This window comes from Aplysia californica, unplaced genomic scaffold (genome assembly GCF_000002075.1).
Source record: "Aplysia californica isolate F4 #8 unplaced genomic scaffold, AplCal3.0 scaffold00258, whole genome shotgun sequence".
NCBI classification, from domain to species: Eukaryota; Metazoa; Mollusca; class Gastropoda; order Aplysiida; family Aplysiidae; genus Aplysia; species Aplysia californica.
Genome location: NW_004797528.1, coordinates 891,281 through 951,358, shown reverse-complemented (window position 1 = coordinate 951,358; position 60,078 = coordinate 891,281). Strand labels below are relative to the sequence as shown.

General features: G+C 38.6%; 3 protein-coding genes across 3 annotated transcripts in view; 1 reads left to right on the top strand and 2 right to left on the bottom strand.

The window, feature by feature from the left end:
- Positions 1–16,087: 16,087 nt before the first annotated feature.
- LOC101859250 (transmembrane protein 170A) lies at positions 16,088–24,108 on the bottom strand. The gene is made up of 4 exons (XM_005100741.3): positions 24,022–24,108; positions 21,426–21,597; positions 19,761–19,931; positions 16,088–18,628 (listed from the first exon to the last, which is right to left on the bottom strand). The coding sequence occupies exons 2-4, from the start codon at positions 21,523–21,525 to the stop codon at positions 18,498–18,500; spliced, it is 402 nt and encodes a 133-aa protein (XP_005100798.1). The 5' UTR covers positions 21,526–21,597; positions 24,022–24,108; the 3' UTR covers positions 16,088–18,497.
- A 1,699-nt stretch (positions 24,109–25,807) lies between these two features.
- LOC101859023 (AFG3-like protein 2) lies at positions 25,808–48,359 on the top strand. The gene is made up of 20 exons (XM_005100740.3): positions 25,808–25,988; positions 30,114–30,252; positions 31,212–31,284; positions 32,246–32,408; positions 33,267–33,341; positions 34,200–34,324; positions 34,773–34,845; positions 35,739–35,845; positions 36,385–36,488; positions 37,492–37,628; positions 38,306–38,459; positions 39,176–39,305; positions 39,570–39,667; positions 40,188–40,298; positions 41,300–41,415; positions 41,728–41,808; positions 42,390–42,509; positions 43,693–43,887; positions 44,898–45,012; positions 45,549–48,359. Exons 1-20 carry the CDS (start codon positions 25,905–25,907, stop codon positions 45,644–45,646), a joined length of 2,298 nt encoding a protein of 765 aa, XP_005100797.1. The 5' UTR covers positions 25,808–25,904; the 3' UTR covers positions 45,647–48,359.
- Positions 48,360–50,875: 2,516 nt separating this feature from the next.
- The window catches only part of LOC101861131 (nudC domain-containing protein 1), a 22,779-nt gene continuing 13,576 nt past the window's right edge, over positions 50,876–60,078 (bottom strand). Inside the window, exons 4-10 of the mRNA XM_005100748.3 lie at positions 58,852–59,037; positions 57,564–57,753; positions 56,815–57,000; positions 55,848–56,061; positions 54,545–54,686; positions 52,844–52,969; positions 50,876–51,639 (exon numbers count right to left, since the gene is read on the bottom strand). Of these exons, the coding sequence (XP_005100805.2) occupies positions 51,181–51,639; positions 52,844–52,969; positions 54,545–54,686; positions 55,848–56,061; positions 56,815–57,000; positions 57,564–57,753; positions 58,852–59,037 (1,503 nt within the window). The 3' untranslated portion in view covers positions 50,876–51,180. The remainder of the gene's footprint in view (positions 51,640–52,843; positions 52,970–54,544; positions 54,687–55,847; positions 56,062–56,814; positions 57,001–57,563; positions 57,754–58,851; positions 59,038–60,078) is intronic.

Below are 60,078 nucleotides of genomic sequence, written 5' to 3'. Positions count from 1 at the left end.
GAGGGCGGGGGTTGTTACAGTTATATATCAGCTGTCTATTGTTCTGGAGCTTTAACTGACACTGTATTGCAAAACAAAATAAACCGTGTACAGTTTACTACATGAACATGTACACCCCAAATGACCGCCCTAGACATTAGACAGGACTGTTTCAAAGTCAGCTGAGACGCTGTATCCCTCTAACTCAGCCCGGATTGTGACCCTGACGCCTGCCAGTGAGTGACAGGCATGGCCGTTAAAAGATCTAAACTGACTCGAGATTTATTTTTTTAAATTGGAAATGATACCGGTTTCACACACCTATCGACACTTACGGGGTGCCCACTACGGATGGGACCGGCCGATCGGGCTGATCGCCCGACTCTGTCGCCTCAAAAACAAACGTGTTTGTTTTCAGTTTCAGGCGACCGAGTCGGGCGATCGGCCCGATCCAGCCGTAGTGGGCACCCCGTATTACTATTAGGTTATAATTTATGAGACAGGACCTGAGAGTTTAGAGTCCATCTCCGAAAGGACCGAGCCAAATAGGAAATTCGTGTTTAGTACCTTTCCCAAGGATACAACGTCGGACCGAGCTGAGGCTCGATGATGGCATAAAACATCTACAAATGAAATCTTGTCAACGTTCCCAGGTTCAACGACATCGTGACAGCGCGCCGCACGTGGAGCTCCGTGGCTGTCGTGTACATCTTCTGGTTCACCTACCTCACTTACTCCGCCTTCTGGTTCGAGTTCCGCTACTTACACGACCCAACGTACAACACCTCAGTGGGTGTCATGGTGCGATCTCCACTGTACTACCAGAACCTACCCTCCATCGCCCTCATCGAGGAAGTCTATTTGTATTTCTGTGTAAAAATCCCGCCATGCTTCACTCTTGTCGGATGCATTTTAATCAGCGTGAAAATCAAGATGGCGTCCATACAGAGAAAGAAACTGACGTCATCTGCTCTGAAGGAAGTCTCCCAGTCCAACCGCACTACAAAGATGCTTCTCGCCGTTTGTGCTGTGTATACGGCAACCTGTTCTATTGTTGTGTTACCAAATTACATACCAGAGTACGCCTACTACACGCTTACAAATGACGCACCGTCTAACGTTGGTCGCATCATGTACCAGATGTTGAACATTAGTCTTTGTGTAAACAGCTCTTGCAATTTTGTAATTTACGTAGGAATGAATAAGAACTTCAGAGATACATACAAATCTCTCTTTACCGTAAGTCACAGATGTAGATCTAAGTCTCCTGGGGGATTTGTGTGAAAATGACATGACTGTGAAGTCGGCAAAGGTGTTAGTGATTATGAAGTTGAGGATTACATTATTCCCTTCCACGCACTTCAACATAAGTTAAGGACCACCTTGACAGACAGCCTTGATTTTTTAAAATAAAAAAAGACAGCACGTAATGTTTCAAAATGTGTTTGCTCTGTAATTAATGGGTTACCAATGCGTTACTGCAAAGTTTCCTAAAGTGGCAAAACCACCACGTGCAGCACGGAATCCTCCTGGAATTTTAGCCAAATTTGCTTTTTTTTATCAACTTGTGTGCGAAACCACGGACATTCCTCAGTTAAAATTTATGGTGCACGTCATAAACGGACGTACGGTCTCGAACCATGCTCACTTTGGTGGCAATATATAAGCCGCCATTTGCGCAAAACCCACTCTCGCATCAACATGCCACCAAGACGAAAGCTGAGAGACCTTGATCGTCTAAGTCCAAAGCTATGGCATGGCTGCTGGATGGAGTTGGAGCCTGAGAAGTTACCAGAAGACTTGCAGTGTCACACTCTGTCATTGTCAGCCTGAGGCAGCGCCATCAAGCCACTGGATCAGTCCAAGAACGCCCACGTGCCGGTCGACCCAAGAAGACCACTCAGTGTTTGCAAGTGGTCCTTAACTTATGCATGTTGAAATTGAAGTCTGTACATCACATGTACTCTGTTCACCCAACGTTCATTGTATTGTATGACATAGTAGACACAGCGGTATTATGTATTCGGTTTTATTTTTAGTTTAGATTAAAGACAGCCAGACGGACACAGTATCAGTAAAGGTCATAGAATCTATATATATAGTAAAAGTGCAAGCGGAAAGTAAGACAGACAAATATAGATTACAGGAAAGGAACAGACGTGGGACCTACCCGATACACTCTCCAACTGCAAAAAAAAATAAAAATTTTGAGATTGTTCTTAATAAGTATTATACATGTAATGGTTTTTAAGGAATTTGCATGTAAACCTCAAACTGTTAGACAAAAGAGGGGGATTTTGAAGGCAACGACATGTTATCTCTAGAAGTTCAAAGAAGAAGGTAAGGCCAGAGGCTGCTTATTCCAAATTACATGCACTATGTACTCTTCATTTTAATATTCTGCTTCGATTACATATATATAACTTATAACACATGTTCATAAGGCGTGTACATAAACATACATGTATATTCTTACAGACGAGCCATGCTTTCCCAAAGTGACATTTTTACATTTTTTATTTATTTGTGAACCTTTGTTAGACGCTGCATCAGTCCCGGAAACTGTTATTTTCATATATAATTCAGAGACATTTGCAGAAGAAATTACATAAAATCAAACGTTAACAAACTGATGGAGCATTGTATTGATTATTATTTTAGTTGTTTTGTTTTTTTAACGTAGTAATGCATGACGGTATGAGAATTCGATAAGCCTTACAAGCACATACTTGCCCAGTTTGAAATGAGTATGTACATAATGAGAAGCGCACAACGGCACAATAAAGGTCAAATGGTGCAGGGAAGAAGAAAGGCAAATAGTGAGTAGCAACAGAGGAAAAGACAAGAAGTAGGAACTACCAACACTGGTGCTCTGCAACTACTCGCTTCTTTACCCAAATCTGTCCCCGTGGTTTTATGCACCCAGCATAATTTTGCCAAATTTGATCATTTTGTGCATAATTTCTGATATATTTTCCTTTATCATTCTTTGTTGAAATTAACAGAATCGGATAACTTCACATTTTTGGGGCTCAGTTTGCATAATTTCAGAATTTTCCTTGCATAAAACGACGGGGACAGCCAAATGTCACATTTACACAAAGCGCATGTAGGGCCTACCAGTACTGTGAATATTATTACTGACTTGGTAAAATTATTTTCCTGTACATCAAAAGTTAGCTGGGGTAGAAAAGGCGGCGTGGAAAGGAACTGGCCACCGTACCACAATAAATTTATGTCAAAGGTCCAGGAAATTGTCTCCTTGACAAAGGCAAACCCCAATGTCCGGATCGGATGCGGGAACAACTTTACTTTACATCAAAAGGCTAAAGCTAAATTAATATCAAGCCGGACTGCAGATCAGATGGCCCTCAATTCAAATCGCCAATGGGGTGATTACATACGTGTATAAAGTTGGGTAGTTCTGTGTAACTTCAAAGCTCTCCATCCATTTGGCCCAGGCCTATCGGATAAGGACTTTGGATTCGGAGATCCCGACTCTGAAATAGCGCGTGCTGTGTTGAAAGGTTAAAGAGGGCGTATGTCATACAACTGTACAACACATGACAGTCACATACTGACAAAGAGAAGAGCATCTCCTTTTTGTTTTTGTTTTTGTAAAGTGTTTTACGGCGCCCACAACTGCATTAGGTCTTATGAGCGCGCGGGACACACCTAATAAAAATATTTTCAGGTGGTAGGAAATTTTGAATTTTGCCGGGTGGCGACCGAAGCCTACTCTTATCGATTTTAGACCACCAAGAGATCTTTAACGTGCGCAACTTGCACACGGGCCCTCCGCGATTTTTTCGCCCTTGTCCGAGAAGGCTAGGTATAGATCTTTCCTTCCAGAAGATCAGGGGTGTGGCAGAAAGACAGCAGTAAAGAGGAGCCAAGGAGTAGGCTAGCAGTAGTAGAAAGGCTGCAGAAAGAGTCAGGAGCCCAGAGGAGGGGGCAAAGGAGGTGAGGGGGTGGGGGCAGAAAGTGGAAACGAAAGCAGACAACAGAACATTGCTAGAGAGCAGGAAAGGAGGAGGTGGAAGGAAACAATTTTAGAGAAGAACATTTTTCGGTCGTTACCCGGATTCGAACCCAGGACCTTTGAATGAGAGGCCAACACCTTAACCTCTAGGCCACGAGAGCCCCCCAGAGAATCTCCAACTCCAAGTGTAATATCTCTCTTTCTCTTCGCTTAAAAGTCATCATAGCTGACACATTTATTGTGCGGTTGGCCGACGGAATTTTGGTGTGGTTCGCTCCTTCTTTCCTATCAAAAGTCTTCATCTCTCCTCCTTCTTTTATGTGTATGCCACTAGATATCTATCTACTAATAACGCCTTCGTGACTTATACGTGATCTAGTAGTGTAACGTTGCTTGTACTGTAAATATCTTACTAAAACTGAACTGACAAATTTTGTAAAAAAATGGTAGGCCTACAACAAAGTTGGGGGCAATGGATTCCCACTGACTTCTGCTCGCCCTTTTTGGGAAACCTGAATTCTCAGCCGGATGTCCTAGTGGGGGACTACGCAATTCTCAGCCGGATGTCCTAGTGGGGGACTACGCAATTCTCAGCCGGATGTCCTAATGGGGGACTACGCAATTCTCAGCCGGATGTCCTAGTGGGGGACTACGCAATTCTCAGCCGGATGTCCTAGTGGGGGACTACGCAATTCTCAGCCGGATGTCCTAGTGGGGGACTACGCAATTCTCAGCCGGATGTCCTAGTGGGGGACTACGCAATTCTCATGTCATGTACACAGTGTCATGTGCACGCAGTTTGTTTTGCAAGGACTGAAAACGGCAAACAACTAGTTATTCGATTCGTGTTCATTATGTGACGTTACCGTCGAATCTTGGCGATGGGCAAGGATAATAATTAGACGGGTGGGGGGGGGGTAAGACTAGTAAAAGAGAGAGAGAGAGAGAGAGAGAGAGAGAGAGAGAGAGAGAGAGAGAGAGAGAGAGAGAGAGAGAGAGAGAGAGAGAGAGAGAGAGAGAGAGAGATGTGTGTGAGAGAGAATATGAAACAGAAGAAAAAAAACGTACGTACAGAGTTGTTCTGACAGTCAAGGTTGATGCAGTCTATCGCCTTACACGATGTAAATTGGGTCCCGAGGGAGGCTCAAAGCTTTCGGTATTGTTTAAATAGAGAGACAAGCACATCGACACAATAATGGCCACTTAGTGCTAGGTAAAAGTAAAACAGTTATACAGAGAGACAGAAACAACAGAGGGAAAGTAAAGAAGCAGGACGTACCAGTGGCGCCTTCCACCCACCCTCACACATTCAGCCACAAACAATCACATAATGTACACACTAAAGCATGACACAGAAGAACACAAATTGAAGTGATAAGAATGATATTTATTTTCAAGATGAATAATGTGTATCACAGTCAACTGGAAAATTGGAACAAGCTTTTTTTTTCAGAACATGTACAATAGCAGTACAATAGCTATGGCTGAATCAACAACATTTTACATTTCATGAAATTCTAACCGATCACATACACATGTACAAAAGTAGGGTAGGCCTACGTATGTCAGGCTCTAATAATACGATGAAACACATATTAAATACTCTAATGTGATGAAATGTTACTGTTTTATTTCAGCGCATTAGAGTAAATAGCACTTTTCATCGTATTAGAGTAATTTTTTTTACTTTAATGTGATGAAATGAACCTTTATAAGTGTCTCGCCAGTCAGTAAATTCCTTCTTCGAGACTAGTTCAAAGTGATTTGACTGCAGCTTTCAAAATAGATTCATTTGCGATGCAGGCGCAAATGTCGAAGCGGAAAAGTGGACCAATTTTCGAAAAAGTGTACATTTCATTTGTCACTTTTTCAGAAAAGTGGGAATTTTGAAGGCTTTGTGTATGTCCCATAGTAAATTTCCAATAGGGCCTAGTCTTTCAAACAGACTAGGAGAACAAAAATAAAATAAAACTTGACAGGGTGTTTTTCTGTATGGAGATTCGGAAGGGAAGTAACTATTAAAGTTTTCTGCATTATGTTTCAGTTCAATGCTTCTTCCAGACTAGAACCTACTATATTCCAAAATGGCTGAAAAAAAAAAAGAAAAATCGACCAACAGGAAACAGCTACCACAGTACACCGTGTACAAAAGCTTGTTGAGCTTCTTCAACGATCACAACCCGTGCCATGCAGCGAGAGAACGTCAGAACATAAACATTTGTACAATCAAATTTCAAAATAGATCAACGGCCCGGAAGCTGGTGGAAAGGGCAGTCAACGATTTTAAAAAGGTGCCACCAAATGATCCTCAGCAGTACCTGTCTGTCAACTTGGACCTGAACACCATCAGTCATGTTCTTAGTGACTTTGGCGTCACTGTATGCGGCTGAGCAAACGTGGTATGGAAGAAAGTCATGTAGACTATGAAGAGAAATATAAGAGTATTGTTAAGCGTTTGTTGGACAATCAGAGAAAGCAGAAAGAAAGATTGAGTAAATCTTACGATGTTGAAATTAAAAGTTTAAAATCACAACTTTTGTCTGAGAAAAGAAAAGTGATGGAGCTGAGTGTTAAAAATAAAAGGTTAAAAGAAGAAATGGGTCAGGCCTTAAACGAAACAGTCGAGTGTGACTGTGATAAACGTGTGAAGGTTAAAGACCCTCTCAACAATATGTATTCTCCTCCAATACGACAAACTGTTATTTCTTTAATGTGTACAACAGGAGTTTCAGCCGCTAATGTTTCTTGTTGCATAAATGTTGTTTCACAAAATTTATTTAATCATAAGTTTGATCATTTGCCTTGCTCAACAACTTGTTTAAATATTTGTGATGAAGCCCTTGTAATCTGTCAGGTGCAGAATACTGAGATGATCCTCGCATGTGATAATGTCACCCTGCATTCTGATGAAACATCAAGGGATCATCGAAAGGTTGTTGGTCATAAACCGTCTCTAGACAATGGGATAACACTGTACTTGGGTTTCACTCCAGTTGCATCAGAAGATGCCAACACGTTGGACATTACTATTGGCCTCTTCAAGTCCCATGTTAAGACTTATGGTGATTTTACTTCTCAGTTGTCTTCAGACATATTGAACAAAATGTTGAAAAAATTTCCAGTACATTGACAGACAGGGCTTCTGCCATGAAGTTGTTTGGGCATAAATTGCAGGAGTACATCAGCAAGGAACTTGAAGAGGAGGTTCAAGTCAACTTTCTTCACTGCAATGCTCATTTCCTCTTGGGATTGAGCAGCGCTCGTGAAAAGGGTTTGGCTGAACTTGAAGGGGACCTTATAAAAGAACTGGGTGAGAAACTGGGGCGGGACAAGTCACCAATGTTTAAGATTTTAGTTAATGAGACAGCAACAGCGCGTTTGATTAGAACAGCTTGTGATGTGCTTGGGCCAAGGGGGGATCATAAAAATGGGTACAGGGATCAGTGGATTACTTTTCGTGAAGAATCAACTATTCCTTCTTTTCAATCTAATCGTTTCAATAGTTTTTTTTGCTGCTGCTGCCTCTCTTATATTACATCAAAGAAAGATTCGTCTGTTTTTTACGTGTGGTGGGCTCCCAGATAAAATCAATAATAAGAAAATGAAAAGTGTTTGCCTTGATATTGAAGATCACAACATTATGTGTCTTTAAATTTGTGCTCTTGCTTTTTTTAAATGTCAAAGTTACCTGGCCTTATTGGGAGTTACTAAAAAGCCAAAACAAAATACACTGATTTTCATGTTTATGTAAAGCAATTGTGTAGTTTCTTTGAGAAATGTACAGCGGACCCCTCTTTTGTATTTATTTGATCCTTCCTTTTTGTCAGTTTTCGGGCATGAATTTCAGTTTTCCTCTTCCAGTGTTGTAACTGCAATTCATGATTTTGTGTCATCATGTGATGAAAATTTTTTGTCTTTGATAAAGAAAGCTCTTTCTGTTTTATCAAAGCATTCAGAAGTTGTTGCAAAGCGTCAACTTGCTGATTTTCTTGGGGATGGCCCCTTCAGTGGTCATGTGTCTGAGGAAACTGCCAAAGCTCTCTCACAATGACTCACATTGTCCTCTTACTACATGTAATCTGATAGGTGAGGGAGCATTTGGAGATTTTGATTATGACGTTAATAAACGTCGAAACTGTAGTTGGAAGAATCGTTCAGCCATACAAATGTCTAAACGCAATAACACACCAGCGTTTATTAAAAGTAAAAGTCTTATCAAAAGAGCCAGGCTTTTTCAGTTTGGACGAACAAATGCTCCTAATCCTAATCTGAGGAGGGAGAGAAAAATGCAAGAAACCGATGTGCGCCTTGGCATTCAGACGAAGTTTCTTGAAAATCAGGAGAAGGTTAAGAAGATATTGCAGTCAACTGACATGTTTGCTTCTCTTTCAAGTAAGGTGAAAAAGCATGGTGGTCGTTGTACCAGTGCAAGAGATGTTGAAGCTCTTTGTGAAAGGCTTTCTGCTTCCATACCAAAACTAGTGAAGGCATTGAGATTAGGTTGCAGAAGTTAGGGGTTAAGGGTTCGGGTTTGAATTTAAAAGGAGATTCAGCAGAGTTGTCTGCAAAGCTAAAAAGACATTTCAATGGAGATACTCCCCCAAGTAAGAGACGGCGACCTCTATGATGTATTTTATTTTACTTTTTTTATGCCTATGCTGGTTTGGTTTCATTTGAGCACCCCATGCAACACTGTGAATACATCCTATGTATATAACATCTGTATGAGTTTACTGGTCTGCTCGCATTTAGCTCTTTGAATTGAATCATGTCAATTACTGCACTGCCTTCTCAACATCTGCTTCATATTGTAGATTGTGGCGTACACTTCTTCAGTTAAAAAGACTGAGGCGTTTCATTTCATGCCCATGTTGTAGATTGTGGCATACCGTACACTTTTTCCGATTTGTTAAAAAGAATGCAGCGTTTCATTTCATGCCCATGTTGTAGATTTTGGCATACACTTCTTCCGATTTGTTAAAAAGACTGAGGCGTTTCATTTCATGCCCATGTTGTAGATTTTGGCATACACTTCTTCCGATTTGTTAAAAAGACTGAGGCGTTTCATTACATGCCCGTGTTGTAAATTGTTGCATACACTTCTTCAGTTAAAAAGACTGAGGTGTGTCATTTCATGCCCATGTTGTAGATTGTGGCATACACTTCTTCCGATTTGTTAAAAAGAATGAGGTGTTTCATTTCATGACCGTGTTGTAGATTGTGGCATACCGTACACTTCTTCCGATTTGTTAAAAAGAATGAGGCGTTTCATTTCATGCCCGTGTTGTAAATTGTGGCATACACTTCTTCAGTTAAAAAGACTGAGGCGTTTCATTACATGCCCATGTTGTAGATTGTGGCATACCGTACACTTCTTCCAATTAGTTAAAAAGAATGAGGCGTTTCATTTCATGCCAGTGTTGTAAATTGTGGCATACACTTCTTCAGTTAAAAAGACTGAGGCGTTTCATTACATGCCCATGTTGTAGATTGTGGCATACCGTACACTTCTTCCAATTAGTTAAAAAGAATGAGGCGTTTCATTTCATGCCAGTGTTGTAAATTGTGGCATACACTTCTTCAGTTAAAAAGACTGAGGCGTTTCATTACATGCCCATGTTGTAGATTGTGGCATACCGTACACTTCTTCCAATTAGTTAAAAAGAATGAGGCGTTTCATTTCATGCCAGTGTTGTAAATTGTGGCATACACTTCTTCAGTTAAAAAGACTGAGGCGTTTCATTACATGCCCGTGTTGTAGATTGTGGCATACCGTACACTTCTTCCGATTTGTTAAAAAGAATGAGGCGTTTCATTTCATGCCCGTGTTGTAGATTGTGGCATACACTTCTTCCCATTTGTCAAAAAGACTGAGGCGTTTCATTGCATGCCCATGTTGTAGATTGTGGCATACCGTACACTTTTTCCGATTTGTTAAAAAGAATGCAGCGTTTCATTTCATGCCCATGTTGTAGATTTTGGCATACACTTCTTCCGATTTGTTAAAAAGACTGAGGCGTTTCATTACATGCCCGTGTTGTAAATTGTTGCATACACTTCTTCAGTTAAAAAGACTGAGGTGTGTCATTTCATGCCCATGTTGTAGATTGTGGCATACACTTCTTCCGATTGGTTAAAAAGACTGAGGCGTTTCATTGCATGCCCATGTTGTAGATTGTGGCATACCGTACACTTCTTCCGATTTGTTAAAAAGAATGAGGCGTTTCATTTCATGCCCGTGTTGTAAATTGTGGCATACACTTCTTCAGTTAAAAAGACTGAGGCGTTTCATTACATGCCCATGTTGTAGATTGTGGCATACCGTACACTTCTTCCAATTAGTTAAAAAGAATGAGGCGTTTCATTTCATGCCAGTGTTGTAAATTGTGGCATACACTTCTTCAGTTAAAAAGACTGAGGCGTTTCATTACATGCCCGTGTTGTAGATTGTGGCATACCGTACACTTCTTCCGATTTGTTAAAAAGTCTGAGGCATTTCATTTCATTTCATGCCCGTGTTGTAGATTGTGGCATACACTTTTTCAGCTTTGTTACAAAGTATGAGGTGTTTGATAGCATGCCCCGTTGTAGATTTTAAAATGGTGAAATAGTATAGGTTTAACGCCTCTATCAACAATATTAGGTTATTTAAGAGGCGGGACCTCCGAGTTTAATGTCCTTCTCCGAAAGGACCAAGCCAAATGAGAAATTTGTGTAGAGTTCCATTCCCAAGAACACAATGTCGGACTGAGCTGAAGCTCAAACCCCCGAACAGGCAATCTCAAGATTAGGGGTCCTTAGCTTAACCACAAGGCCACTGATACTATTATACCATACACTTCTTCAGATTTGTTAAGAAGACTGTTACTTGTAGATAAGTGTCTTATGATATAGTGTTTTGAAGGAAATTTTTAAAATTGTGTATATTTTCTGTCGTGGTTCTGTAATGGGTGCTTTTCGATCAATATAATGGAAACAATCCTGTTATGATCTCTAAAAAAGTTGACAACAATGAAGGTTTTACGGAAATGGAAGAAATATTACAGCAATTCATTTCAGGGAGGGGTTGGGGGTGGGGTGGGATCCAGGTAGCTCGGACGGTAGAGCACTGGCCTGTCCGCCCATCAACCCGGGTCCGGGTCCCATGAAAGACTAATTTTTTCCGGTCCCCTGTCCATCCAGCAGCAAATGGGCAGCTGGATCTCCTGAGACCTCCCGCAAACTAAGGAGAAGTACTTTGCGATAGCATCCTATTCAAAGTGCAATAAGAATTGCACAAATTGCACTTATTTTGAGCTTAGAGTTGTATAGAATGTTACAATTTCAGGGTTCCCTATCAAGTTTGTCCTTTTAAAAATACTTTCATTGTATTATTCCATAGGCACTTACAAAAAGAACAACAGTGGCTACCCGTTATACCAAATTATGGTCCAGGATTGCCTCGGTAGGTCAAGGCCTGTGTTTTATTCCTTCATATAATATTGTGAGACAACTTTCATATTGACATCGGTGAGTGGTGTGTGATATTAAAAGTTTTAAGACTTTTTTCTGTTAATGTAATCAATGCCCTCTTATAATAAAAGTAAACACGTCGGCGATTGTCAATTATCAATAGGCGTAATTTTATCACAGGAGGGCAGAAAGAATGTTCAGTCGTCATCCTCAATGTAGAGGGATGTATAGTTTGAAAACTGGGTGGAGTGCTTCTCTTTTTATTGTTTTAAGCAAAGCATGAGAAATTTTGGAATGATTGGACAGAGGATGTATATTTTAGTGCACACTTTGTTGGCAAAATTGTTGAATTACTCTTTGAGGCTGTCAAATAGAATAGACTTGATTTAGGATCCTGTTACTTTTATCCATTTCCTTGTCATATTTACGAAAGTGTAATAGGGATGTTAATGGGAGGCCCTGTTAAAGGTGAAATAAAGATGGTAAAATGTAACTCTCTGTAGGGTCCATAGGAGAATATTAGATTTGTGAGTGGTGAATAGCATGTTAAAAAAATTTTTCTTTCTTGTTTTTTTTTTCTCAGCTGCTACACGCATTCGCTGAATTTGTGGGAGATGACCTGGCTAGGACCAAGTGTCATGTCTGACAAGTGTGCTAGCCAGGCAGCTGCAGTCAAGACTGTGTTGCCTTGGGCCTGACACCTTTTATGTCATTGGCGTGTATATGCAGCCATGGAAAAGAGACTGAAGTATTGAAATTGGAGAGTAGCCTCAAGTCTAAGGTAACGCATCTCCATATGATGCTGAAAGATACCACCGACCAGCAGGAATTTCAAGAGGAAAAGCCGTGTGTGGCCTGTCCCGAGTTTTACAGTTATTACCTTCCAGAACTGTAAAGTTGAACTTGAACGGGCTGCACATCAACGACTGGATGTCACCAATTTCCTGAACGATACAAATAATTTTGTTAAGTCTGAGAATGGTAAGCTCGGAAAATTCTTGACTTCATCTAGAAATATTGCATCTGCTTTGTATCATTTACACAACCATGGCATTGTTCGGGTCAATGATCTTAGCCAACAACTAGTGAAGGATAGCATCACCCATCATCAGCCTTATCTAGGATGTCATAAAGATTTTGCTTGGTTCTATGTCGAGTTCTTTTCACATCCTATCAACTCCATGACAGCAAATCATGTGGGTGTTGAGCAGCTTCTTGTTGCTCAGCCAGATGATGCCAACTTCATTGCTAGGGAACCTAGATCTAGTGGATTTCGATTCAATGTGAAGGTGGACGCTGATGGTGTTGCATCATGTCATTGCCCTTTTTCTGTACAAATGTCACTGCCATGTTTGCATATCATGGCATGTCATATGCATGGCGTGGATGCAGCTCTTCATTCTGCAGCTAATAGTTACGTTCTCGTTACTTCACAGATGCTTGCAACCTAGCTGAGCAGAGACATTATGAAAGTGAGGCTCTGTCGTTGATGCTCTCAAATGTATTGAAGTCATCTGGTGGTAGTCTATATAAAAGACGTCTTGCAGCACTGAAGGACATTTTACCAATAATTTTGTTGAGTCTGAGAACTACGCTCGGAAAATTATTGACATCGTCAAGAAATATTGCATTTGCTTTGTTTCATTTACACAACCATGGTATTGTTCGGGTCAATGATCTTAGCCAACAACTGGTGAAGGAGAGCATCACCCATCAGCCTTATCTAGGATGTCCGACATTTATGAAAGTGAGTCTCTGTTGTTGATGTTCTCAAATGTATTGAAGCCATCTGGTGGTAGTCAATACAAAAGACGTTTTGCAGCACTGAAAGACATTTTAAACTTTTGAGGAAGTGGGAGAGCTCAGTCATTTTTGGGATTTTTTTTGGGGGGTGGGGGGTAAGTGTTTTACGGCGCTCGCAACTGCATAAGGCCATATGAGCGAGCGGGACACATTAAATTTTTGAGTTGGTAAGAAATTTTGAATTTTGCCCGAGTGGCGGCCGAAGCCTACTCTTAACGACTTTTGACCACCAAGGGATCTTTAGCGTGCACAACTTGCACACAGGCCCTCCGAAATTTTTCGCCTTTGTCTGAGAAGGCTAGGTGTAGATCTTTCCTACCTACCAGAACATCAGGGGTGTGGCTGAAAGACAGCAGTAAGAAGGAGCCAAGGAGTAGCAGTAGAAAGGCTGCAGAAAGAGCCAGGAGCCCAGAGGAGGGGGCAAAGGAGGTGGAGATGAAAGCAGACGACAGAACATTGCTAGAGAGCAGGAAAGAAGGTGAAAGGAGACAATTTTAGAGAAGAAATTTTTTTCGGCCGCTACCTGGATTCAAACCTTGGACCTTTGAATGAGAGGCCAACACCTTAACCTCTAGGCCACGAGAGCCCCCCCCCCCCCTGTTTCAGTCAGTGGTGTAGATGCAGCGGAGGACGGTGTGAGCAGAGGTGTGGCTGTCACAAGGGGGCGTAAGCCTAGGGCTGAGATTTCATTAAATTTAAGTGAAGTCTTAAGGATTAGTGTTGCTGTGCCATTCACAAGAGGGTGGTCTTCTAAGAAGACGAAGAGAAAGGAAGGTGGATATATAAGACGGGTAAGGTAGCAAGGATGTCAAAGATAAATGAAAATATTTGTCACATTTGCTTTGAGGAGGAGGTGTGTAAAGAAAAGGCAAATAGCTCAGGTTCTGATGATTGGACCCGGAGCTCTCGGAGTGTCAGATAGTACCATACCGTCTGTAGTATTACTGAACACAGGGACGTTGGCCTGAGAGAGTTTGTTTGTAGACATCACTAGCAAAATAACACATTTTGGACGATTGCGATTTTAACGTTTAAATGGCCATCATGTGTACAAACATTATGATTCTGGCACTTCTATTCTTTTTTTAAAACAATCCTCAAGATGATGAGGTGGAAGGGTTTGAAGACTTTGGCCTTCTTGGGAGATCAAAAGTTATGGCAACTCACGCTCTCATGTTCATGGTCACAGGAAAGACAGATAAGTGGAAACAACCATTTTCTTATGTACTGTCAAATGGTCCAATAAAAGCTTTTATGCTGGAATCCTTCTTCCAGCACGCCATAAGAAACCTTTTTGCCCCAGGTCTTAGACTTAGACCAAGGGTCATCATCCGTGATCAAGGGAGCAACAACCGGTCGCTCCTCTTCACTCGTCTTGGGGTCACAGAAAGCCATCCTTTTTTCACCTTTGACGATCACAAAGTTTTTGTGATGTTCGATCCCCCTCACCTATAGAAAAACATCAGGAATAATTTGAAAATCCATGGCCTTTTAGCAGCCTGTTTTGTGAGACTACTTTGTAAAATTCTACCAACACGATTCAGTACTTCCAATCAGAATGGCCCTCCTCAGCCACACAGTAGGTGCAGGAGTCACTACTGTGGTAACACTTGGTGCAATGCCTGCAGAGGCAATGCCCACAGCCATCTACATTGAGAATTTCGATCAAATTTTCAAGGTTTCAATAGTTGCCATTTAAAAAGCAAGAATGCCATTGGCTATGCTATCACACTGTCATATGGTTTTCCTGCAAAAGAAGCTCAAATGGTTTAAAAGAATTAGGTGCATCAACATCAGTGGCAGTCTGCCATGCGTGGATCGGTGGGAGAGGTAGGCTTAACCAAGACTGCCTCGAGAACTTTTCAGTTGTAAAGAGATAAGGAAGGTCACAGATTCAACCCAGAACCCTCTGAGTTTTGTAGTTTTGTGTCAAACCATGGTGGAGTGATTTATGGTTTCAAGTGAATGCAAAAAACTGCAAATAGGATCTTGACAGGTTCTTGTTCATATTAGAAAACATACGTGCAAGTACCACTGTCCGACCCAAGCGCCATGACGAACATGTACCACCTCTGATTAGAAATCTTGTTTTGTCTCCTCTAGTCCCAACACTCACCCTGGCAGAGTAGAACATAGTAGTTTATAGAGGAGGATATATTGCTCACCAACTCGTCTCCGTCATTTGCCCCTCTCGCTCCAACCTCATTACCGGTGAGAAAGATGCTTCCTCCCAGGAACAGGTTTTTTCTCTATCCAAAAAACTTCTGCGTCAACTGTGACTTGAAAGTACGGTGTGCCACGCTCCTTGCCACAAGTGTGGATTTGGAGTCAAAGTTTGATATGTTGCCCCAGCTGCTTTGCATGTCACGGGCTAGTGGGGCATGACGATCATTGAAAGTAGGATCTGACACACCTCTTTGTCTTTTTTGTTTTCCAATTTATTCCTTTTACAGTGTCCTCCAAAAACACAAAATGCTGATGAAAGTGTACATTCTGTCATCTGGGCTTGATGCCCAAAACACATTTTTGCAACACGGCTGCAACTTGAGGATGCCATTTCTGTTGGAGTAGAAGAATTCAACTTTGGATCTGCTTCCTGCCCGGATTTTACCCAAAGTCTGTACTTAAGTGTGGGCTATAAGGCTGAAAATATACTGCCACCCACAACTGAAGTGCGCTGCGAAACGGACAAGCAGTTAGGTCGCAAGTGGTGATCCCGCAGGTCAGCGTGACTCCACGCGACGGTAAAAAAATGAGTAAGCAAAGAGAGGAGAATTTCAAAACAGTGTATGATGAGCTTTATACCCCAGGGAAAGGAGATCAGAAGGTCTGGTTCTCTAAAAAATATTTTTTCCTTTTATATTTGCATCAAAATTTTTATTTGGGGGGGGGGGGGGGGGGGGTTCTCATGAAAAGTTATAAATTATGTCATTTTCTTTATCTGGAGCATTAAATTGCTGCTAGCACCATAAAACTCTTACTAAGAAAAAGATTTCCTTGATTATTTGTACAGATTCAACTCGAATAGAGTGTGGTCTGAGGCTCACAGTCAGTAGCGAATAGAGCAACTGAAACAATGCCATCTGTCGCAATGCCCAGAGTTGCAAACAATTCGAACAAGGCTTTTTTTTTTTGTTTAATGGAGAAGGGTAGAGCAGGAGTAGACAGAAATCATTTCCTTCAATATGGGTTTTTTCGCCATGTCTTTCCAAGCCTCAGAAGCATACTGTTAAATTGCATACAGTTTGTTAGTTGTTTTTTTCATAAATCCCTAGCCTTGTAAACACAATAATGATCAAACCTAGCACGCAGCTGTATCCATGCTGGAAGCAAGCAATGACTTGAATATTACATGCATATTGACGGCTATGTAGAGAGTAGATTTCAGACAAGATTGTGTGTGAAATCTACGTATTACGCAATTGTTGACGGAGGAATTTTACCGCCCCATCAAAACAGAAATAACAGACAGGCGACAAATCAATTCAGCCATCAACGGTGGTCTGGTATGAACACAATGCAGTAATGTATAGACATTTTGTGTGCATTTTACCAGTTAGTCATTATTTGTTGTCCATCCGACACTTCAGGTGTTAACCCTCTATAACAAGAACAAACGCTGAAAAGTTCTGGCCTACACCTCCCTACTCCCTCTAGCCAAAAAAACAAACAGATTCCACTCATCTATATTTACAATTTGTACACTATCAAAACCAATTAAATTTTTAAAAAGGTGAAATTGTACAGAGATTACCATTTCTGCAAATGTAAGTCCACCATTGGAATAATAATATGGCATCAGGACAATGCAAATGAAAACTGCTAACAAATACTCTTCAAATACAACATCATCACTATTCTCTTGTGCATTTTTGTAGACCTACATGAGGAAGGCAAGGAAGAAAAATAGTTCTAAAAAATGCAACTTTTCATTTAAAAAATTTTTTTTTTAAATCACCCAAAACATTTACTCTCAAACTGCAACCTACTTTAAACAATTTTTCCCCAAGTACTCATCAAGTTTTGTACAGATACATGCGTACAGCAAAAGTATAAGTGTAGACACACTGGTGTCCTACAACGCATTACCACATACCTCACACTTTAAAAAAAAAGCCCATATCTCAGAAGAACTACTTTGCTTTCATACACTCTATGCATATATACGTCTTGACAGGTACCTTGTCTTTGGTGCTACAGCCAGAGATATCATCGACAATATGACACAAATAAATATTTTCAGTCTTCAGTGAACAGTCATGCCAATCACAAATATAGGCCTACTTGTTTGAAAAAACTAACAACAGAGAGCTGTACCAAAAAGATGCCTCAAAAACCAATAATACCGAGGCATGATGCAGAAAAAGTAACAATTATAAATGCTTTCAGTCTTTTCCATATAAAACAGAGAGAGAAGAGGATTGCCTTTTTACACTGCTTTCTCAGAGAGATTCATTTTCACTTACACAGAATATCATTACCACCTGATGCTCATTAACATACCTAAAAACGTAGGGGGTAAGGGCAGAGATATGGTGCATACTGAGTGACAAAGTATATTTTTTAAAGCACCAAGCCCCAAAATAACTTCTCATGAATACCAACCCTGCAAATGCATTTGCTTCAGCAGACATAATTTCTGCTCCAAATGTATGTGGGTATGTTCCACTGAGATTTCACTGTGAACATGTTCTTATCTCTTCAAATCCCAACAATACAACCCTAAACATGAACTGTCATGTTTAGAATTAACACCTTCAATTTCTCTAATCACCTCAGACAAAAAAAATATAGCTTCAATGAAAAATGAGAATGTAAACCCCCCCCCCCCCCCCAATAAACAAAGAAAACCATATTGCTGTAAACAGTGTGAATTAGTCAAGTCTATAATATGGCATTCAAAGCAAGTAACCATGAGCAGCTTGAAGGATACAATTATTTGAGACATTAGGCGACAGCAATTTGAAGTCTGTTGTTGGCTGTACACATGTTGCCTTTCCACCTTCTCTCATCACGAATCTTTGCCACCCGGCAGTGGCTTCTGTCCATCGTTGACAGGGTTAGTGTTTGACCCAGCATGTAGTTTTGTCTATTTCCCCACGAGAAACATGACATATGGCTTCCTGAGTGAAGACGTATTCTTCATGGTGGAAAGAAAGACAAAGCCACCCAAACATACCTGCCAAGAAGTATACTGACTTTCATCTGAAGCACAGACTATTGTCTCAGCCGGGGGCGACTGGCATCTTTCTGCAATCTGGTCTCAACTAGGATTTCAGCATCATAACGTAGCCACTATTCTGGTAAAGGAGATAAGTAACACACCAAAAGTCTGTCCCACTCCCCAGACCAGGGCATAGAAAGGCATCATCACAATGTCACAGGCTCTGTACACACCAGCAATAGCAGCACCTGCAATGTTAACATAAGAAAATCATTTTAAAGGAGCAGTTGAGCAGTTCAAACTTTCTTAGAGAATGCCTCATACTTTTGACAGGCACGACTATGAAAAAAATCCAGATGAAATGCATACAAAATAATATATTTCCCCCAAGTTTGAAAGCCATTTTTCTTGTAATGGTAGGCCTACTGTGTCTATTGCAACATTTTCAAAAATCTTTTTAAAAAATGTTTGCAGACAAAGCTTTACAGCAATTTTTAAAAAATTCAGAATCTAGAGTAAAACGATCGTATTTCCGTAAAATTGAATAACAATTGTAATGATTCTACCAAACTCGTGATGAACATACCTGCCAATCACCCCATGACCAAAAATAAGGAGTCCCCCCCCCCCCCTTTCCAATAAAAGTTTGGAGAAGGAAAAAAAGGAGCCTCCAGAACCCAGAACCTCACAAGCTCAAGATTACCCAACAACCCTACTGTGACAAATAAATTTATATTGCAACATTACACATTAAAAACAAGTATTTTCATATTTACCATAAACTGTGCAAATATTGTAAATAAAATTATTTTCGTGCCATTCACAATAAGTCGCATATGACCTGGCAGAAATGAAATTTAAGAGAGAGACACCCCCACCCCACCCCCCCATTTTATGTAGATCAGTTAGGTGTACTTTGCTGTCCCCGCGGTTTTATGCAAAAACAAAATTCTAAAATTATGCGAGCTGAGCCCAAAAATGTGAAATTATGCGATTCTGTTAATTTTAACAAAGAATGATAAAGGAAAATAATCAGAAATTAAGCAAAAAATGATAAAATTTAGATAAATTATATGGGGAGCATAAAACCCCGGGGACAGACTTTGACAGGTTAAAAAAAGCAAACAATCAGAGAGCTCTGATTTCATTTTTTAAAGTTGTGTACTTGATACGTCTGGACGGATCTGGTCACTGCCATTTTCAGGGCTGTACTTACTTAAATTCTTAAAGACTTGGGTATACATATCTCAAATAGGATTCTCCACAAGGGAGAGTGAATTTGATTGTATTCTTGAAAAACCTATTAGAACCAAGGTGATACCATTTAGTCTAATAAAGTTAAATCTACTGTCATAGTACACTTTGTCTTTCATAACTCACTGGTAACAACTCCACCAGTCAATGGTGAAATCACACCCATGCCCAAAATGACCAATGGAATCCAGCGTCCGATGCGGTGTTTGCGGAGCCGACAAAATGCAATCAGGGAACCAACAATGTGTACAAACAGCGACGAGAACAGAGCCCACAGAAAGACTTGGTACCAGATTTCTGCAAATACAAAATATCACTTGTAAGAAGTATTTCAGGTAAAGGAGACATGAAATGGCATATATATATATATATCTGCAACTAATCACTGTATAAAGTTTTCAGTATTTTAGTATGGTTGCATGATCAATGAATGGCAGACAGCAAATTGGTAGTTGGGGTGTGGGGGCTTGAGCCAAGAATATCAACACTCACAAAAAATAACCAGGTGCTGCCACAGCTACCAACAGAATAAATGTGTACGCAAAGTTCACTTCATCCTGCAAAATCAAAATAGCTAAAGGGAATGTTGTTATCCTGGATACTATAAGTAGTCTATGTGTCGAGTTAGAAAAGAAGAAGGGAAGAGGGGGTGGTTATTACTGCATGTAACAAAATAAATCTTTGGACCTAGAGAATACATCACAAGCCTTTGATCTTGATTGAGCACCACAACACATCATTCTACACATCCACTGTAGTTAATTGTTTCAATTTTAAAACAATTATCTTTTAAAAAAAAAATTATCTCAATGGTCTTGGCTGTCCCCCACAACACAAAAGGGCAGGAATTTTCTGACACCTTGTCAACCTAATGTTTGCCTTACTCCTGGCTTTGGCACTTCTACAGTCAAATGTGAGTCATCGAGGTGAAATCAGGCGCTTGTCAAAATAATTAAATCGCACTCTGCTATTTTTCTGCCAGTTTGATTTTAAAAAATTTTTTTAGTATTCTGGCTTAACAACTTTTATGTCCATTCAAGAGGGAGGCATTGCGCTGCCAAGAGCGAAATGCTCGCAGCTAAAGGGATATGAAAACAACAACAACAACATGTCCATTCAAAAACATTTTTATGCGCGGGTTTTATGGAAAACGTTGATTAAAGGCACGAAAAATGTAAACTTGCAGTTTCCAAGGACTCGTGAGCTACGGAAGCCACCAAACTTAGGCAGCCATTTTCTCGCTAGTTTTACTTTTGAAACCAGGTGGACCCCCCCACCCCCCCCCCCCCCCACCTTCTTCAATTGCAAATATCTCGACTTCAGTTATTGAGCAAACTATAAGATGATACCAATCACTCCATATACCCCAAAATTGACGAGTGCCTGATTCCACTGTGTTGTGACACTGCTAGGTTTTTTAAATTACAAATACACATTTAATAAAACATTTGTAATCTTAAATTTGTAATTATTTGTAAACTCAACACAAACTTCTTCATCTTACATGAATAGTGGTAGCAATCAGTTTTTAAAAAAACTTAAAACTAATTCCTTTGTCTTACTTTTTTACATTTAGTTAAAGGAAGCTGTTAAATTATGAAACACATGGTACTGACAGCTCTCCCGAAGGGATCGAGAAATTTTCCTTGCCATGCACTATTTACTTGGCTGAGTAATAAACTTTGACCTACTCCCTATCATCCTATACTTTAAAGCAGTACTATAGTTACCATTTTTGTGTTTCAAGCATACTTGGGGGTGGGGGAGAAAGGAGAACAAACACGAACTCACCAACAAAACTATTGAGATCATCATTGGGTGACAGTGATATCACATTGAGGACAGAGTCATGATCTCCAGTCTGAAAGTCACGATTGGATAGCAATAGCATGATTTCCCATAAATGTTCATGTCATCCTTTAGTGAAAGCCCTGCTGCACCTGATGATGACCACCAGTAACTCCTGAAATATAGAGAAAATATTTGAGTTTGTCAAAAACAGTAACTGTTCTGTAATAACACGGCAAAGAAAACATAATCTGATAAAAGTTCAGACTTACAGTTCTAAACATTAAAAGTTAATTCTAGCTCATTTGCATGCATCCCAATTATTCTGAGCAAAAACAAGTCACTTTGCATCTTGTGGCTGTCTAGGAACTTTTTTCCCCACAGCAAAATCTATCACAAAAAGGGTAAAACAAAAAAAGAATGAACTTAATTTGAATTTAGAACATATTAAACTATACTCTCTGCAAAAAGTTGCCATTGAAGGCATGGACATGACTGCATAGTAGACAGAGAGCTATGAAGAATACCATAAACTTCCAGGTTGCGAATACCATAAACTTCCAGGTTGCGCTGAAAGTTTTTCTAATTCTAGATAGAAAAACATGGCTATTATCTGGCCACCTTCGACATAGGTCTCGGGTATATTTTTTTAGTCAACAGGCAGACCAGATGATCTAGAGAGGATTGGATTGAGTTTCCCTGAACCCTTGCTGGGGACCATCCAGTGAGCCTGTCATCTCAAGAATCCAAATAAACCTTAGATGTCAATAATTTTTATTACAAATCTACATAGAAAGCTGGTTTAGGCAATTGTCACGTGGTCTTTAATTGGATGGGTTTGTATGTAGTGTATGGTCCTTGCCTAGTTTTGTAATAGGAATGACATTTCAGTGGCAAGTCGCCAGGAGTCTGGGAAAGTGTAAAGAAGGATGGATGATTGTTTCTGTGGGTGGGTAGGCCTCTAGGTGTCTGATGATCTAATTGTGTATCATCTGGACCCGGAGCTGTATCACTTACTAGATTTTTAAGTCCGAAATGCATGAAAATATAAGATAAAAGGCACTCCTTGGATATGGTGGTCCCGACTTTTGTGACAGGGAAATAACCCAGAGAAAATCTAGATCTAGAATCTAGTTTTGACCCCACCGACGATTACTACTTCTGGTTCTAAACGATTACTTTTTGATGTGCGTGCCGATAAGGAGGAGATAGCCTATCAAACCTAGATCTAGATCTAGATCTAATTGCAAAACTTAAAACGTGGTCAAATCCCGTGTTTGTTTTTTTCTAGATCAGTGGTGTCACAAAATGGCGACCCGCGTAGTTCAGCTCGATTCAGAAAGTGAAATAGCCGTAGCATCTTTGTAGTCGATAAAATTAGTTTACTTTTGTGCTATAACTAGTATAAAGTATAACGTAATCTTTTCTTTGCCTTTATCCATTTGACCATCCACATCGATAGAAAGTATTCCGAAATTATGAAAAACAGGTCTTGTTTCAAACCGGGTGAGAATAGCCTACGGTGGCAAGTCTCACCCAGGGTGAGAGGTCGATCGTATTTCTATTCTCACCCCGGGTGAGAATAGCCACTTCCAATAAATAATGGCCGTCATGTAAACAACTAACACACGTACAAATGATTTTGCAAAGTTCACAAATAAAACCCTCAGAATTTACTTATGATTAATTTTAAAATATATTTAAAACAAAAAAGAATCAGTAGGACGCAAGTGTCACTTGTCTAATATTTTGACTGCATATTGGTCTTTGAAATTTTTGAAATTAATGATAATAAATTCTGCTGAGTTTTGTGTGAACTTTGCAAAATCGTTTGTTTGTGTGTGATGGCGCATCGCGCCCATCTAGAGATGGCCGCACTTTCTGCGGATTGTCATATGGTTCTGCGCCATCTAAGCCATCTTAAGATCACGCTGATCGGCAAATCATCCAAATGGCGCTTGACAGTGTCATCCACACAACAGAGTACTGGTGGGTGCCGGTGATTATTGTTCTGTTCGTTAAAGTCCACGATCCATTTGTTTACATCCAGAGAAGAAATCCAGAAGTCTTGATGACCAAAACACAAAGAAAATAACGGATGCAACCTAACTGCAAAGGCAAAACATCAAATTCTGGTAAAATTCAAGGGGGCATGATGACCCCCCACACCCCTCCATATTTCCCCCATAACTATAAAATAACTGAAATCTCTCTATTACTTTTAGTTTAGTAGGCTACAAGTAAGACTACAGTTGTAATGGAACGTTTGTTCACAGCACAGAATTCTCCAATTTTTCTGTTATCACAGTGTAGAATTCTGTGGTTTAGGGTGAACGCAAAATTTGTTGGCCTAGATCTAGATCTAGGCTATAGTATAGTATAACGGTGAACGCGCACCGGGTGAGAATAGCCAAAAGACTCGCCTGCACTATTCTCACCCCGGGTGAGAATTGAATAGAGGTGGCCTTATTTATTAGAGATTGTAATTTGTTTTCTTCGGGGTTTTTTTTTTTGGGGGGGGGGTAAATTTAGATAGTTTAGTCTCTCAATAGAGAAGTGTACTAGATCTAAATCTAGTCCAAATCTACTCACTACTTACCAAACCAAAACGAATCAATACCGCCAACCGCCAGACAAGTAAGAAGTAAGCAGTCGGAAGTTGGGGAAGATCAGTGACCAGTATCAGTGACCAGACCAAGTCCAGGAGGCTGGCAAGAGGGAATTATATTGGAGTAGCTCCGTACAACTTAGTGTTTACACATTACAATTTACTTGCAAAATACATAATATTATTGTGTTTTCTATTTTGGTTGTATAAAACGAGCTCGTTGTGTAGGAGGTACAAAAAAAAAGAGAAAGATGAAAATAATAAATCATCAAGGAAATCCTGAAGCGTTGCACCTCCACTCTCAATATTCGAACAAACGCCACATTTTTAGTGATGGCAATGGTTGCAAATGCAGCAAGACCTTATTTCAGTTTCAGCAAGACTGCAAATTTCAGTCAAGAGATGAAGAGAATGTCTTATAAAGTTAGCGCACATAATTCTGAAAGAACTGAAATTGTGCTCTTGTCCAAATTTGATGGCTGAATGCAAGACTCAGATACAAACACTTCTTTAGCAACTCGGCGTTTGTTGGGTCTTCCACCTGGCTGTCTCATTAAAATCATCCGACATAATATGTATGATACCTCTAACTTCAATTAAGTGTGAAAAGCATAGTTTTCAGAAAGCTCAGTTTTAAATAATTACTGATTTTTATAAAAGACGCGTTTTCAAACCTATTTGGGTTGCCCTTTATAGTATTTTTATCACATTGAAACACTATTTAACAATGAATGAAACACAATCATACATTAATAAGATACAAACCATGTTCTATTTCAAAGTATGTCTATCAGCTTAATTGCAAGAGTGACAGGTTTTAAAAAGGAATAATCATGAACATTTTTCTGAAATGAAAATGAATAATGATGAATAGCCCAATAATAGCATGGCATTAATTGTATAGGGCAGATTCCTGTTCAACAGCAAAGCTCTATGAATGGTACAAAAATACTTTGTATTTTTGCAAGTAGCAGTGGTAAGAAAATATTGTTGTAGTCTTCGCATAATGGCCCACTGCTTACGATCCCGATTCGCTTAAGATGCCGCTGTTTTAAGAAAATATAAATTTTACTTGACACAATAGATAAACCAGGAGACTGACTGGATTTTAATTGATCTGGTCAAAACACGATGGTGCATAGTGACAAATGGCACTTGATGATGATGAATCAGATTTGATAAAGTTGTCTTTCTTCTCTCCTTTTACAGCAAAAGTAAAATCATGAATCCTGAAAAGAATGCTCTAGTAGGCAAAATAACGTTAGATTCTATAAATACAATCCGAAATCCAGCTGTATTCATTTTGTGCTGCAATACATTTTGTAATGCAACAATATGAGCTCACCCCCCCCCCCTAAAAAAAAAAAAAATTTAATTAGTTCAATAAAAATGCACATACTGCTCAATAAGTGCTGAATATAACATATCGTGTGTTTTACAAAATATAACAAATAACCTACTTTTTACTGCCTTTGTAATCTTTATGGAAAAAAATGACACGTGTTATCATAAAAATATGAACATTTGGGTAGGCTGACGTAATAGTAAGATTCCTGAAAATAGAAGCTAATAACAGAGAGACAGTTACATATTTGTCCGTTTTGTGGAGCTCCCTTTAAGTAAGGTTGATCTCAATGTTGTTTTCGTAAAAAAAATAATTCATAATTCTGAAAACTATCCTGGTCTTTCAACATTTTTACAATCCCAAATTAAGGAAAAATTATATTTACAAAAAAATAAAAGTCGAAACTAATTATTGTATATTGTTTTCGTAATGGTGAAAACAGTGTGTGCCTCACCACTCTTAGTACCGTTTCTTGCTCACTGCTATTGACTGTTGCATCAGTAGTGTTATCACGCTTTGCAGAGTCACGATGGCGCACCGGTTTGTTTTTCCCACTCGTCAAGGGGAAAGGATTCTGAGAACGCTTCTGTCAAAGAACTGCATATGCCATGAGGTAAATAAAGTGTTTATAAGCCGACCAACCAAACTAAGTGAAGTCCAGTTCCATAATGACTGGTGACCTCTGCACTTACTTTTACTTTTACTGTAGCCTACTGTACTGACAGAGCTGGTTGCGATCCATTTATGGCTACTTTCATTCTGAAGAGAGAAGTTTCAAGAATACAGTTGGGAAATGGAATATAGAAATTCCTGCCCAATTACTAGATCTAGAGATTTTGGTAATTTAATTGAAGTTGAAACCTGGTCCCAACCCAGAGTGGATTGCTCAGGCTCAGGGTGGCCAACAAGTATTATTATTATTATTAGAAGTGGCTATTCAGAAATACGATCGACCTCTCACCCCGGGTGAGACTTGCCACCGTAGGCTATTCTCAACGGTAGCGTCAATTGCCACCGAGTGACGCGGTGTCAAGTCTGAAAACAACACTATCTTTAGCATTGTACATAGATCTATTATAATGTGTGTCTACTAATGGGTCAATTTGTTCTCAATAATTTCATTTGACGAGCATCTAGTCTAAAGCTACGGTACCAACTTGGCGTGTTTTCAATGAGACGTAGGCCTAACCTTAGCCTACACTTTGATGTAGAACCAACACAGGCAATTCTAGAAGTAGAAGGTCACAAACGCACACAAACTCAAGCAGAAATTCACGTATATCGGGGAACATAAATCGAGAGACGGGGGTCAAGAAAAGACACACACACACACACACAGAGGGACAGAGAGGCGAACGCACAACACCGAGCACTCGAGCACAATAAGCTTGATCTACCCACCAATGCAAAAGAGCTCCAATTTACTCGGTGACAATTGACAAAAAGTCAATTTTTGTCTATTGCCACTGCGTCACTCGGTGGCAATTGACACTACCATTCTCACCCGGTGTGAAACAAGACCTGTTTTTCCTAATTTCGGGATACTTTCTATTGATATGGATGATCAAATGGATAGAGGCAAAGAAAAGATTACGTTATAGCGCTAAAGTAAGCTAATTTTATCGACTACAAAGATGCTATTGGCTATTTCACTTTTCGAATGGAGCCGAACTACGGGGGTCGCCATTTTGTTTTGCCTGGAAGTTCTCGCAAGATCTACTCCTCCCCTCTTCTGTCTCTTTCTGAATACTGTCTATCGGTGTGGACGATCAAATTGACCAAAACAAAGTTAAAAAATGATGTTAAAACACGAAAGTAAATTAATTTGGTCGTGTACAAAGATGCTACGGCTATTTAACTTTTCGAATCGAGCCGAACTACGCAGGTCGCCATTTTGTTTTGCCCGGAAGTTCTCGCGCTACTCCTCTCTCTCTCTCTCTTTCTCTCTCTCTCTTTCCACTGCCCACAGACAAAATTGTACGCTTTTAGTAGGCTAACAGTAGTAATTGATTGTTTGTTCACGGCACCGAATTCTAAATTTTTTCTGTTATCACAGTGTAGAATTCTGTGGTTTAGGGTGAACGCAAAATTGGTTGGCCTAGATCTAGGCAATAACGGTGAACGCACACCGAGTGAGAATAGCCTAAAGACTCGCCTGCGCTATTCTCACCCGCGGTGAGAATAGAGGTGGCCATTATTATTAGATCTAGATCTAGATTTCTCAGAATGCTCGGGAAAATAAACTTGAACTTTATTTCTCCAAATGGTTTCCGTTCTTGAGATTTTTTGGTTAGATTAGCCTGCTCGCGAATGGAGTGGCCCCACGCGCGAGTGTGAGTATGCGTGTGTTTGTGAAAAAATGTGAACGGGGGGAGGGGGTGGGGGCATGGAAGGATTTTTTTATTTTTTATTTTTTGCTTTAGGGGTGACTAAATGTCAAATAGGTTACTGCCAAAGTCGAGCTGTCTTGTTTTCTCGCAGTACCTTTTTCAGTCTTTTCAAATGAAGTATAGTTCGGGAACGTTGCCCCACCACAATTGAAGTATCTTCACCTGAATATTCAGACTCAAATATTTCAGACATCCAAAAATCTCTTGCTCTAGAAATTGAATTCGATGCAAAAGATGCTTCTTTGAGTTCACAGTCCTTGCAGAGTGGCAGAATTAAAGATGACGCCGACTTTTCGCAAATAGACTGACCAAAATATCTCGAGAACTGTAAAACCATTCGGAGAAATAGAGGTCAAGTTTATTTTCCCGAGCGTTCTGAAAAATAGTCACTTCGTTATTATTATTTTACAATATTAGATCTGGGCCGACTCCTTGTTAACATCATATTCAATTCATGTCATATTAATAATTATATAATAGCCAACATGATGATGTCTAGGTGATGCCCATTGGCAGGATTGGATTGGGTCATCTATGTTCATTTATGGAGGAATGATTAATGATCACTATGAATCAACCATTCCCTTTTTTTGACCCAATAATAATATGGTAGTGTCAATTGCCAATGAGTCAACTGAGTTACGCAGTGACATCTGATGCTAGCGTCAATTGCCACCTAGTAAATTGGAGCTCTTTTGCTTTGGTGAGTTTATAAGCTTATGTGCTCGATGTTCTGCGTTTGTGAACTTCCGCATATTCATGGAGTTGAAGTGTGTGTGCGTCAGTCTGCTTGAGTTTGTGTGCGTTTGTGGCCTACTTCTAGAACCGCCTGCGTTGGTTTTACACCGAAGCGCATGTCTCGTTCAAAACACGCCAAGTTGGTACATTGTACGGATAGCTTTAGATGTTCGTCCTATAATGAAATTAGAAATGAGGACCTTAAAAGGTAAGCCAGGAGACAAGACTTCCATTTTACCATACATAATCTTTCAAATGAGCTTGAAATTATGCAAAGTGATATTACTTGTGATAATAAATAAATTTATAAATTGATAGTTTAAGTACCATTATGCAGGTAAAAAGAAAAATTTGAGTGCAGAACATTTGGTAATTCTATACTATTTCCTTTCGAACCCCAGATCATTCGGAATGTAACAAGAGCATCTAAAACTAAAAGGTTTAAATTCGATTGGATGTAACTACTCGTGATAACTTGATCTACAAATTATGGGAGGGGGTTTTATTCATGTGTTCGTAACACTTTATAAATAGACAGCTATTTATAAAACATAGAGCGTTATTTTCATCATCAATTAACACAACCCACGGTATTCATGGCGAAAACACATGTTTCCAGGGCCGCTCGCTGTAGACTAACAGTACACGGTGACTGACCTCGGCGACCCGTCCGCTTTGTAAGAAGTTACTGATAAGAATCGCATCTCGGCACAGACGCAGGACAATAAGATTAAAATCTTGGCGCATTGATGGAGATAGACTCGGTTGTAATTGACGCTACCTGATAATATAGCAAAATTTGACTCGTACTCAAGTGTTGTTGGACTCAAAACTTACTGTGTTCACAACACAGTGTTTTAGAGGTAAGACGTTCGCCTATCAGTCAAAAGATCCTGGGATGGAATCCTGCCAGCAACGGGGAAAAAGTTTCTGCTCTATTCTCAAGTCATATTTCTGTCATCTGCCTTTCTCTCTGCCCGGTCACCACTCTTTACCCTCCCTCGGCTCTCTGTGTGGTCTACTCCCCCTTACTTGTGACTCTTTTTTACTGAAAACGCCTGGCTGTTTCTTACTGCTGTTTTTCAACCCACCCCTGATCTTAGGGTTTAGGTACTTTAGGTTAAAACTCGCTGATCTCGGATGGCGAAAAAATCTGGGGGTTCCATTTGCAAGTTGCGCCCATTAAAAATCCCTTGATGGTTCTAAAATCGATAACATGAGGCCTAGGCTGCCACCCAAAGAAAATTCTAAATTAATATCTACCTAAATTGAAAATACTAAGGAACAGGTCCACATAAGAACCTGCTTTGCTTTGTCTCCTGATCAAGGGATTGTTAAGTGTAGAGGGCTGTATTTATAAAGTGTTGAAATTTAATGTTATTCCATTTATTTTGACGATCCTCATTGTTGTCTTCAAACTTTAGATACAAAGATTTATTGTTGCCTTTAAAAAAAAAAATTTCACTGGAACTTCTTTTTTGTAAAATTATCAAGCCCATATAAGCTTCACAGTCATGGATAAATTGATTTCTTTAGCCATCATTATAGCGTATATTTGATTTAATTAATCTCGTTCTTGAAAAAAAACCCCAACTTTTTAACATCCTCAGGCAAGACAGAAGTTACATACAACAGCACCTTTGACTACAAAGACATTATTTCGACAGTTGGCAGCTCTTAACAAGTCAGCCCACAGATTTTTTTCAGACAAGCCTCAGAAGCCAGATTCATCTTCACCAAAGTCTAAAGGTGTGAATTGTCGAGTAAAGTGTACCATTCAATTTTCCAGTATTTTAGTTTAATACCTATTGACCAGAACGATATGTTTCTTGTTGTTTCCGTTTACCTTCTTCCGCCAGAATGACTCAGAGCGTGTTGTTTCCATCTCCTTTAATTTAATACAAATTTCTATTCTGTCTTCCTAATCGATGTTAATAATACTGGGCAAGTTCAAAATAAACATGATGATATTTCCTTTCTTTATGAGAATTCGCAACTTGAAAGTGTATTTTGCGAATAGTGGCGCATTGTACAACTAACAGTTTTAGATCTAGAGTCAAGAGTTATTTTCTCCCCTGAAATTTGTTACTGAAATCCTATACCATACACCTGCTTTTTCTGCATTTAATCTCAGTTTCTATACTTCATTCATAGTGCAGATTGTTAAGTTTTTGGTATAGTAAACGAGATAGATCTATCTAAATCCATTTTTTGTTGTGATATAAATATTTAGGCGTACACGAATTTAGAATGACAGCACAGATAAATAAGAGTTAAAGGGTAACCTGTAAAGTATAGTATTAGTATAGTGAAGTATTGACGTCCTGTACCTCGAAAATAGATATTAATTTCTATTCTTTTGAAAATGAAAGTTACATCTTTTGAAATTTTCTTGTAACACTTCAACTGTGATACTGATTGTTTAGTTTTACTTGCTGCATGAGGCAAATTGTTACTTATTTATATTGTGCAGAATTTACAACCTAATTATCATCTTCATGTCTTCTCTGTGGGTGGTTTGCGGGTGCTCTGGTGTGGTTTGCTCTTTCTTTCCTATCAAACATCTATCATCGTCCTGATCTCTCCTCCTTTTTTGTTTATTACTCGATTGTAATACCTCTAATCTTCGGCACTTATATGACCTTACTGTGTTGCAAGTGCCTTTAAACTCTTACTAAGACTGAACATGTCTTCTATCTTGTGCACAGGAGATCCAAAATCTTCCAAATCATCAAAGGAGGACGATGAAGGCTTTGAGTTTAAGTTCAAGTTTGAATTTGGGTATGTTTCTAACTACTTTATTCTGATTTCAGAAATAATCAGGGCTTATGTGTTGTAAGAATATATATTTACTCTTGCCATAACTTTAATCATTGCCTTATGCAAACTTAATTTTGGTTTGTGTATTTCGCACTTATTTAAAATTGGAAAGGCATTTGTTTTGTTACCTTGTCTGCATTTTTGGTTTATGCTTCTTCATTTATTTCAAAGTGCGATGTAGTTTTATTTACCTGCTTGAAAGTTTGTTAACTGGATGTTTAAACTGTATTTCTCTATCTGGTGCACTGTTTTAAAGTTCCAGTTCATTGCTGAATATAAACTGATGATGTAAAGCCTGAGCACTGAATTGTGGTTACAGTAAGGACGTTTTATTTCTGTCTAAGCTGATGCAAAAGACAATGTTGTGTGGTTTATTTGTCTTGCTTGTATTTTGTCTCATGAAATATGTGGAACCATAGTTGTAAATGTTAACATTATATTCATTAAAAAAGTAATATTGTTCAGGAAAACTGGTTTTAATATTTTCTCTATGTAGCTTCTCAAATGACACTCACTTTAAATTGTCGTTATTTACCTATTGAACTTGACCTGTTGCTTCAACTAGTACTGTAGCCCTCTGTGCCTACTGAGACTTTGAAGAGAGCAGTGCACAGCAGAGGTAAATTGGAGACTAGGGATCCTAGTATCACAGTATGGTGATATTTTGCTGGTCAACAAGTAAAAGGTGAAACAGGCTGTGTTTAAATCTAAATGGCTGTGAGTGGATATTTGATTCAGACATTATATATTGCCTCGTCTCAAATTTCAGGATAAACAGTAAGGTCTCAGCTCATCTGATTTATGTAGTTTTTCGAAAATTTGTAATTGACCATTATTTAACTTCGCGTCAATTTTTTTCACACCCCTCCTTGTGAATTGGGGATGTGTGTGTTTATGTGTTTCTTTTGTCTTTGTGTGGCAGTGGAGACAAAGGTGGTAAGAAACTTGGAGGCGGACCACCTGACAAACAGATGCTTGCTTTTGGGGCTCTTGGCAGCGCTGTGCTTCTCTACATGCTCTACTCCAGCCAGTACAGAGAAATCACCATGAAAGAGTTCTTTCAGAATTTTCTCACCTCAGGAATGGTGGGTTTGTCTTTTTAGATTCATAAATTGTAGGCATCTTTATATAATAATATATACACATATGTGAAGCTTGTGGTGAAATCGGGCGCTCGTCAAAATAATGAAATCGAAGAAACTGGCATTTATTTTTTTTGTCTGTTAAGTAATTTTTAAAGAATGTTTGATTTTTGACTCAACGCCTTGAAGGTCCATTAAAAAATAGATTTCTGTGTGGATTTTACAAAAATGTTGAAGGCACAAAAATGAAAATGTGCAGTTTCTAAGGATTCAAGCTTTGGAAGTTGCCTATCTTCAGTGATCATTTTCTTGCTAATGTTACCTCTGAAACCAAGCGACCCCCACTTCCTTCAATCGCAAATATCTGGACTTTTTTATTCATGATAGATGAGTATTTTCTTCTCCGAAATCAAGACAAATGAACAAGCTTTAAAATGATACCAATAACTCCACATGTCCAAAAATTGACGATTGCCTGATTCCACCACCCCGTGACACATGTATCTTTTTATGTGAAAATCTTTGTGTGTTATTGGTCTAGAGTCATTTCTTGTGATGGTGGTTTCTTTAAATGTGTAAAGAAGGATATCTAGAAATTTATATTCTGATGAGGGAGTCTGAGAAATTTGTACCAGCAAACTTTACTTTCTGATCACCTGATGGTGACAGTGCATTTATTCATTTCAATGAGTTATTGGTGACAGCTTGTTAAACAGATAGAATGGGATGCCTTGTAGTTTTTATGTCTTACTCTTGTAATTGATTTGTAATTGATATTCAATTTTCATTAATGATAAAAGATAGTAAACGTAAATATTTCAGATGTAAATCATTTGTTGTTTTTAAAAAAATGTTTTTCAGGTGGATCAAGTGGAGGTGGTAAACAACAAATGGGTCAGAGTTCGATTTATGCCTGGGTCCCAAGTTGATTCCAGTGTGAGTACCTTGCGTGGTTGCTTTTTTTGCCTTTTGTGCCTTCATTAAAAGTGTGTAACTGTCTGAATATGTACAAGCGGGTTTGACATGATTCCTGTCCCAACTTAATTGGCTATATTCATATGTTTGGCATTGCCACAATATTATGCATTTGGGCTGTATTATTTTTTTTAATGGATCAAATCTTTTATTTAAAAAAAAAAGATGTCTATTGGTAATGAAAATGAATTTCTAATGCCTTGAAATATCTCTGTGTCAACTTGTGAATATCAACTTCAGCTTATGCAGCCTGTTGGTGTCTAGAAAGATGGTTGTGTTCTAAGATTGGTCGCTCAGGTCTCATTGAACAAATGTAGTAGAACTTTCTGTTTTTTCTGTTAGTACCATCTATATCATTTTTCAATTTCTTGGTGTATCACCTACTAACCCTGCTTATTTTGCTGCCCCTGCCTTCCCCCCACACTACAAAAACAGTAACAAAAAAGCTATTTTTAAACAAATATTTTTAATGGAAGAATAATCGGGCCAACTTATTGATTTTTCTGTCTCTCAAAATATTTCATTCATCTCAATCTTCCACCAGGTGGATAAACTGTGAAAGTGAGTCAAAATGACAATGCAAAATTTTGGTGTTGTTAAAAATGAGAATGCATATTACATATTATTAACAATTATGGTTTTTATTGTGCAGACTTTCCTTAGAGCCTCATTCAAATCGTCAGATAATAATGAAATAATGGTTTTGATGATATAACATTGGCGACGGGGCACTGTTTTAGTTTTTGGATGAATTGTGTTGAACAAGATGTTTCATTTGTGAAATCTGACTTCTGATTTGTAATATAATATCTTTTCCAGCACACAATTTGGTTCACAATTGGCAGTGTGGAAACATTTGAGAGAAATCTGGAGAAGGCACAGATGGAAATGAATGTTGAACCCAACAATTTCATCACAGTGGTCTATAAGAAAGAGTCAGACTGGTATGTATACTGGCGTGATGGAACTGTTTAATAGAAAATGTGAAGTCTACTATACACAAGATGAATGATATTCACTTTAGGTAGAGATAAGCATGACAAGTTTTAGTAATTTGATAAATCTGCTAGTGACTGAAGTAACTTCTTAGCTTTTGGGAAATGTCTTCTCAAAACATTTTTTACAGAACAGGATTTTAAAGTTTAAGTTGGTTCATATGTATGTATATATATATATATATATAGTTTTATGTTACCTTGAGTGGATTTTTATATAACTTCACAATGAGTTCATTGGTGAGCAAGTCTTCTTGGGGATATGCAGCGTTGCAGCCTGCAAGGCAAATACCCCTGTCATGCTTATTTTTCATTTCCTAATATTTCAGTGTATGTTTGTTCATCATATTATCAATGTGTTCTTTCAAATGCTTTGTTTTTTATAACCATTTTACAGGGGCAGCATGGTGTTGAACTCTTTGGGATGGTTAATACCCATCGGAATCATGATCTGGTTCTTCCGCAGAGGAGTAAGTTTCTTTTTATGTTTTTTCATTTGCATTTAAATTGGAGTATATTTTCAGCAGCGCTTGTACCTCCCTCTGTCCCAAGAGCATATATTCTCAGTTTCAGGGAGTACTTAATTTGCGCCTTTTTTTTCAAAATTAGCAAACCTAATTAAACTTTAATTTTCAGAGTATTTGTTCATTTACCTTTAAACATTATATGTTATTATATAAACCTCATTACAAAGATGCTACATCACTTTTTTGAATGTATGCCTCTTTTTCTGAAATACTGCTGTATTGGCTGGGACTGGGGTTAGGGAGTACACAAACATGTCTGGGGCTGGAAGGGTTAAATATTCTCTTTGATGCCATTGAATTTTGACAATGTTTTGGTCATATTTGAGTAAAAATGATCCTTTCTGAACTAGTGGATGTTACTTGTGCTACTGTTGAGTCCTGCTTAAAGAAAATGCACACTTTTTAAAAAAGTTTTATATAATGTATTCATTTTTAGAAACAAAATTATATGAATTTTGAACACCCTAAAATGATTAGCTTTATCTTTATCTGAATTTGGCAAGCCAGGGAACCGCTTTTGGTGCTGTGGTATTGTGAGCAAGTCTGTCAAGCCCCCTTCATTAAACATGATTTATTTCCTGTACCAATAATGTGTGCTTAGCCTGTCTGTCTCAAAACAGAGATACCCACAGTTGTTGAATTGTGCTGATCTGGTGTTTACAATGAAGTAAGAAGCTTTGTTATAAAAATGATATGGGTATGGAGTGCAGGTTTACTTTTTTGTCAGGTGTCGAGAATTACTAGAGTTGTGTTGTTTTCTTTATCAATCCGTTTTCTTCCATGCTCACTTAATGCCTCAATGAAAAATGTTTCACTCAATTTGCTTCCAACAACAGCCAATGGGCAAGCCTGGTGCTGGGCGAGGAAGTGGCCCTGGGGGCATGTTTGGCTTTTCACAGACCACTGCCAAAGTGTTAGAGAAGGACATTGGGGTGAAGTTCAGGTAAGTCTTGATTTCAGTTGGTGAAGTGAAAATGTTGTAAGTCACTGTTTAATTTAAATGTTTTATTTTTTTACTCATATGTTGAAAGATTCGGAGTTCGCGGTTTGAGATTTGGGAATAGGAGAGGTGTATACTTACCATTTGGGATAAATTTCATTTCTGTTTTCTCAATGGAATCGGGTGTGTTTCATTGGTCTTCATGTATTTTAATCTTATATCTATGTGATAGTAGAGTCCAATAGGAGCTGCATTTTGATCTTTCTGCTGGATTGATCTGCTATTACAAGTAATTCCAGTGCCCCATATCAAGGTTTCATTAACCATAAGTCCTTCTGTGTGTGACAGTGGCACACTTTGCAGAGTAGTGCAGAAGAGTTTTTCTGTATATATGATTTTCAATTTCTGTGTCTCAAACTTTTTGGAGATGGACTTGTGTTCTTGAATTACTGGCAACAAGTAGTTTCTTTTAAAGAATGGTATAAAATGTCTGTGTTTTATAAGTGGATAAATTAATAGTGGACGTTCATTTTCATTTTCAGTGATGTTGCAGGATGCGAAGAGGCAAAGCTGGAGATTATGGAGTTTGTCAACTTCTTGAAAAATCCACAGCAGTACTTGGATCTGGGAGCCAAAATTCCAAAAGGTCTTTGAGCATTTGCCTTCATATCTCTTATTTTATCTTTGTCAGTCTGAGAACATGTACCCTGCTGCTATACTTTCAGCATTTGATTTCATTGCAAAGTCAGTTTAATCACTGCTAAAGTAATACTCCTTCAATCATGACTGTATTTTTATTTTAATGAAAACTTGAAGAATGTTAAGCTCTCATACAAGGAGATTATGTTATCTTGCATTGTTGTGGTTTGTTAAATGTTATCGTCTTAAAACAGAATTTTTCATAATCAGGTGCATGAAAATCGATGTCCAAAACTGGCTTACTACTTATAATAATAATGATAATACTAATGATAATGCAGATAATTTCAAAAGGGCCCACTCCTGTACAACACAGCTTGAAACATTCAAGCTAACACATAAGTAGACATTCATACTATCACAGTACAATTGATGACGGTATGCATATCTCTTTGTGAACATGTGAGTAAGTACTATAAATAAGGAGGCGCGCTCATATGACCTTAGCAGTTGCGAGCGCCGTAAAACCTTATACTACTATACTATAAATAAGGAGGACTAACTATCAAGATGGCTTTTCATTAAGTATGTTTTTAAATGAATTGTGAAGCCTCCAAAATTTGATCAGGTTTACTCAGTCTCTGTTTCTGTGGGTCTCCCTGCCATTTGGTGTATTACCTTGGAATAGAAATAAAGAATTTGCAAAATATATTCTTGTTCATTAGAAACTATAACTTACAAACTTTACTTGTTTTATTTATTTTTTATTTTCTTTATTGTGATACCCCCCAAAAGTGGGTTCAGGGACCCATTTACTTCACAATTTCTGAAGCCACATACAAACTCTTGGTTATTGCATTGAATCTCTGTCCTTTTTTTTTGGGTTCAGGGACCCATTTACTACACAATTTCTGAAGCCACATATAAACTCTTGGTTATTGCATTGAGTCTCTGTCCTTTTCTTGTAACCACTGCAGCAACTCCTCAATGTACCTTGCTTGTTTGTTCAGGTGCCATGCTGACAGGCCCCCCTGGCACAGGAAAAACACTGTTGGCCAAAGCTACTGCCGGAGAGGCCAATGTGCCCTTCATCACAGTGTCTGGCTCCGAGTTCTTGGAAATGTTTGTTGGCGTTGGGCCCTCCAGGGTGAGTGCAGACATTTATTCCAGCATTAAGACGTTTATTCCAGCGTTATGTTTGAGTGAGAGAGGAATGTGTTTGCTTAATTATGGATGCTAACTGTTGAGAAAAAGCCATATAGGAGAGACTGAAATATTGAAAGGAATAGGACCTTCAAGTCTTTCTCTCTAACTGCATGCTTTGCAGCAATGACATACAAATAGTTAAGTAACAATAAGAAAAATGGGAATTTATATAGCACCTGATCCCCAGAAGGCTCTAAGCGATGTACACTGCAGAATTATCCTTCAATGCAACTGACGAATCAAAGTACAGAAAATGAACATTGTGAGACCATTTGACCTAAACAACGTGCACGCACACACACACACACACACACACACACACACACACACACACACACACACACACACACACACACATAGAATAACTGGTGTGCTTCGGACTTGCTATCTTCAAATGTTAGATGATCACCATACTGATTAAAAAGAAAAACCCCTCAGTATGCTTCTTCATCTCCTTATTAAAGCTTCTACTTATATCCTATTTTCTAATGAAATTAGCTAAATGAGCGACTGTTCTATATTCTGAGGAACACCTCCGCGTTTTGTAAAGAGAGATTTTTCCATGCAGATAAGATTTGATTTAGGCTTTAGACTTGATTGTTTATTGTTGTTCCCCAGGTGAGAGACATGTTTGCCCTTGCCAGGAAAAAGGCCCCATGTATTCTGTTCATTGATGAAATTGATGCCGTGGGAAGGAAACGGAGTGGCAGAAATTGGGGTGGCAACTCAGAGCAAGAGAACACTTTGAACCAGCTTTTAGTGGAGATGGATGGTGAGTGGAAGGGTCAGGAAACTAAGTTCTGCTAATGGTTTGCACTTGTGGAAACTTATATTTGTTAATCACTTTTTAAAACGAGGAGAGGATCATCATCATCCAGTGCCAGATCTGCAACAGACATTGGTTGTCTTTTCATTCCTTTGCTCGGATGCTCTCAAAAAAGCTACGTTTCCCTGATCTTTCGCCGTTACCCATTTGTTTAGGTTCCCCAAGTAGATTGTTCTGGGTCTACCCCTGCCTCGTTTGCCTTCAATTTTGCCAGTGAGAGCTAGATGTTCCAGACCCTTATGTCTATTTAGGTGTCCCAAATACTGCATTTGTCGTTTCCTGATTGTTTTTAACATTGAATGTCCCACGTGGGCTTCATCAAGCACTACCTCATTTGATTTCTTTTCCTTCCATGATACTCTTTGCAGTCTCCTAAGAAACCACATTTCTGTTGCTTCTATTTTATTTTCTCTCTCTTTAGTGATTGTCCATCATTCACAGCCAATATAGAAGGAGAGGATAATCTTATGAATTAAGATAAACAAGTTTTGATAATGTTGCCTCTTTTCACAGGTGCTTATAAGCTCAGGCACAAATACATGTAATATGTGGGGTGAAATAGATTTGTGTTACAAGAAAGATTATGTTACGTGTGGTACCTGTGAACATGAAGTTTCATTTGTTAAAAGAAACGTGAACATTTTCCTGATCTATGCTGTCAGGTTTCAACACACAGACTGGTGTGGTGGTTCTGGCTGCAACAAACAGAGTAGACATCCTGGACCAGGCTCTGCTCAGACCTGGCCGCTTTGACAGACAAATTTTTGTGCCTTTGCCAGATATTAAAGGAAGGTGAGTTTTTTATAAATTAAATATGTTTTTTTAAAGAGGGCTTGCTTTTTTGGGGGTGGACCATTGTTGAATTTTAGTACAACATTTTAGAAGGCTTGACAAGAATCTGAACGTTGTCTACTACGTCTGAATCAGGAGCTAATGACAGTTCTTCGGTGGACTCTGAAGTTTTTCTTGACACGATACAATTAAGAAGTTTGCTTAGTGGCAGGTGAAAGAGGTGTTTACGGAGATGCATGTTTGAAGCATACCTTATTTTTGCAGGGCTTCCATTTTCAAAGTCCACTTGAACAACTTGAAGACTGACCTGCAAATAGATGATCTTGCAAGGAAAATGGCGGCTCTCACTCCAGGATTTTCAGGTATCTTTCTTTTCATATAGCCAGCTCTTTGGTTAGTAAAGCAAGAGAAAGGCGATTTATTTATTATGATCATAGACAATCAAGTTTGAAATTTTACAGTATAATTGTTGTATTTATTCATTAATTCTCTTATTAAGTTAACTCAAGGTATGGCTCAGCACTATTTGTATGCTATACCATAGTTATTTGATATCTGTTTTCCTGATAATTTTAACAGGAAAAGTTTGAATATTCTTATCTTTTTTATGTTTCGTTAATCACTTTCTGAGCTCTTTATTTAAGAAGAATACTTTTATTGAGTTCTGTTTTGCAGAGAATAGTTTTCAAATAGTCCAGATAAAAAATTAGTTGTTCATGTCCAAGCTCAAAAGCTTGAAAGAAAAGAAAAATTCAGATAAATTCATGTGAAATTATCGTAAGTGCTGATGTGTTTTATTAAATTTCTTTGTAGAATTTAGTTCCAGGTCTGGTCACACAATTGAATCCTGTATAAACCATTTCTCTGACTTTTTCTCCTCAGGAGCTGATATTGCTAATGTATGTAATGAGGCTGCCTTGATAGCTGCAAGAGATCTGAATTCTGCAATTCAAGAGAAGCATTTTGAACAAGCCATTGAAAGAGTTGTTGCAGGTATAAGCCAGGTTATGAAGAACAGTTGATTCTGTGTGCAGTTTTTTTCTTTTAGTATTTGATTCAAGATTATGGTGTGAATTATTTTGGTTTGAATTCACTGCAAGATTTTCTTAAAATTGGAGTTTCCCCATCAAGAGACATGGTATGTCGGAAATAATTGTAATGTTTCTTTGTTATGACATAACGCATAAAACTTCACCGCATAAGGCACACCGCCCAACCCCCGTTCATCTTACCTCCTCTTTCTCCTCGTCTTCCTGGTAATGCTTGACATTTTCACAAGCCGTTACCTTAGAATTACAAAGTTCTATCTACTCAGTACCTAGTTTTAAGAAATTTGACGTACAAAATTTTGAGTTTCACAACCAGTCAAGCTTTTCGAAAGCATTTCTTTGAATATCTTGATAATGACTCCAAGTAACCTAATGATTTTGATCGAGCAGATAGAACATTTGGTTTCTGACCTCATGGTCTACTATTTAGTAACTCAGAACGGCCAAAATGGTAGATAAAACTTTGTAATTCGGAGGTAGTGCATCTGTCCATCAGAATGCTTTCATTGGCTTTCAAGTTGCCATTGAGCTTGTCCCTGGAGGGCACTGGCTCATGTCATGTGGTTACTCTGGGTCTGTCTTGCGTAAGGAATTCCTCAGGAGGATACGTATGTCTTTGAAAACAGTAATGTATTGAGAGCTTTTTAATTCCGTTCCCGTCGTTTAATGCAAGTAAAATTCTGAAATTATGCAGACTGAGCCCAAAAATGTGAAATTATGCGAATCTGTTAATTTTAACAAAGAATGATAAAGGAAAATAATCCGAAATTTTTCAAAAATTGATCAAATTTTGCTAAATTATTCTGGGTGCATAAAACCACACGGACAGATATTGAACATCTTTGGCTCCTTATGTTTTTTCCATAATTTGTGACATGGGGCAATTTGTAGGGGTTGGAACAGCATGCATTTTCTGTAACATGTATTTTTATTGATATACTACAGGTCTTGAAAAGAAAACACAAGTTCTTCAGCCAGAGGAGAAAAAAACTGTGGCATACCATGAAGCTGGGCATGCTGTCACTGGGTGGTTTTTGGAGCATGCAGACCCTTTACTAAAGGTACTATGCTCACTAAGAAAGTAACAAGATGTACTCCTGCCTTTATGAGTACAACTCATTATTGGAATTCCTCATTTCCATTCTTTATCATGAAATGATTGATGCTTGCAAAGATTATGAAGAAAATTGCTTTTTGTTGAAGAGGGTATCTGTTTTAAAACTTTGATGATTCAAACATATATGTTTCTAGTTCTCTTTTGATTTTACATGGTAATATATTTAAAGGTGCAGTTCACATTGATCTGTAGTATCGGCTATTGTTTGCGTCTGCTATGCTCTGAACTGTGCTGAAAACTGTCTTTTCCTCCCTAGGTTTCAATAATACCACGAGGAAAGGGTCTTGGATATGCTCAGTACTTGCCTAAAGAACAGTATTTATACACAGAGGAACAGGTAAGATTTATGTTGTTGCAGAGACTTTTTGTACTGTGAATAAATGTTGCTGTGCAAAAGTTGTGCGCAGCTGATTGAAGAAATGAGTGTGAAAATTTGTTTTAAGTGTTAGTTGATGCATTGATGGTGTCTGTTAACCCAAACAATGGTAGTTTCATTTTTCTGATCAGCTTTGACCTCTTTTGTAGTCTGTTCTTTGAATAAGTGCTGAGAAATGAGAACTATTACACATGACTTTGAACATGAAGCCATGGAGTTGCATTGTCTTCACAACGTAATCTCATTTTCAATACAATTTATAGTCTTGTTCAAATGAGATGAAATAGAGTTAGCTGTACTTTATTTGAGCACGGCTTAAATTTAGCAATTCTTAAGAAATTGTATTTTGAGAAGAGTTCATGACATTTGGATATGTTTTTGTTTTAAACTAGTTAACTGAGATTGTCTAAACTTTTAGACCCTTGACTGGTACTGGGCTAGCAACACTGCAGTTTTTCAAATGGTTGAAGAGGCATTTTTAGTATTTCCGCTTTCTTAGCTTTTGGAAATGACAAAGTATATTTTTTACCTTGCTTTCACAGTTATTAGACAGAATGTGCATGATGCTTGGGGGACGCTGTTCGGAGCAGATTTTCTTCAACAAAATCACAACTGGTGCACAAGACGACTTGAGGAAAGTCACTCAGACTGCATATTCTCAGGTAGGATGCTGTGGAGCATCTGTTGTTCCAAGTATTCCCGCCCCCCCGCGCCCCTTCTATGTCTCTGTGTAATAACTCTTTCCTGTTGAACATGCAGCATGCTGGCGTATTATGTACAGCAATTGTTTTTCTTCATGATGAGTTATTGATTATTTGCCCTTAATTGTGATAAGCGTTTCCTATTTATAAGACAGTGGGATATTGGTCATTGTATCAAGGGCACATAAAATTCACCCAAGGCCTACTTGCAACAAGGCTGGAGATTTATTTTACCAACCAAGATGCATCCACCACTTAGGTTATGCCACAATGATTCTTTCTAAACCTCAACTCTAGTTTCAATTATAACTTTTATTTTTAGCCTGTAACCTTGTATAGAAAGACCTCCCCCCCCCCCCAAAAAAAAAAAGACAACAAAAAACAAACAAACAGAAAACATGATTTTGTTTATTTTGGTGAAGAAAAACCATTAGTATCTTACATGAAGTAAACAAAAAATTCTTTGCATTCAAAATGGGCACATTGTGTTCATAGTTAAGAATTTGTACATGGTAAAAAACCCCACCAAAAACTGGCGTTGGCGAGCATATATAATTACACGTAATTGCAGATTTTGTTCACTGATCTGGCTGGGGGGGCATGGGATGGAATCAGTAGTATAGGCCAATGAACTCCCTATATATAAGCTTAAGCTGAGAGCAGTAGTGTAGACCAAGGACATGTTTGTTGTTTACATCACAGAAGTGTTCAGTGGTACGGTAACCTGCTCATTTTAGGGGCACAAGGCAGGCCTATGTATCTGATATTGTTGCCAGCTTGATGTGAAAGAATTATATAAAAATGTCTCTGGAGTGTAGGCCTTTCACACGGAACTAAGAAATTCATTATACAGCCACTTTGAAAATTTCGTTTCTGGTGCCTACCTAATTTATAAGAAAGAACATTGTTTTTGACTGGGTGCCTTCCTTTTACTTCATTCCAAGTTTAAAAAAAGTTTTAGTAGATGTTTTACGGCGCTCGCAACTGCATAAGGTCATATGAGCGCCAGAAGATTAGAGGTGTTACAAGAGAGTAACAAAACATAAAAAGAAGAAGGGAAGATAAGGACGATAGATGTTTCATGGGAAAGAAGAAGCAAACCACACTAGAGCACCCGCCAACCACCCTCTACTCCACTCCCCAGGTTGTTATGTTTGGTATGAACGAGAAAGTGGGGCAACTGTCATTTGACATGAACCAGCAAGGAGAAATGGCCTTTTCCAAGCCATACAGTGAGGCTACTGCACAGCTGATTGATGAGGAAGTGAGGACGATTGTCCAAAATGCCTACCAGAGGACCCTGGATCTACTTAACAAACACAAGCAACATGTGGAAAAGGTGACCATTCTTTTATGACAGTGAAGGGAAGGGAAAAGACTGCTAGTAGCTTTCAATACAACTTTTTAAAGTCACTTGGGACTTATTTTACATTGTTTTCAGGGATTTTACGACTTGGGAGTAAAAGCACATGAAATTCCTTGACTGAAATGACTATTTTTGTTGATGCATGAAATCTAGATTTTTGTCTAATGCTTTTCTTTAAATCAAAGATAATTTGTCTGGATCCAGCACTACATATACGAATAGGGCCTATCTTTCTCCTTACTGCTTTTCTCCTGTTTTTTTAATTGGAAAATGCATTGAAAGAAATATTTTAGGCCTTTTGTTTATTTATAACCTATACTGAGGATCAGACTGAGACATCATGAGTGTTGACACCAGAAAAAGAAGACGGTCACAAACTCTGTTGACAGTAACAGGTTTCTGTGTTTCTGTGTTTCTGGCTCACTCATTTGCTGTGACGATCCTTCTTTCTGCGCCTGTAAAAGTAGACTCTTCTGCGTGGCAGCAGACTGATTCTGTAACTACAAAGTTGAGTAAGGGATCTGAAATAGGGGTTCAGGCAGTCAGATTGGCATCAACTCCTTAAGTGCAGACTTTTTGGCCTATCTAATCAGCTGATAACAACTTGGAGGGTTAAAGACAAAGTGTTACTACTGAAACTGAAACTTTTCCGGCAAGTGAGCACCTTGCCCCGTGCTGAACACAAAAGAAATAATATATTCATCATCATCATCAAGTGCCAGATCTGCGACTGACGTCGGAGATCATGGTTCTTCATTCATTCCTTTGCCTGGATGCTCTTAAAAAAGCTATATTACCCTGATCTTTCCCCGTCACCCATCCGTTTAGGTTCTCCAAAGGAGGTGAACATGTGTTAAGATTCCAATTTTAGTATTATATAAAGATTTGATCCTTTCCCGTCTTTTGAAGTATATTGAAAAGTGGAAAAGAACATCTACCAAAAGTAGTTTTGATTGTTATATTTGTTTTTGGTACTGTTGCAGGTTGCGATCAGATTATTAGAGAAAGAAAAACTGGACAAGGATGACATGGTAGAGCTTCTAGGCAAGAGACCTTTTGCTGAGAAGTCAACATATGAAGAATTTGTTGCTGGCACAGGTAAGAGTGATTATTCACGAGACGTTTGCTGATCATACTTGTTGAAAAAAGCATTTCACTCTTTTAGAGTTAACCAAGTGATTTAGATTCCTAAATCTTTTCTTTTTCTTTTGCATTCATGCTCAGGTTTGGAATGAACAGTGGTTTGTGGGTATTTTTTTCACATCTCGTGTCTTTCGCCCCCAAAAATGGCTTTACTCATGCAAGGGAAAAAACAATATTTTATGTTTAGACCCTTGACTGAGTGGTCTGCCAGTGACTTTTCGTCTCAGAGAGTGAATTTGTGAGCCTACCAGTTTAGTCTTCTTTTTGTACCTCTTCTCAATGCTATTATTGTCATTGTATTAGTTTTAGGTTAAGTGAAGCTGTTATTTTAACTGTCTTTAAAATTGTTGGTGCAATAATGCTGTTCAAGTTGGCGATCTTTCTTAGAAGCTTTTATTTCTTAGACTGTCATATTGACACATATCTTTGAAATACAGTCTTTGCCTTTCAACAGTGCATACAATATTGTTTGTCCTTTCTTTCAATTACAGGTTCCTTTGAGGAAGATACATCCTTGCCCAAGGGCCTAGAAAACTGGAATAAAGAAAAAGAAGAGAAAAAGTCAGAACCAGATGCAGCCCAGTCCTAGTGATAAATCAAATGAAACTTTTCATCTACGTGAGCTGGGAGGAGTTAGTTTTTGTTTGTGTACTGGTAGGCAGTTTTTACATTAGGGACAGCATGACAAAAGTGCTGAGCTCGATGTGGAGATCTGTCAGCTCAGCCGTCCATGACTGTAGATCTGTGGGGACTCTTGGCAGTGCTCCGCTGGGGGAGTAGAAAGTTCCCCAAGAAAGCTGACCAAAGACATGAATCATTGTAGAGCTTGACTTCCGTGTGTTGGTCTTGTGAAAAGACAGGTTTGCAATGACAACCGTATAAGAAAAACGGTGTATAAAATGAGTGTACTTTTGCCTCAGTAAAGATTGGAATTTTTTTTCTTATTGTGTGCAAGGAAAAGGCTGTAATGATTGGAAAGATGCAGTATTTGTCAAAGCAGTCGACCATCGTGTGCCTCAAGGATATGGTCTCATTTTGTCGTGTGCACATTTTAATTTTCTGTACCTGTCTCCTTCACAAAGGAGGTTTTGCTGGTGACTCAGAAGAATTTTGGTTGGCTTCTATGCATCAGAATACAGTTAAACATTTCTTCATGCAGATGCACATTTTTGCGGGCCTCATGCAGCTTTGTTTTGCTTTTCTTTTTTTTTAAAAATAATTTTCTTTTATTAGCGGACGATAACCGTCCACCCGATAGAAAAGAGGGTTAGATTTCTCCGTGCCTCGGGCAGTACCTGCCTCGCTAAACCAGTGGGCACAAGGCCGGAGGAGAAGCTGAGAACAGATACCACCTTTGATCGGAGCCAATAGGCCGAGAAGCTTTGTTTTGCTAATTTAGTAGTCCCCTCCACTCTCATTCCTCCTCTTTGTTGTATAGGAGGAGTGGATTACTAATGTTCTATGGTAGTGGTTGGGCTGCTATTGCACAGGGCTTCAGACTGGTATGCGTGTTGGCAGACTAAATGTTCCCAAGACTTCCTGCAGCATGGGTGAGCTTGCTGCGACTCCTCAATTTATCAATATGGTTAGAATGCTGATCCCTATTTGGATCACAGAGTAGAGCACGACAGCAGTCAGCAAGAACAACCTGTAAGGCGTAATTTTTCATTTCCTAAACTGAGCTATGAAGGTAGTAACAGAAGATGCACAGATTTTCTCTGCAAATTAAATGTTTTTGTGTTTCGAGTGGCATGAGTGACTTTGTATGTTACGTCAATTTTTGGATGTTCTTATGTAGATGTTTACAGTCGATTTGATCAGTTATTTTTAAAGCTTACACAAATGTGAATTGAAATTTGAACATTTTCTTTTAATCTCCTTTATTAGATAGGACATTGTTTTTTGGGTTTTTTTTAGGAAAGTTGTATGATTTATCAGGTGACTACCTCGTTATTGAACCTTCAGATCCTGTATGCTTTCCTCTAAGTTGTATGACTCTGTGTTGAGTTGCAATTAATATGAAAGTGATATGGATGAAAGATTGTAACGCTAGTTAGCCCCGTCTGTATCAGCAGGAGTATACATCATGTTTGATTTACCTGTCGTTCTAGTGCTGTGTCATTTGTCTTAGTCTCATGCCTTGTTGTGAGGCCTGCCATTCCAAGCTAGTGGAAGTCTTTCGCATCTAATGTTGTGTCAGCAAAATTTACACTGTTTCACAGAGATCTCGTGTTGTCATCAATTTGTGCTGTTTTGAATGTTTTTAAGCATTATCGAGAACATAAGAAAGTGTAGTTTTTATTAATCCTATCCGTACATTGTGTTTTACTATCGTATCCAAACGACGTGGGGAACTCTGTGCCACCACTTTCAAAGACGAAATTTACTCGTTAATCTGATCCGTACGCTTTGCATAGCCAGTCTGTCAAAAGACTTTTTTGAGAAATACTGAAAGTTTCAAAGAGATCTTCATATTAGAAATATACTAAAATGTGAAGAATACAACCTCGGGGGGTACAAAATGACCCCAGGGCGTACGGATAGGGTTAATCTGAAACCTCAAAAGGGGAGAAGTCCAATGACAGCACTCCACTTGAATTGTGTGTTACTGTTATCAGTGGTTATTACTAGGAGTGATTACTTTTTTAATATACACAAAATAAGCCTTTGTGTGACAATTTTTATGACACTGCTGAAGGAGGGTAGTTTTTTAAATCGTGTTATAAAACCCATCAATGTCAATATTTCCTCATATTGAGGAATTGATGTTGGATGAGATCAAGTGTCTATCTGGAAATGTGGACTTTGAAAAACAGAGTACATTGAGAAAAGGATGAAGCACAGAAGTAAAGTTGGTAGCAGCTTATATTCAAGCTTAGATGGTGAAAAAAAGTGCACTGATTTAATTTATTGAAGGACTTCTTTTATTGTTCCCTTATTACGATGAGGGGAGGTGGTAAAAAGGTGGATATTTTTCTGCTAACAGCTTGCTGAGATGTTGTTGGGGTGCTGCTGCTGATGTGCACCTGATAATGCAGGAAGATTTATTTAATGTGATATCCAGTTGCAGAATGTCATGGGTCCTGTCCTTAAGTCATGCTAGTTTGTACAGTAAAGGGAAGATTTGCTTATTTAAGGACTGTTTGTTGCAGAGTGTGAAAGTGTATGGGTTTCTTGAAGAGAGTGAAATTCCGTGCTGTTGATTTTTTTTTTTGTGATGGTGTTGATAATGAAATGTCATGGTCTTGAACTCCTTCAAGAAGCTGAAATAAACAAAGTGTAAATTCATCAAATACCGGTAACACTATTTTTTCTTTCATTTGTTCTATTGTGAAGCCATGCATGCTCTTCAACTTTCAATAAAGCTGTACATTATGTGTATTCCCATGCTATAAATACTATAACCCAACTCCCATTTTCTGTGAGTTTCTCTAAATAATTCTTTTTAAAAAATGTACAGTCAAACTCAGATAGAGCTATAACAGGACAGGCAAGACCGACAGTTTTTCCCTGTTGTAAGCGAGTCCTCTTATAACCATTATCAAGGGAAACTACCAGTACCATTGCATCTTCAGCTTACTATATATATATATTCAATTACCGCAGATCCTTTTCCAGTGGGCTGTTTTGCTGACACTGAGACGGAATCAATTAGTGACCCCAACACTGGTGGGAAGTTTTTGTTTGAAAGTTGTGGTTAGGCAAGCGATCATACAAACAGGCGTCTTGGTCGAGACAAATATTGATTAATTTGAGGGTTCGAAAGCAAATTTATGCGCAGCAAGATAGCTGTTATATCCGAGTCTGCGCAAATTGAACCCTGTAATAGCCAGGTTCATATTACTTACACTTATTGAGAAAAAAAGGGAATTTGATTTATCACGTTATATCCAAGTTCCCTGAAACCATGCATGCTCTTCCACTTTCAATACAGCTGTTTGTGGTTTGCTATAGCTCTATCTTTGGGGTGCTGCTGATGTGCACCTGATAATGCAGGAAGATTTATTTAATGTGATATCCAGTTGCAGAATGTCGTGGGTCCTGTCGTAAAATCATGCTAGTTTGTACAGTAAAGGGAAGACTAAAAGAGACTGGACTGTATGTGTTTTACGTCCCCATCAACACAAGTTAGACCTTTTGGGAGGTGGGCTTCCGACCTTGTCCGTCAAGGCCAACTCATGCTGAGAGTGAGCGATACATCCTGACATCCTAGCAGAAAGACCAAAGTACTTGATATAAATTTCTCCCTACTCAAGAATTGGAACTGGTGTTTCCAGCTAGTGACAGCAGAGCACCTAACCATGACACCACTGAAGCCTGTTCAGTTTCTGTGCATTTCACAAAATTTCAGAATTTTACACCCTCTAACAAGGACATGGGATCGTGGAATACAGGAGAAAAATGACCAAGGTTTGACCACGCCAACTTGAAGTAGACTAAAAATCAAATGTCTCAGTTGTATAAAAAAAGTAATAACCCTTTGCAAAAAGAACTCTACCAAGGCAGCAGTACCTGTACAGTGGAGTCCACTTATAATGAGTCCTGATATAACGAGAAGTCTGTTATAAAGACACCTTTCTAAAACCCCCTTTTTTTTTTCCTTCTTTACCGTTGTAAATAAAATACTGCTATAGCGCAATCAGACTAACGTGAGTCGGTTTTAGCGGAATATTGCTGCTGCTGTGCACAGAGCACCTGCTATTGCACAAGTACAAGATTATGTGAATATTTCTTATTGGGAAGTCAAGCAAAAACCTTATGAGCAAACAGATCAGCACTTAGAGAAAGAACTTTGCTCAAATTAGTGAAATCAACTTGATCAACATGCAATACTTTGAAGGTGACGTTCTTGTAGAATTTTTCCACCTGATGCTGTGAGGAACCAAATGCTCTACTTTTGACTTCGAAAAAAAAAAGCCAGGTCTCAAAGCACAAAAAAACTTTAACAAAAGCGAAAGGAAAGGTAGGCATTCAGAGTTCTGTTGTACTAAAACTGAATACTTCATCTGAAGAAAAAAGAAGCAAAACAATTTAATGAAAATAAGATGACCACTTTATTCATCAGTTTGAGAAATTTAGTTCAGCAATTGCTAGATCATCACATATCACATGAATTTGCATGTGTACATCATAAACATATTTTGGAAGGGAAAGCAAGGCTACATCTTCTTCAACGTCCAAAATGTTGGTTTGTCTCAAATACCCATCTGTATCTTAGTAATTTGCTATATATAGCCTACTGGAAGAAATGTCCCACAGCAGAAGTCAATATGTCTGTCAACAACATATGTGAGGTAGCGTGGTGGTGGTCAAAATAATCAAAGTCAAAGTGAAGAAACTGGCATTTTTCGGCAGATTTGTGAATTTTAAAATTGAATTTTTGTTTTTTGCCTCAACACCTTTCATGCCCATAAAAGAACACATATTGGGTGGATTTTACTGAAAAGCGTTGATTAAAGGTACAAAAAATGTAAATTTTCAATTACCAGACTCTTAAGCTAAGGAAATAACTAATCTTTGGTGGCCATTTTCTCACTGATTTTACCTCTGAAACCAGGTGACCCCCACCTCCTTCATTCGCAAATATCTCATCTTGTACTCAAGATAAAAGGATATTTTTTTTGTCCAAATAAAGACAAATGAACAAACTTTAAGATGATACCAATAACTCTACATGCCCAAAAATTGACGAGAGCCTGATTCCACCCCATCGTGACACATATGAGACGTTAGTTACAATAGAGATTATCATGCACATGCCTCAATACATCTCTGTAAAAATGGTACAAAATAGTTAGTGAAAAACCCAACGCTATGTGGGATACCTCGACCTGTAACGTCTTTATTATTACTATACTATGTTCACATAAAAACACAAGCCAATTCATAAGTACGGTGGTACACTGCTACTACAAGCCCAGTATTCACATATTTTGGTCCCAAATACATTTTTGTTAATTAGCTTATTTAATGTGCACAGTTCACTAAAAGGCATTGCCTGGCAAGTAAATCCAACTTTCATAATACACATATAACCTTTTCAAAAAGTGTACTGTCGTAAAGAGTATAAAGAGGCCTTTGCTGTACAGAAACAATTTGAAAAAGGAAAGCGAAGCGCTGGTTTCACTCTTCTGCCTCTAAGGCATAAACCAGAAGCCTTTGTTCAGTAAGAATAAAGAGTTTTGTATTTGTGATCTGCATTCCAACGACTGTGTCAGGACTACAGTCCAAGGACAGCACTTGCTGCTTCGCCACAGAGTTGATTTGCACTCCCGTCTTCCGATTGCGCACTGGAGACAGCACCTTGACCTTCTGGCGATAGATATACACATGGCGCTGAGCATCGGCAATAACCGCTGTGGACATGTCCTCAGAGCATGAGCAGAATCGCCGCTGCTGCTTTGAGGCCATGACATAGCCAAAGGCATTGAGGACACCGACGTGCTCCCAAGGGCAGTTTTCAGGCTTGACCTCCTCCGTCGCCTGCCAGATAAACCCATCCACATCGTGGCGGAGGCAAAAAGCGAGGGGCGTCTCTGGCTTGATCCTCACACTGAACAGAAACTGGTTACTGGCCATTGCCTGAAACATTGATTTAGTAATTTTCATTACAAATCTCACACATCTGCCTGTTCTCATGGAAGTTTAGTTTAGTAGAGGTTTTACTGCACTCGCAACTGCATAAGATCATATGAGCGCCAAGGGGTGGATGTCAACAGAGAAGTCCTTACAGGGAATCAGGCTTACTCTGCTCACCTCTCTAGCTTCAACAGCACAAAGTCTGCTTCGACTATCAAGGCACCCCGGAAATAGTGGGTCACAAGAGTGTGACAAACATACAAAAGAAGTAGAGGAAAAATGACAATGGTAAGGATTAGGAAACAAAAAGCAGCATTTCCCTGTTGTAGATCAGGCACAGTCTGATGAATCAGCCTATTTACAATTCTACTGTGCATGAACGAGAAATGTCCCACCTTTGGGAACAGCCTAAAGACACTTCAATCAGTGGCACCACCCCGGGGGGGTGGTTCTCGTGGAATGTTCTAGTCTGTCACAGAAGACTGGAGGCGGCCACGGTCTGGATCATCATCGACATTTGAATGCCATGCCTTGAACTCCACCATTGATAAACCTGTTTTTTGCTTGTTACGTCTTTACTATTTACAGAAACAAATTCAAATGGTCTTCCAAAATAGAACTCTTTAACTTTAATAAATTTCACAAGGTCACAGAATTCAAAACTAGACATATAACGAAACTTTAAATTTGGATAAACATGAAACTTTCATGGAAGTAGAATTACAATATTTGATCTGAGAGTATTTAAAGTTAACTACATCTTTTCAGTAGCTCACTTCTTCATCCATTCAAAAGAATACAAATGCAATGACGTATGCAGCACAGTTTTCTTATAATATAATAATTTTCATGAGAATATCCAGTAATTTTCATGAAACTTCCTTTACCACATTACAACAAAATCATAAATATATATATATGTAACAAAACCCCCAAAATGAATGTTTTCTGGACTGTAGCTACCATACTGGTGTAAATACCTACCACTATGTCTGTCCCCGCGGTTTTATGCACCCAGCATTATTTAGCAAAATTTGATCATTTTTTGCATAATTTCTGATTATTTTCCTTTATCATTCTTTGTTAAAATTAACATAATCGCATAATTTAACATTTTTGGGCTCAGTTTGCATAATTTCAGAATTTTTCTTGCATAAAAAGACAGGGACAGTATAACCACGCGTTCCCTGAGCAGGATCTGACTCACCTTGTGTGTAGCTCTGTGAGTCTCCCCATCAATGCGAGTCAGGATCACGCCGTCCTCGTCTATAGCGTCACAGTCCTCCAACATCTGGGAGTTGTACGGTTTGTTGTCTTTGTCAGGATTTGCATTCTGCAAAGACATGGAAAGACAATATCAATGTGGCAATGTCCACATAATTCTTTCGAAGGACACCAGATCAAATGTGGAAATTGTTCTAGAAATTCTTTTGTGGAGCAAGGAATCTTCAAGAGTTGAAGATATACCTTGCTCTGTAAATTCTTCTGGAAAAAAATTTGCATTCACTTGCCTCATAATAAGAAAAGAAAAACATAAAAAACAAACAAATAAACAACTCAGAACCCTGAGAACTCAGAATATGAGATAAAATATTTTAAAATACATTAATGAGACTAGCACATTTCTGATACAATTAACTACCACATTCTAAGTAAGAAGTAAGACCTTTGATCAGTTCTTGCTATCCATCTACTAACTTACAAATCAGTTTTAGTTTTAGTGAAGGTTTTACACGGCGCTTGAAACTGCATTAGGTCATATGAGCGCCAGAAGATTAGAGGTGTTACAAGAGTAATAAACAAAAAAGAAGAAGGGGAGATGAGGACGATAGATGTTTCATAAGAAAGAAGAAGCAAACCACACCAGAGCAACCACCAACCAAATCAGTCTAATTAAAACGTTATTCTTCATGTTCATCCTATAGTCCTCAACCATTATGGCACAACAGACAACTTGGCCAACAGCCAGAGTATAGAATACTCAGTTTTTTAAATACAGTTGACTACGCTTGTAGCGATGTCGTGGGGGGACCAGAAAAAAGATCGCTACATCCGAACTTCACAACAGCCGTTGGAAGAAAAATTCAAGGGAAATAATCCCAGTACTCAACCTCACTGGTGCTATGCGAAGTGAGAGAGAGGCAGTATCGTGTTCGCTTTGGCGCTTATCAAAATCATGCAAGGTTATAAATAGCATCATGTTGGAGATTGCTCGCCAAGTGTTTGATGCCTCGTACTGTGTGAACGTGCGTAACTTTGCAAAAATCATCGGGTCCATCAATGCTAGGTCAAAACTAACCACGGAGGAAACATCGTTAAAACCGTTATATTTTTACTATAAACTATATGGGCCGGGTATAAGAATAAGCATCACAACAGCCGTCACGATGGATGTAGAGAATTCGGTACAACTGTTTCAATTTTATTGAGTTTGTGTTACATCGGTGCCCGTTCCACACAAAAAAGATCGCTACATCCGGACATCTTTACAACCGATTAGCTACAAGTGGAGTGGACTGTAACGACAAAAGAGAACATACACCAACAAAAGGACAATATTCTGAGATAAAAAACAATTTCATTTTAAAATAAAAACATAGACAACACCCCCCTTTGTTGACCTATGCTGGGCCCAATGTAGTCACAATAAAATGGTTGAAAGTATTGAAAATGAACATCGTTGTACACATTCGCCTGCTCAGTGTAAGATTCCCTTGTAAGCTATTTCCAAAAGCGACATATTACGGGATTTTGCATTAAACAGCTGATATATATACTTTTCATTTTTAACGAAAAATAAACAAATAGCTGAGTAAACATTCTTCACAAACACTAAATCTAAAGACGAGAAGCTTTTTTACCAAGTTGTTAGTCTCTCTCTATATAATATAAAACAAAAAAACTGTACCCAGTGTTCAGATGTGAGGTGGGCCAGACGCGCATGGATTGCCTCCACTTGCTCTGGGGTCATGACCAGCTCACCCCGCGAGTCTCCGACTACCACAGTCGGCCACATCTCTTCCTCCACCTTTTGTAGTGAGATCTCAAGTCTAAAAGGGAGAGTAAAAAGAAATACTGTCAAACCTACTTTAATGACCACTTGCTTATGCCGACCACCTGTATAAATGACTACTTTCCACTTCACCCCGTTGCATATTTTCTATTAATTGACACTGTTAAAGATAACAACCTGTCGAATGTTACTGTGACTACTATAATATTGTATCAACCAACTATTATTTTGTTTTAACCAAGATGTCCGCACAGACCTTTCACTGCCTGATGTGATGACATAAATTATCAGCCCCAAACGTTGTGGACAAGCTGTCATTATCCATTCACATGTTGTAACAGTTTGCCCCTTCCACAAATGAACCACTTGCTGGCCAACAAGTAGGCCAGGACAATGTTCCTTTTGACTGTTTACTTAAGTCGACGGTTCCACGGCAAACTTTCAGTTGCTGTAGAGTGAGGCAAGTAAACCTTCATAATCCATCAGCCCCCTCCAACAACTGAACCATCCTCTGATCACATGAAGCATGGGTGAGGTCAGTGGACCCTCTGTTTACCCAGTCAGTGTCATCGGTCTTATTTATTTTATTTAGTAGAGGTTTTACGGCACTTGCAACTGCATAAGGTCATATGAGTGCCAAGGGGTGGAAGTCAACAGAGAAGTCTTTACAAGGAATCAGGCTTACTCTGCTCACCTCTCTAGCTTCAACAGCACAAAGTTTGTTTTGACTTTCAAGGCACCCCGGAAATAGAGGGTCACAAGAGTGTGACAAACGAACAAAAGAAGTAGAGGAAAAAAGGACAACAGTAAGGATTAGGAAAGAAAAAGCAGAAGCGCCCTGTTGTAGATCAAGCACAGTTATGAGCAAGCACAGTTATGAGCGTGACATTGATGAATCAGCCCATTTACAATTCTACTGTGCTTGAATGAGAAATGTCCCCCCTTTGGGAATGGCCTAAGGGCACTTCAGTCAGTGGCACCGCCCCGCGGGGTAGTGTCATCTGTCTGATACACTTCATAAAATTCAACACTCACAGCACCCTCAAGACTTCAAGTCTCTCTGCGCAAACAAAAATTATGTTTCATTCATTTAGAAAAATCCAGCTACTGATGACAGCATCAATGCAGAAATGTAAACCATGACAGCGTATCATCTTTATAAAGTGGCAGACAAAACAGATTGAAGAACAAGGTGTACCTTCGCCCATCAAGAGTCCATGTGGAAGAATCCACATCCACCCTGGCATTGAGGTCTCCTTTGATCATATCGATGTCATTTTTCACAGACACCTCCAGCCTGCTGCCGGAGATAGACACGCTGAGGTTGGACTTGGTGATCCCCTCAGGGATGGTCAAGTGCACAGTCACCTCTCCAGCTGTTTGATTCCATGTGTACAAGGGCGATCCTGGGTCTGAGAAGACAAGGTTCCTTAAAGGTCATTGCTCACAGTGTAATAACTGAAGTGGTACTAAAGATACATTTTTTTCTATTTTTATTCGAGCAAAAATCTTCTTAAAGCTAAGTGAAAGATTTTGTCAGTGCTATTATAGTATCTGAATATTTTCAAAATGACCAGTCCATACCGGAGGAGGTTGATGACAATGTCTTTGTCGTGTTTAAGTGAGGAAAAGGACAAATTTAATTCTAGGACAAGATAAGATCACTAACAGCTCAGAACATCTTTCGTGTTGAAAACATACTGTAGCAACAGCATAGAGAAGCAGCTGAAACAATTCTCACAGAGTAGTGGATTTACAAAATGCCTTGGAAGTACAGATTGCAATGCAACAAAAGGAAAAAAATGAAGTCCCAACTCAAGACAACATTTTTCTCAAAAGTGGGCTCGACAGATTGAAAACCATTAACTGTCCAGATCTTACTTGCTAAATATTTTTTAGTTTCCAATTGTAAATGCATTACAAGCAATTTCATTATTCTTTCTGAGCATGTAAGGATTAAAACATGGTCTACTGTGGAAGCTACAGAGCTTCCTTTTTGCCAGAGAAGAGCAAAAACTACAAAATGAATGTGCTTTATGTGTTTTTTAATTCAAACCATCCCCAAAATACACCTTATCAATCTTAAACTTTTCAAAATCAGACCAGAATCACCATTGACTATTGGGATAATATGGGTCTAGCCTTTCTTTCTTGTACAACTTTACCTTCATCTCCAACCATTTCCCAAGGCTCAGAGTTTTCCACTGGCTTCACAGAATCTTCTGTCATTTTGTACACTTTGGGAGAAATCATGTGTATCCCTGATCCATTACGTTCAAGGCAGGCATAGTCAAATGGTCGAGAAGATTCAAGACGGCGTGTCCTTTCAATGCTCCAAGCTTTTCCATCCACTAAATCAAAACAAGTGAAAAGAATTAAAGAAACACTCATATAATATTGCTCCAGAAAACTTTAATTCTACACTTCTAATGAAAGTGATGTAAATCAAAGGGGTTATACCTGAATATAAAAACTTGATAACAAAAATGAGTAGTGACTAAATTTAATGGAGACAATGAGACCTTGATAAGCAAACCACAAACTACAATGTACGTTTTAGTTTTAGTAAGTAAGGTTTTACTGCGCTCGCAGCTGCATATGGTCATATGAGCGCCACTAAAATGAATGCAACAAGAAGAGAAAAGGCATTATGCGTAAATAAAATTTGATCTGTACAAACACAATTTCTGCACCAGACCAAAAGTGGTACATGGCAAGGACTTCAGCTTTACTTTCTGTCACACTGCCATTCTCTGTTATCAATATAAAAATAAATAAATTTTAAAAAACACAAAGAAAGACTAATCAGATATAGTGCACATCTCTATTACTGTACCAATATTATACCTTTTAAAAAAACACCTAAAAAATCCACAAAGAAAGATTAATCAGACATCATAGTGCGCAGTGTTACCTGAGAGAAGAGTGAGCCAACACAGTGTAGTGATGAAGGGCGAGCCATGCATCTCCTTCATCTCGCCCTCCAGTTCCTCCACAGCAGCCACCAGCAGCTCCACCCGGTCGTTCTCTCCGTCCTTCCACTGAGCACAGTCCACAAGCTGGTGTGCCTGTCCTGACATGGGGAGAGCACCACTGAGCAAAACCTGGAGAACCGCAGAAGGATGATACATCGGTAAAGTTCTTTTTGCACCGCAGTGTGAGTGTATGTAACTGTGAAATCGTTTCTAAGCAAGGATGATACATTGGTAAAGTTCTTTCTGTAAAGCAGTGTGAGTGTATGTAACTATGTGATAGTTTCTAAGCAAGGATGATATATAATTGTTAAAGTTCTTTCTCTACAGCAGTGTGAGTGTATGTAACTATGTGATAGTTTCTAAGCAAGGGTGATACATTGGTAAAGTTCTTTCTGTACAGCAGTGTGAGTGTATGTAATTGTGAAACAGTATTTAAGCAAGGATGATACATTGGTTAAGTTCTTTCTCTACAGCAGTGTGAGTGTATGTAACTGTGAAACAGTTTCTAAGCAATGTAAATTGTGTGTTTGTTTTTCAGTGTGTGCATCCTTGCAGGAGGGTGTCTGGGAGTAAATTTTACAGAGCAACAAAACCCTGGTCTTCCATGTTAATCTATCTGAAGTCATTATTATTCATTATATCCATTAACAGTTTCAGAAGGCTCCCATCATTCATTGACCCTTAAAAAGAAGAAATAGCATTGAATCTGTGTATTATAACACAGGAAATCAACATAATAATGAGATTAACAAAAGGTAAGTGACAACAGTATTACACAGAAAGAAAAGTCGTTTGCCCACCAGTATTTTATTAGAATTGGAAGGCAAGACAACATTACCATAGACTAACATCTCAATTTAAGGTCACTCCTACTATATTATTTATTATGAGGGACAAATAGTATAGTAGGAGTGACCTTAAATGGTAATCTGTATTGTGGTTGAGTATCTTTAGAATATATAGAATTTTCATGACTCAGACTAAAACAGAAGTATTGCAAGCTCTTTGCAAGTAGCCATTGCATTTGATTATTTTTAGAATGAAAAATAAAAAAGACAGTGTGAAAAACACTGATTTCCATACTTGAGCACACATGGTTCTTTAATAATACAACATATTTCGATTTTCTCAAAAAATCGATGATTAAAACTTAAGTTTTTATACGTATCAAACACTGAAAACAAAATTTCTCAAATTGTTAATGTTCATATTTTTTTCCTAGATTACCTTCCATTTGTTCTGAGAGCGTCGATCCTGGGAGTCTAGCAGATAAAACGTGTCAATCCCATTCACAACAAGCGCCAGACTTTCACCAGGAAAGCCAAAAGAGACATTGAATCGAGCTGGTTTGAGTCTGAGATTTGCTGCATCTGGCACCTGAAAGACACTATCCCTCAACTCTGGCTTTGAAAGCTTTTGTTGTGAGGATGGTGTTATTTCATGAATTTTAGAAAAGATATTATATAACATCATCATTAAAGGCGTAAGAAAAGATGACCTCATTAATGCCATGGGTGAGTAGAGTAAACAGGACTTCACCTGCCTACAAAATTGAGAAATGTTGAGCAGTACAATTTTTCAATCTTCCATTTAAAAAAAAGTGAGATATCAAGTTCGAATGCATATAGATAGGCTACAAATTGTGAGAATCATATTATTGTACCTGATTGTTCATCTAAAATTTCATATTAATTCAAATACAGGGATTCAAAGAAAATTTGTACTGGTGTTGAGATTTTAGATTTTTTAAACAGGCTTGCCCGAAACAAATGCATATATATACAAAAAAGTTTATTTTATGACTGCTCAGTATCAGACTCCATCATACATGAGGCAGCGTGGTGAAATCAGGTGCTCCTAAAAAAAAAAAAAAATTGGAGAAACAGGAATTTTTACTCCAGTTTGAAAATTTTTTTAAAATCTTAATTTTTTAGCTTAACCTCTTTTATATGCAAAAACATATATCCATGTGAATTTTACAGAAAAACATTGATTAAAGGCAAAAAATTTATCATTTTTCAGTTTTCAAAGATACTTTTGCTATAGGAGTTACCAAACTTTGACAGCCATTTTCTCGCTAATTTCACCCCTGGAACCAGGCGACCTCACTTCCTTCAATCGCAAATATCTTGAGTTCTTTTCAAAATAAATGGATATTTATCTCATTGGAAGCAAGGCATATAAATCAGCTTTCACATGATACCAATTATTCCACACACACACACACACACACATATATATATATAGTCACTTCTTCAAAACAGAGTATGGCACAGTCTCAGACTATGCAGTCAGTTGCCAACTGAAATACATTCACAATGTTATGTAGGTCCTCTGAATAACCATTAAGTTAGTGTTTTGGTGGTTGTAGTTTATTATTTTCCCTCCACGTTTATGTTGGCTTCGGACTGTCATTGGCCATACATATATAACATTTATGGAGGTGTAGTTCGT

Excerpts from the sequence above, each read along its gene's own strand:
- LOC101859250 (XM_005100741.3), bottom strand. The coding sequence starts at position 21,525 with ATGCTATTGCTATCCAATCGTGACTTTCAGACTGGAGATCATGACTCT. Across the intron at positions 19,932-21,425 it reads TGATCTCAATAGTTTTGTTG|AAATCTGGTACCAAGTCTTT; the intron begins GTGAGTTCGTGT and ends TTGTATTTGCAG. Across the intron at positions 18,629-19,760 it reads GACTGGTGGAGTTGTTACCA|GTGCTGCTATTGCTGGTGTG; the intron begins GTGAGTTATGAA and ends TTAACATTGCAG.
- LOC101859023 (XM_005100740.3), top strand. The coding sequence starts at position 25,905 with ATGGCGCACCGGTTTGTTTTTCCCACTCGTCAAGGGGAAAGGATTCTG. Across the intron at positions 30,253-31,211 it reads ATCTTCACCAAAGTCTAAAG|GAGATCCAAAATCTTCCAAA; the intron begins GTGTGAATTGTC and ends TCTTGTGCACAG. Across the intron at positions 37,629-38,305 it reads TTGGCGTTGGGCCCTCCAGG|GTGAGAGACATGTTTGCCCT; the intron begins GTGAGTGCAGAC and ends GTTGTTCCCCAG.